General features: G+C 34.1%; 3 non-coding genes and 2 pseudogenes across 3 annotated transcripts; all 5 read right to left on the bottom strand.

The window, feature by feature from the left end:
- Window positions 1–10702: 10702 nt before the first annotated feature.
- Window positions 10703–10803, bottom strand: LOC149515071 (U6 spliceosomal RNA). Its single transcript, XR_016327895.1, has one exon. It is a non-coding gene; the product is annotated as a U6 spliceosomal RNA (small nuclear RNA).
- Window positions 10804–38024: 27221 nt separating this feature from the next.
- LOC149515070 (25S ribosomal RNA) lies at window positions 38025–41324 on the bottom strand. Its single transcript, XR_016327916.1, has one exon. It is a non-coding gene; the product is annotated as a 25S ribosomal RNA (ribosomal RNA).
- Window positions 41325–43513: 2189 nt separating this feature from the next.
- Window positions 43514–46837, bottom strand: LOC149515069 (25S ribosomal RNA). Its single transcript, XR_016327917.1, has one exon. It is a non-coding gene; the product is annotated as a 25S ribosomal RNA (ribosomal RNA).
- Window positions 46838–47074: 237 nt separating this feature from the next.
- LOC149515068 (5.8S ribosomal RNA) lies at window positions 47075–47230 on the bottom strand (annotated as a pseudogene).
- Window positions 47231–47524: 294 nt separating this feature from the next.
- Window positions 47525–49226, bottom strand: LOC149515067 (18S ribosomal RNA; annotated as a pseudogene).
- Window positions 49227–72089: the final 22863 nt, after the last annotated feature.

The following is a 72089-nucleotide window of genomic DNA, read 5'->3' as shown; positions in this document are numbered from 1 at the left end:
AATATATTTTAAAAATCACTCAAGTGCTCTGTAATAGATCGTCCATCCTTGTACTGTAAAGTTACAATCTTTTTAACAATCATAACTTTATTCATACATGTTTTTCTCTCATACAATGCTGTCAATTTTTTTCAAACAATGTGAGCATCTGACTTCTGCGCTACATGATGGAACACGCTGATATCAACCCATTTTTTGATTGTAGCCAGCGTCTTTCTATCTAGCTTCTTCCAGCTTTCATATTTCATATCTGCTGGTTTAGCCGAATCACCTAATACTGGCTCATACAAATCTTTACAGTATAGATGATCCTCCATCATAGGCTTTCAAATTGAATAATTCAATGCTGTCAATTTTATCATGAAACCTATATCACCCTCTATGATCTCAAACAGAATTTACTTCTATCCTGGATTGCTTCTGTATCGATGTCTCAAAATAACCCTCGCTCTGATATCACTTGTTGCACCTGAAGCAATAATCACAATAATACAGAAGTAATAGACAACAATCAATAATCAAATACGCAAGAAAAATAAAGCACACCAAGATTTACGTGGAAAACCCTCCAGTGTAGAGGAAAAAAATCACGGGCCACCAGAAAAATCTTCACTATCAAATAATAGTTATACAAAGTTTTTCTCTAGCTAAAACTAGAGCTAATTAACAACTAGAGAAACAATTGGAGAAATCTCACCAAATAAGTGACTCAACAAATACATCTTGGATTTGTTCCTAGAGAGCTTCAAACCTGATCTTCACCGTTCAGAATGTAGAACTCTGAATCATAAACCTCCTGACAAGGTTCTAACTCAATCGGATCACGAATCGACTTCCGTTTAACCAACTCTCCCTTCTCTTTTTTTTCTCTCTGTTTTTTCTGATTTTTTTTTTTCTGCTTGATTTTCGACACACACCAAAAATAACTTCACCTCTTTTTTATTAACTAGGACTTTGTGTAAAATAAAAGATAAAAGCCCATGACCTTTATTTAGTCTAAAATCACTTACATGAGATTGAATCTTATTTTCCTAACAATTCGTTCTTACATGGGACTGCCACTATTCACGTAAAGGGCATTGGTGCTCATTGGGCCATTCTCGAATTTACTGCCGGTTACTACTTCTTTGGTAGTTATCTTGGGACTGGATGTCTCATTTTTCTTTTCAATAGGTGTACTTTTTTTTGCAGTTCTCCTTCTTTTTCTCTGCAATTAAAATTTTTTTCTCCTGCCATCCAAGATTTGATTTAGGCTGGTACATGGGCTTTTTACGTTTTTATTTTTCACTTGTCTTGTCATAAGGACTTTCCGTGATTCCTCGTATCTGAGCCATTTGTAATTTGTCACCTGTCTCAGTTTTTTCCCCAGGTTGTTTCCCTTTTCTATTTTAGACTGACTGAGGCTTTGCTGCGTGGGCTGTTGACTATTGGTAATTTTTGGCTTCTGTTTTGTCTTTTTTCTTTGGACCAACATCTATGGTCCGTATGCCTCTTGATCTTCTTCTTTCTTCTTCATATTAGGGCTCGGTCTAGTAGCTTCTTCAACCCTGATGGCATGTCCGGTCAAAAATCTTTTTTATGTCCAATTTTTCTACATCCGAAAAACATCATGCCTATCTCCTTATAAATAATGACTCATTTTCTTCCCTCAACGATCACAAATTTCCTTAAAGGTTCGTCCAAGTTGACCTGAACACAAAGTCTTACAAATTTTCCTCTTTCCCCAATGTGGGTGTGGCTGTCAACCCTTAAGAGGGTACCAATATGTTTACCTATTTTAGTCAAGATTCCAAAATCATAGTATTCTATGAATAGCTCAGGAAGTTTCGCCCAAACTGCCATGGAAGAGAAAGATGCTTCTAAAGCTCTAAAGTCTGGTCACCATTTTTTGATAGCTAAGAAATGAGCTCCCACAAACCATGGCCCCCCTTAGATGACATAATCATAATCATCCAAGTTTTGAAATTTAATTAAAAAATAATCACAACCTAGATCAATGGCGTAGAATTTACCTTGCGTCTTCCAAATTTAGTTTAGCTTGAAGACAAGATATGGATATCCCACATTCCTACCGAAGACCTTAACAATAAGCTTTTTGGCCCATTTCATCCTGGTTCCATTCCTCTCTTTCGTGCCGAGTGTGATGTTTGTTACATCTGTTTTCGCACTATTCACCTATTCAAGGAAATCCTCCTCCGACTTGGTTTTTATGTTTTCATCCTTTGGTTCCACACTGCAATGATCCAAGCCTCCATAATCAGCTCCTAGGAGAGAGTCGGGATATGAAACCATCTTTTTTTGGATGCCATTAATATAACTTTCCCCGTTGTTTTGAACTTTCTTAGAATGGGACTCTTTAATTTTCTTCGTGCTACATTGCAGAGCATCTTCTTATTCGCAAGAGAGCTGGTTTTTCACTGAAAGAGTTTTGCATCACTTTTATCTCCTATCCTCTGAATAAATGATTCGAAACCTCTGTCATGTTCATATACTGTGATAGATTGTGCTGTGAATATACATCCTTTTCATTTGGATTATTCCTTGAGTAAGACTTGAGTTAGGCTATAGCATGTATATGATTCAAACGTCTTGAAAAGATCCATTGTTTTCGGATTGATATAAGACATTTTTATGGTCAACTTTAGATAAAGCTTTTTACTAAAAAAAAGAATATCATGGCATACCCAATGGCCGATACCACATATTTTTGTGTGAGAAATAATTGCTACACATAGAAATTGATCATGCCTTGGAATGGGATATGATCTCCATTTTTTTTATCTATAATTCAGCTACTTCTACAAAAATTCAGCATCAGTTATCAACAGATCTGCCTCCATTAGATACTACCATATAATTTGCCAGTATACCCTTTAAAATCCTAAAAGCTTTATAGGAAAGGGATTCGTTCATCTAACCTTTGAATCCTCCCAAGTTCTCTATAGTTCAGATTACAAAGTCGCCCCGTTTGGTTGGGTTCATCAGATACCATTTCCAAACCCAAGCATGGATGCCTTCATTGGCTCACCTCCCAAGAAGGTACAGCAGCATAACTCAAGTAAATTTGGACTGTAAATTTTTCTCCTCAGTCTAGCTCAACCAGCTGTGAAATTTTGTAAAAACTTTTTACATTGAACTCAATATCAACATGATGCAATTCTAAAAAAAAAAAGGCTTGGTTGTATTGCAACTCTCTCGAGAAGGAGAAGAAGAACTGCATCAAAGCACCAAGAAGATCAAGGAGTCACATCCTGCTCGCAGTAATGCTCTCACGTCTGATTCAAAGATGACAATACGTAGGAAAATCATTTCTTAAAAAGATTCTCTCCTTGAAGCGTCATATGGCACGTATGAACAATACTTTTTCGACCAAGAAAAGGAAAGCATGGAAACAGATACGGAAGAGGAACTCCAGGATCAGCCACTCTGACTATATTAACATTATGCTTAACACAAAAGAGGAGAAAACAAGAATCAAGAGTAGATGGGCCAAGACACTGATAGTTAAAGGTGTTCGAAAGAAATGTTAGTTACCAGTACCTGGTGTTTAAATTAATCCAGATATGGAAGACACAAGGTAAATTTTTTGCTATTGATCATGGTAGTGATTACTTTAAATTCCAGAATCCTAAAGATTATGATTATGTGATCAAAAAGGGCCCCTGGTTTATGGGTGGAGATTTTCTGGCTATCTGAAATTGGACTCCTAAACTTCAGAGCTGTAAAAGCATCTATCTCATCAGTAGCAGTTAAACTCCCCAAATTACCCATAGAATCATAGAATACTATGCTACTGAAATCTTCACTAGAATAGGAAAGAGCATAGGTTGTCTACTTAGAGTGGATAGCCATATTCTCTCCGAAGAAAGAGGCAAGTTAGCACGGCTATATATTCGAGCTAATCTGGACAAGCCATTGAAGAGATCTATTTCTGTTGAAGGGAAAACAACAGTCCATATTTATGAAGGGATCGGTATGTTGTGCTTCCAGTGTGGGAAAATCGGGCATAAGAAAGAATATTGTCCTGAGAATTTAAATATCCATTCCATACAAACCTAGGAAGGGAGTACAGAGATCAAGAAACCAAAGGAACCAATCAACATGGAGGAAAAAAAGATTGAGCAAGGGGATTATGGCCCATGGATGTTGGTCCAAAGGGGACGGAACAGACAAAAGTTGAAGCCAACGCCTATGGCCAGGGTAGGGTCGATAGCTGTAAAGCTCAGTTTCACAAGAAAGGGAGATATCAAGAATGAGACAAAACAAGTCTTTCCTTCCAAATGAAAGAATCGCCGTCACAAAATCAAAAAGATATATAAGGAATCAAAGAAAAGGTTATTGTCAAGAAACCTGAGTGAAAAACAAAGGGGAAAACTTCCATTGGCTAACACAAAACGTAAAAAAGATAATGACGTGTCTTGAAAAGGAGAAGTAAACAAGGTAAATGCTAAACAAGCTAGAAACAACGAGGGATTTAAGGCAAAAACATAATAACAATACTAGTGGAATAAATACACTCCAAGAAGCAATGTTTCTTTTTGAATGCAAGTTAGCAGCCCTAAGCATGCAACCATGCAGACTGAAAAGACAAGACCCCAAGTAAGTTTTTCAAATTGTTTACAAGGAAAAGAGGACAAGTATATGGTGAACATTCATCAACTGCATAAAACACCAAATCTTCCAATACCAAAATAAGGTAACTTACAGTGGCCTCCTCATGGAATCAACACTAGCTCTAAAAACCAAAGTTCAGGGCACTCAATGCCAGCCAACACATGAGAATCTGCAAGAACAGGCATTTGAGAAGGGAAAGGATACAGCAAGCAAATCGCAGAGCTTCTCCACAAACTTCATCAACTTCTCCTTTGGCCTATCTAGGTGTAAACCAGGATCCTCTACGACAAGCTCTAAGTGAGATAAACGAAAGGGAAGATTCTGCAGATCAATTTCCCCAAAGGAGAGAGGTTATCCACAAGATGTACGAAGCAAGGAAGACCATATTGACACCATCTACTAGACTCTGGAGCAACCTACCCCGACTAATCTGTTCGCCTCCTGTTTTGCCATTTCTTCATCAAAGCTCACACTTCTCTGAGACACCAAGTCACTTGAACAGGTAGCATGAGCGAAACTTCGAGATGTTTCCTTAACAGATAGAAACGGTCCTAGTCTCCTCCTCGGCAGAAAGAATGTTGGAAGTCCACATGAGGTTTACGCAAGTGTCAGTGTTGAAACTGCTAGTGGACAGAGCGGCACAATCAAGATAAATACCAGCTCCCTAGTGATCCAAGGATTGGAGACTCTCTTGCATAAAGTGGAATTTTACCGCGAATGAATCAGGAAGAAGCGATGGAATGGAACATAAAATTGTTCATGAAATACCCCAAACCTCTTACCTTCCTAGTTTTGAAGAAAAACCATTTCGTTTTCAATGCATGTGGATAGACATATGGACTTCCACCAGGCTATGGCTAACCAATGGGCTCCAAATCACCTTCCACTTAACCAGACTATCGATGATTTCATCAAGTATCTCAAAGCCCGTAATAAAGTGACCTTCGGCAACATCTACCACAAGAAATGTAAAATTATTACTAGATTGAAGGGCATTGAAGAAGCCCTTGATAACAGACCAAATGATTTCTCACTTAATCTTCCAAGAACCTTGATGGGAGACTATCAAGGAAATACTTCAACGCGAGGAGCTTTATAGAAGATATAGAAATAAAATCGGTGGCTTGTATGATGTCAATGGAGTTTGGATCACTGATCGTGAAGGAGTGAAAGCAATGATCATGAAGGAGAGAAAGCAATAATCATGATATTGCTTTCCACGTCCAACGTGAATGACGTCAGGAACCAAGAGCCAATTCACCTTAAGTGGGCCATGTTGACATCCATAAGGTGATTTTTGCGGACCAACTCCAAGCAACGGTTTTTGATGTTGATATTCATAAGGCCTTAGAGTCTCGTAAACCATTTAAGACCTTGAGCCTTGATAGTCTTCCTCCTTTCTTCTTTCAACAGTGTTGGTCCAATGTAAAATAAAAAATATGTGAGACCATTGTCAAAACGTTTAACACTGGAAAACTATAAAAAGGTATGAATGAAATGTTGATCACCTTAATTCCGAAAAACCAAGCACCCACCTCCACATACCACTTCCGTCCCATCAGCTTTTTCAATACCACTATATAAAATTGTGACTAGAATAATGGTCCAGAGGTTGCAACCCTTGTTGAACAAATTTATATCACCCCTGCAAGGGAGCTTCATATCAGGAAGACAAGCAGTTGTAAGTGTCATCATTGTCCAAAAAGTCCTCCATTTGATGAAGAAGAAAAAAGGTCAACATGGGATCATGACTTTGAAGGTTGATATTGAAAAAGTCTATGATTGACTTGAATGGGGTTTTATAAGAAAGATCCTCATGTTCTTCAAATTTCTAGCATCATGGGTTAACTTGATTATGAACTGTATTATCATTTCAAGTTTAACAATAGCGGCTAATGGAGGTAAGCTTGAAAGTTCCATCCTTCGAGAAGCATTCGCCAAGGTGATCCATCATAGCCATACATTTTCATTTTATGTATGGAGTATCTCAACCTTACCATCAAGGAGGCTTTATGATAAGAAATAATGGTGCCTAATCCGCGTTTCAAGGAGAGGTCCATAGTTATCCCACCTCTTTTTTGCGAATGACGTAATACTGTTCTATAGAATGGATAAGAAATCCACTGCCACAATAAAAAAGGTGCTGGAGGAATTCATGTGTGAATCTAGACAAAGAATAAACCTGGATAACTTAAGAATTCTTTTCTCAAAAAAACCAAGGACGAACAAAGGGATTGGATTACAAGTTGTCTAAACATTAAAGCAATGAAAGAGTTTGGAAAATATTTGGGGTTCCCCATGCATAACAAAAGAGTGAGAAAAAAAGACATGAGTTCATCGTAGAGAAGGTTAAATCTAGGCTAGTACGTTGGAAAGCAAATTTACTTTCCCCTACCGACAACATGGTTCTTATCCGGTCAAGTATAACAGCGATCCCGACATATTTCATGCAATGCAGAGCGCTTCCAATGTCTATGTGCACTACTCTTGACAAAATCAGCCAAAAATTCCTCAGGATTATTAGGATGAAGTCACCAAATCTAAGGATAAAGGAGGTTTGGGATTGAGGAAGAGTAAGCCTCGCAACCACGCTCTCATCACCAAACTCTATTGGAGAGTGATTCACAATCAGAATGATCTCTGGGTCCGAGTCCTCAGCCACAAGTACCTTCAAAAAACAAATGTTGACTAAGTCCTACATATCTATTGTTCAAAGATCCATGAAAAGCTACCGGTATCTTTTAGAAAAAAGAATATGGTGGATTATATAGGATGGAACAAAAATAAACTTTTAGAATGATAACTAGATAGGTAAAGGCTGTATTAGGTCCTTGGTTGAAAGCCCTTTCAAAATGAAGAAACTTCTCTCACGATGAATCAATTTAAAGATTGATTGGGAAACCATAGGACAAGCTTCTTTATCTATCGCCCTTCTTGTGGACCTCACACAGTGTATCACAAGTATTCCCTTCACCTGCCTGGATAATGGGAATGATTTCATATACTGGAATTTCTCCAACTTATGAGAGTTTACTTTGAGCAGTGCTTATCAGCTTGCTACCAACGCCAATTTCCAAATCAGCAGGGACGAAAAAGAACAGTGGACATGGATTTGGAAACAAAGGTAACTCCTAAACTGCAGTTTTTCATTTGGGAATGCATTCGCAAAATTCTTCAAACAACATGCCTCCTTAGAAATAGAGGTATGACTGTCCCAATAGAGTGTCCATTTTGCCAAAAGTAGGAAGAAACAATTCAAATTCTGTTTGCTGAATGTCCTATTATGAGCCTGGTGGGAGCGTAGAAACTATGTAGCTTACACTAGGTTCAGCACCAGCATAAAATGGGAAGATTTGATTAAATTCAATGTAACCATAAATACCTAGTTGTCAGTGCCTAGAATTCCATACAGAATGGTCACCGTATGATTGGCACAAGCTCAACATTGATAGGTCTTCTTTAGGTAATCCAAGCAAAGCAGGGGCAGTAACTATTCTGAAATATCATAAGGGACGACGGGCGTTGGGTTCATCCAAACACATTCCTAGAGCTACAATTGTTGGAGCCAAACTATGGGCCCCTAGAGGCGATCTTAACTTGGCCATTCAAGCAGGGATAAGGAACTTGGCTAGAGAAGTGGATGCGACTGCTGTGATTAACTTGATAAAAAAACCCAAAGATAAATTACAACCATGTTAACACTCTTATTAAAGATTACAAGACTATGTTGAAGAACTTTCAGTAGACAACGATCCAACATATTTCCTGTGAGGCAAATAGATGCGTTGATGCTCTTACTAAACGAGACAGTGAAGGGAACATCTATGTCCCTCTACAGTTAGCTGATTATTTTTTCTTAATGTGTTTAATGTTATTTCGAATTTCCTTTTATCTTTGTTTGTAGCCGAGACTACTAGGACAATGTTGTACCGAACCATGATTTCTTTTTATGAATGATCCTTTCCAAACCAAATATATATATATATATATATATTAACATGATGTAATATAATTATACTTGTTTTTTCTTTCTCTATGTTTTTTTTCCCAGATAAATCATGATTCATGGGATTGTAATTTACAATCAGGGAAACATCTAATCAAATATGGATAGATATGGAAAGTTGAAAAAATAGCTCATTAAGATCACTGTTTGCAACAGGAAAAATATGACATACTACAAGACAATCATATCTTGTAGAGGAAAAAAAAAACTTAATTTATAAGCTGTAACTAAGGGACAACATATGCTGTAATGCATATCATATATCTATAATCTATGTCAACAACACATATTTTCTAAGGGAAACAAAATAATGGATTCCAACATGGCTTAATTACTTTAGTTTCTTGTTAAAGTGATTGTTCAAAAGAAGTAGAGAAAACTTGCCTTCTCAATATGAAAAATTGTCTTGATGCTTTCTCTGATGCCGGTTAAAGAACAGCATCCTCTCTTCAGGTGATTAAGAATCCATGCCTGGGTGAGCAAAAATACATTGCAGATCCAACTACTACAAAAAAGAATGCTATTAAAGAATATAGTGCATAAATTATCCGTAATCTGAGAACTGAAGACTCAATCATGTCTTCAATAGGATTGAAGTGAAAGTTTTACTTGGTTACAAAAAGTGAACTGATAGAGTCTGTTAATGGCTTACTGCACCAAAAATAAGCACAGCTTGCACCCAAGAGGGAGAAAAGCTCCGTTTTGAAGCAATTTTTCAGAGTATGTAAACATAAGACTCGCCATCGATGATCTAATAGATTTAGTTTCCATTTAAAGAAGCTGCAGCATCTTAGTCTGAATCATCATTTGCTCCAAATTAATTACTAGCAACATAAGTTTTCAACCATGCTAGCAAATATAAGCTATTAAACACTATTTACAAAAATTCAACTCAAGAACCAAGACCATATATACAAAGAATAAAAGAAAGAGTACATGGTTAGAAAGATATGTCATTTCCCATGTTACAATTAATCCAGTTTCTAGCACGAAAACTTTAATGGTCAAAGAAAATGCGAGGTTTTAGACCCAGCAGCAACTACACCAGTTGCAAAAGAATAGATTATGTATTATGGATCAACCATAACCTTTAATATTGAAGCAAAACAAAAATTTTATGCATAATAAACAGATTGACTAACCTCGAATCATTACAAAACATCAACCATTCCAGACCAAACTAAATTTAAAGTAGCATGAGCTAGTTTATCAGTTAATATTCAGCAATACCTGATTTTCTCGCAATATCTGAAGCTAAATTCTTGAAGTTTAATCTGTAATAAGCTCCCATAGTAACCCAGAACAAAAAAAAAAAAAGTTTAATCTTTATTTCTAATTCAATAAAAAGAAAGGAATTTTAGCAAATTCTAGGACCTGAAGTATTAGAAAGTATTGAACACATAAAATGCAAAGAAAACAGGGTAAAGATGGAAACAGAACAGGTAAAATGGCCAAAAAAGAGGCAGAAAAATTAAGGGAAAAAATAGAAAAGGATGTCAAAGACATCTATTCTTAAAACAAAATGATCGGTGTCTTTATGTCATTATTTATCTATTCCTATAGATTTTCTAGATTAATAGATTTTCAAGATTATAATTATCTATATACTACTAAACAAATTTCATAAGAACTAAATAGAGATGGGAAAATAACATAAAATGCTTCTATTCTAGAAAAAAAAAAATGAATATAACCTTTTTTTTATTTATATTCCATACACTATCCAGAAAAAAAGAAGAGTTTGTATTTAATTTATTGGTACCTTTTTTTTTATATCTCCATTCAAATCTAGAATAGATTAAGATCTATTATGATATATAAATTAAATTGATGAAATAAAAAAAAACGTAAAAAAGAGTCTTCCTTTTTTCATCTCTGCCTATTTTTTTTGTCGTCCTACATTAAAAAAAAATTTAATCTTTATTTCTAATTCAATAAAAACAAAGGAATTTTAGCAAATTCTAGGACCTGAAGTATTAGAAGTATTGAACACATAAAATGCAAAGAAAACAGGGTAAAGATGGAAACAGAACAGGTAAAATGGCCAAAAAAGAGGCAGAAAAATTAAGGGAAAAAATAGAAAATATTGTGGATCTTTTTTTGATTTGTGCATGTCAACCCTATGTAGGAGCATGCTAATCCTTTTTCTAGCGTTTCAATTTTATCAATGTCCTAGACGACATTTTTCCCCTTTTTTTGATATATGAAAATTTTTAGTGTTCAGTTCCTAAGCTATGTGGGAAATTTGGCTGGTTATCACCCAGAACCCGATCTAGTTTACCTCATCCTAACTAAGTCCCACTAGTGATCGAATACCATGGGCGTGTGGACCCTTGCTTTTCTAGAGTCTCAACATTTAACCTTGTAAATAGGTCTGATACATCAAGTCCAAAATTTTCAATTTTTAAATTAAATTATGGAGTATTGAATTTTAATTGTTAAAATTAAAAATTTATTACTTTTTTAATGGACCTACTCTTGGGATATCAAAATTCTTAACCGCATGTGCTTACGGATTATCTCGATGTAAGGTCTAGCAATGAAAACAAAATGCAAAAAGGTCATAATAATTATTTTATGACAAAATAAAAGGTTATAACAATTTAAAATAAAAAATTATTCATATAATCTTAACTGTTTGAATTGGTCTGACAAATAGATTTATTTTTTAAATTTTTTAGTTATTAATTTCATAATATTATTAAATTAGTATTATTTTATTACGAATAAGCTTATATAAATAGAAATAATTATTTTATTATAAAAAAAGATTGTAATAATTTAAAATAGATAATTATTCAAATAGTCATAACTATTTAAATTGATTTGATAAACAGATTTATTTTTAAATCTTTTATTAATTCTTGAAATATTAGTAAATTAATATTTTTTTATTTCAAATAAGCTTGTATGTTGAAAAATAATTATTTTATGACAAATTAAAAAGTAATAACAATTTAAAATAAATAATTATTCAAATGGCCATAATTATTTGAAGTTATTCAGTAAACTGATTTATTTTTTAAATCTCTTACATATTAACTTTCGAAATAATAATAAAGTAGTATTGTTTTCTTTTGGATAAGCTTTTGTGAGCTAAAACAATTATTTTATGACTAAACAAAATATCAAAATGATTTGAAATAAATAATTGTTTTAATAGTCTTAACTATTTTAACTGGTTCGGTAAACCTATTTATTTTTTAAATTTATTACTTATTAATTTTAGAGTATTATTAGTTTAGCAATATTTTACTCTGAATAAGTTTGTATGAATAAAAACAATTATTTTATAACAAAACAAAAATCATAATAATTTAAGATAGATAATTGTTCAAATAGTCATAACAATTTGAATTGGTCTAATAAACAGAGTTAGTTTTTAAATCTCATATTAAATTTTGAAATATTAATACATTAATATTTTTTTATTCTGAATAATTTTGTATCAATAGAAAAATTGTTTTACGACAAAATAAAATGTCATAATGATTTGAAATAGATAATAATTTAAATGGACATAACTTTTGAAACTTGTTCAATAAACAGACTAAATTTTTAAGTTTTCAACTCATTAATTTTATTATATTAATAAATTAGTATTATTTTATTTTGAATAAACTTGTATGAGTAGAAACAATTATTTTATGACAAAATAAAAGTTTATAATGATTTGAAATAAATAACTGTTCATAAATCATAACTAGTTGAACTTGCTCGGTAAACAAATTTATTTTTTAAATGTTTTACTTATTAACTTTTAATAAATTAATATTATTTTATTACGAATAAGATTGTATGAATAGAAACAATTGGTTTATGATAAAACAGAAAAGTCATAATGATTTGAAATAGATAATTGTTCAAATAGTTATAACTATTTGAACGAGTTAAGAAAATAGATTTATTTTTAAAATTTTTACTTATTAATTTTTGGAATATTAATAAATTTATATTATTTTATTCAAAATAAACTTGTATAAACAGAACCAATTTTTTTAAGATAAAACAAAAGGTCATAATGTTTTGAAATAGATAAGTATTTAGATAGTCATAACTATTTGAATATTTTCAATAAATAGATTCTTTTTTTAATTCTTTTACTCATTAATTTTTTAAATATTAATAAATTAGTTTTATTTTACTTCAAATAAGCTCATATGAATTGAAACAATTGTTTTATTACAAAAAAAAGGTCATAATAATTTAAAATAGATAATTATTCAAATAGCCATGACTATTTGAACTTATTCGGTAAACATATTTATTTTTTAAATCTTTTACTTATTAATTGTCAAAATATTAATAAATTAAAATTATTTCAATCCGAATAAATTTATATGAATAGAAACAATTGTTTTATGACAAACAAAAAGTCATAATAAGTTGAAATAAATAATTGCTCAAATAGTCATAACTATTTGAACTTGTTCAGTAAATATATTTACTTTTTAAATCTTTTACTTATTAATTGTCTTCATATTAATAAATTTGTATTATTTTATTTGAAATAAGCATGTATTAACTAAAACAATTGTTTTATAACAAATCCAAAGGTTATAAGATTCTAAATAGACAATTGTTTAAATAGTAAAACTATTTAAACTTATTCGGTAAACATATTTATTTTTTTAAATCTCTTTCTTATTAATTTTTTAAATGTTAATAAATTAATATTAATTTACTCTGAATAAGCTTGTATCAACTGAAACAATTATTTTATAACTAAACAAAAGGTCAAAATGATTTAAAGTATATAATTATTCTAATAGTCTTAACTATTTGAACTGATTTGGTAAACAAATTTATTTTTTAAAATTTTTATTAATTTTTGAACTATTATTAAATTAGTATTATTTTAATATGAATAAACTTGTATGAACAAAATAATTGTTTATGACAAAACAAAAGGTTATAACAATTTGAAATAAATAATCATTCATATAGTCTTAACTAATTGAATTTGTTTGACAATTAGATTTATTTTTTAATTTTCTTAGTTATTATGTTTCAAAATATTATTAAATTAGTATTATTTTATTTCGAATAAAATAATATTAACAGAACCAATTGTTTGATGACAAAATAAAATATTATAATGATTTGAAGTAGATAATTATTCAAATTGTTCAATAACTATTTGAACTTATTCGATAAACAGAGTCATTTTTTCAAATCTTTTCAAATATTAATAAATTTAGATTATTTTATTCCAAATAAGTTTGTAAGATATGAAACAAATATTTTATGACTAAACAAAAGATCAAAGCAATTTGAAATAGATAATTATTCTAATAGTTTTATCTATTTGAACTGGTTCGACAAACATATTTATTTTTTAAATCTCTTACTTATTAATTTTTAGAATATTATTAAATTAGTATTATTTTTAACCAAATAAGCTTCTATGATTATAAATAATTGTTTTATAACAAAATGAAAGGTTTTAACGATTTAAGATTGATAATTGTCCAAATAATCATAACTACTTGAACTGATTCAATAAATAGATTTATTCTTTAAATCTATTGCTTATTAATTTTTGAAATATTAATCTATTAATATTATTTTATTTCAAATAAGCTTGTATGATAAAAAAATAATTGTTTTATGACAATAAAAAATATCATAATGATTTGAAATCTATTTCAAATCATTATGACATTTTCTTTTGTAATAAAATAATTTTTTCAATTCATATGAGCTTATTTGAAGTAAAATAAAATTAGTTTATTAATATTTCAAAAATTAATGAGTAAGAGAATTAAAAAAAGAATCTCTTTATTAAACAAATTCAAATAGTTATGATCTTTTGTTCAAATAGTTATAAAACAATTTTAATTGAACAAACTAATAAAATAATATTAATTGAGATATCTAAAAAATCTCTTATACTCTTTAGGAAGTGGTTGTTTGGGGCCCTTCTCGCCCCCACTGGGGGAGTAGGTGTGCATGATGGGCCTGTTATTGCATACATCCATGGCAACATCCCTGGAACAAAATCCATGATGGAGTTTTTGTTCAAATATTGAGTAGATAATAAAGTGTTTGTAACGGGAATACTTTTTTCAAACAAGCATATCTCGTCCAAGGATTTGTAGGTGTCGATGGTGGTCGACGCATATGACCACACCAAGGCCTAACACATAACGGACAAGAGATGAATAAATTAGTCTAGGGCAGCCACCTTGCCCCTCTTTTTTAGCTCTATGACTAAATAAGAATGACATCACACTTTCTATATTGTTTGCATTGTCTAAAATCAATTTAACCAAAACTATACAATAATAATAATTTCATTCTTTTATCCATACTTTTAAAATAGCTTGTGTAAATTATCAAGTAAAGAAACTTCTTATTACATACCAATATGATCAAATTAATCGTTCTATATTCTGTAAAAGCACGTTGTGTCATGTGTGGTATCAAATGAAATAAAAAATGATCAATTATATATGTGCACATATTAGTATATGGTTACTTATCTTCATATGCCTATTCTAAATCAACATAATTTAATTCATGATTGTAACACAGTTAATCAATTAATTAAGTCCTACGATTATTTATTTATCCTTTTTTTGACATTTTTCTTAGTTTCTATTGCCTATATTTAGCTGCACTAAACCGAACAATCACTTTCAAAACAGAAAACTACAATATTTTTTTTTATTGGATGAGAATTTTTGCTTTGAGTTTTGGGTCAAATGGTTTTATCGGTTGGATTATTTAAGTCAATATTCGGTTAATAAAAATATTTAAAAATATTATAAATAAAATTACAGAATAATTAAAAATCAAGCAGATTATTGATTTTTTATTTTCTTTTCTAACATTAACGCAAGATAAGGTCAGTTGTCTCAGTCACATTAATAAGGTCTGTTTTGAATTGTAGGTATGGTAGCTGCACTTACACCTTTACCTGTTATCGGTGTCCCTGTCAGTCCTTCTACATTAGATGGAATCGATTCCCTCTAATCAATTGTACAGGTATGCTCAAACTTGTAAGTGAGATTACATTTTCCGAATGCACGATGTTTATTCATATTTTGATAATGTAGATGCCAAGGGGTGTACCAGTTATAACAGTTGCTGTAAACAACGCTACCAATGCAAGATTACTGGTAGTAAGGTCGTTGGGAGTTGGTGATGCTGATCTATTAGCGAGGTAGGTTCCCCTCTCACTTTATAAACATAAGATGGATAGTTTTGCCATGTTTACTCCTATCTATACAAATTGGAGTATAAGCCTGGGTGGGCGAACACAGTGATTACTTCATAAAAAATTTCATGCAAATTCATGTAAATTTAAAACGAGTTTAGGGTTTTAATTAAATTTGGATTAAAACTTGAAAGAATTTATGAATCTCTCTAAAAGTCTCTAACATTTAAGCAAACTTTTGGAGCAAATTCGTTTTTATAATTTTCAAAATTTATTTCTTATACATTTTTAGTACAAACTCATTTTATTTAAGTTTTTCTAAAAATATATATTTTTGTATTTTCCTATTTATTTTTCCTTTTTCATTAAAAATTTTATTATTATTTATTACTCTTTTATTATAAACATGGTAAAAAATAATATAAGCATGCCAATTTAAAAAACTCATACATACATAATTATTTGAACTGATGTTTTTGGGGACACCTCCTTTGCACCAAAACAAAATGAGTTTGTATCTATTTCAAATCATTGTAACTTGTTGAAGTTATTGGATTTGATGTGATCAAAGGACTCTATGAGGCATACACTTACTTTGGCCGAATTTGAGAAAAATGCAAGCAAGGATCACACAACTAGTTTTTGTTGCATGATGGATGCCTCTTCAAGGCTAACAGCTTTTGCATTCTCTTATGTTCCTTGAGACTAGCCTTAATCAATGAGGCTCATAATGGTACTCTAGGTGGATACTTTGGAAGGGACAAGATATTGCTCTTTTGCAAGATAGATTTTATTGACAGAGAATGAAAAGGGATGTGATGAAACATCTTAAACGATGTAGAGTGTGCCACATTGCCAAGAGTCATGGTCAAAACATTGGATTGTACACTCCATTGCCCGTGCTTAATGCTCATCGGGAGGATGTTAGTTTGGACATTATAGTACAACTACCGAGAACTCAAGAATAAAAACTCAATCATGGTGGTTATGGATCGTTTTTCTAAATTTAATTAAAACCTTCCACTACCAAGAACTCAAAGGAACAACATTGTGTATAAGAAAAGGGGTCTTTTAATAATTATGATATGAGGGCATTCTAGTCCATGTGGCCACATGTCAATTTTTTATCATACAATGGAAATGGTATTTTCATAATTTCAAACTCCGTTGGGGCATTATTAGTAATCGTTTGGCATTTTCTTGTAATTGTTTTGTCATAAAATAATTATTTTAGTACATAAAAACTTATCCAAAATAAAATAAAACTAATTTATTAATATTTCAAAAATTATTAAGCAGGAGATTTTAAAAAATATATCTATTTTTTGTACATAAATTCAAATAGTTATAATTATTTGAACAATTGTATATTTAAAATCGTTATGACCTTGTTTTTCATCATAAAATAATTATTTCAGTTCAAACAAGTTTATTCGAAATAAAATAATAATAATTTTTTATTATTTTAAAAATTAATAAGAAAGTGATTTAAAAAGAAAATTTATTTACTGAGTCAATTAAAATAATTATGATCATTTGAATAATTATCTATTTCAAATCATTATGAACTTTTGTTTTGTCAAAAAACTTTTCATCATACAAGTTTGTGCAGAATAAAATAATACTAATTTATTAATATTTCACAAATTAATAAGTAAAAGATTTAAAAATAAATCTGTTTATCAAACTAGTTCCTATTTGAATAATTATGCATTTCAAATCATTATAACCTTTTATTCTGTTATAAAATAATTGTTTCAGTTCATACAAACTTATTCATAATAAAATAATACTACTTTAATAATATTTTAAAAATTAATAATTAAGAGATTTAAAAAATAAATCTGTTTACTGAAGCAGTTCAAATAGTTAAGACTATATTAATAATTATCTATTTCAAATTATTATGACTTTTTGTTTTATCATAAAACAATCATTTTAGTTTATATAATCTTATTTGAAATAAAATAATACTAATTTATTAATATTCTGAAAATAAGAAAGTGATTTAAAAAGTCTGAAGAGACTTTATCAAATAATAATCCATCACATTTGATTTGAAATATTTTTTTGTAGTTATGACTATTGGTTTATTATTGACCTATCTACAGAGGAAAAAAACAAAAGTGAGTTAATCGCTTGCAGGATAGTCAACGTGAAGGTACCAAAAATGTTTAAAACCATATTAAAAAATAATACTTATTCATAGTTATGATTATTTGAATAATTATCTATCTCAAATCTTTATGATCTTTAATTTTGAAAATATTAATAAATTAATATTATTTTATTCTGAATAATTTTGTATGAATAAAAATAATTGTTTTATTACAAAACAACATGTTATAATGATTTGAAATAAATAATAGTTCAAATGGACATGACTTTTTGAACTTGTTCGATAAACAAACTAATTTTTTAAGTTTCCAGCTCATTAATTTTATTATATTAATAAATTAGTATTATTTTATTTTGAATAAACTTGTACGAGTAGAAACAATTATTTTATGACAAAATAAAATTTTATAATGATTTGAAATAAATAACTGTTCAAATAATCATAACTCAGTTGGTCAACAGATTTATTTTTTAAATCTTTTACTTATTAACTTTTGAAATTTTAATAAATTAATATTATTTTATTATGAATAAACTTGTATAAATAGAAACAATTGGTTTATGACAAAACAAAAAGTCATAATGATTTGAAATAGATAAACATATTTAATTTTTAAAACACTTATTAATTTTTAGAATATTAATAAATTAGCATTACTTTATTTCGAATAAACTTGTATGAACAGAAACAATTGTTTTATGACAAAACAAAAGGTCAAAATGATTTTAAATAGACAATTGTTCAAATAGTCATAACTATTTGAATTTGTTCAGTAAACGAATTTAGCTTTTTAAACTCTTTGAAATATTAAGAAATTAATATTATTTTAATTTGGATAAGCTTTGATGAATTGAAACAATTGTTTTATATCAAAACAAAAGGTTATAACGATTTTAAATAAATAATTGCTTAAATGTCATAACTATTTGAACTTATTCAGTAAATAAATTTATTTTTTCAAATTTTTTGCTTATTAATTTTTTGAATGTTAATAAATTTGGATTATTTTATTCCAAATAAGTTTGTAAGATATGAAACAAATATTTTATGACTAAATAAAAGGTCAAAGTAATTTGAAATAGATAATTATTTTAATAGTTTTAACTATGTGAACTGGTTCGGTAAATACATTAATTTTTTAAATATCTTACTTATTAATTTTTGAATATTATTAAATTAGTATTATTTCTAACCGAATAAGCTTCTATAATTATAAATAATTATTTTATAATAAAACAAAAGGTTTTAATGATTTGAGATTGATAATTGTTCAAATACTCATTACTACTTGAACCGGTTCAATAAACAGATTTATTGTTTAAATCTGTTACTTATTAATTTTTGAAATATTAATCAATTAATATTATTTTATTTCAAATAAGCTTGTATGATAAAAAACAATTGTTTTATGACAATAAAAATGGTCATAATGATTTAAAATAGATAATCATTCAAATGGCCATAATTATTTTAACTAATTCGGTAAACATATTTATTATTTAAATTTATTACTTATTAATTTAGAAATATTAATAAATTAGTATTATTTTATTCTGTTTAAGCTTGTATTAACTGAAACAATTGTTTTATGACAAATCAAAAGGTTATAATGATTTTAAATAGACAATTGTTAAAATAATAATAACTATTGAAACTTGTTCAGCAAACAAATTTATTTTTTAAATCTCTTTTCTTATTAATTTTTTGAATGTTAGTAAATTAGTATTAATATACTCTAAATAAGCTTCTATGAACTAAAACAATTGTTTTATGACTCAACAAAAGGTCAAAAATAATCTCTTACTTATTAATTTTTAAAAATTATTAAATTAGTATTATTTTAATTTGAATAAGCTTGAACGAACAAAACAATTATTTTATGACAAAAGAAGAGGTCATAACAATTTGAAATAGAAAATCGTTCATATAGTCTTAATTATTTGAACTGATTGGATAATTAGATTTATTTTTTAATTTTCTTGGTTATTAAGTTCTGAAATATTATTAAATTAATATTATTTTATTTCAAATAAAATAGTATTAGTAGAACCAATTGTTTGATGATAAAATAAAATGTTATAATGATTTGAAATAGTTTGGTAAGTAGATTTACTTTTTAAAACTTTTATTGATTAATTTTCTAAATATTAATAAATTAGTATTATTTTATTTTGAAAAAACTTATATTAGTTTGTTCAATTAAAATTGTTTTATAACTATTTGAACAAAATGTCATAATTATTTAAACTTGCGGTAAAATTTTTTTTTAATTCTCTTACTCATTAATTTTTGAAATATTAATAAATTAGTTTTATTTTACTTCAAATAAGCTCATATGAAATGAAAACAATTGTTTTATTACAAAAAAATGATTTAAAATAGATAATTATTCAAATTGTCATAACTATTTGAACTTATTCAGCAAATATATTTATTTTTTGAAAATATTTTACTTATTAATTGTCAAAACATTAATAAATTAAAATTATTTTAATCCGAATAAGTTTGTACGAATAAAAAGAATTTTCTAGGGCATCATAGACCTATTATAAAAGGAGCTAAATTTTGACAATTAATATGTTATAATAGGTAAACATATTTGTTCAGTAAACCGATTTATTTGTTTTATAAATTTTTTTTAAAACTTATATTAGTTTCAAAATAGATAATTATTGAAATGGCCATAATTATTTGAATTGACTTGGTAAATAGATTCACTTTTTAAATCACTTATTAATTTTTGGAATATTAATAAATTAGTATCATTTTATTTCAAATAAACTTGTATGAATTGAAACAATTGTTTTGTAACAAAATAAAAGGTCATAACGATTTTCAATAAATAATTGTTTAAATAATTGTAACTATTTGAATTTGTTTAGTAAAAAAATTTTTATTTTTTTAAACTCTTGCTTATTTTGTTTTGGTGCAGAGGAGGTATCCCTAATAAATTTGGAAAGATTCAAATTTTCAATAAATTATTTTAATAAAACAAAAAGCCTTACCAACATATTAGAAGGTAATTTGATTTTTAAAATAAGGTTTTACACATTGAACCAATTATTCTAATTATCAATTTGAAATAGATAACTAACTAAAATAATACATATAATATTTATGTATTCTTTTGTCAGAGGTTTATAACTGTTTTAGTACTATTATGGTCATGTGCTTATCTTATTCATAAATATTTATAAGAGAGACCCCAATTCTTCTTGTTAAAACAACATAACTTCTATGCTTATATAGATAGAGTTTCTATTAGGTCTCCATTGCTTTAGACATTTAAATAATAAACTCCATTAAAAGTATAAAAACTCATCATTCTCACGTAATGGATTATAATAGTTTCTAAAATTTGAATGGATTTCACTAGTGTTTAATGTACACATAACAATAACTTGTTGTTCTCCATTAATTTCATAACACTAGTACTAGTAGTTATTACTACACCCCTTGAAACCTAAAGACTTTAATTTCTCATAAGGTGCCAGCAGATTCCTAAAAGTAACATTAGTCAATCCCTGGTCAGCATCATTTATGGTTGAGACTAAGACATATCTGATTGTTTTCGAGCCCCTAACTTTTGTTATAACCTATTGTTTTATTATAAAATAATTGTTTCAGTTCATATAAGCTTATTCGGAATAAAACAATACTATTTTAAAAATTAATAACTAAGAGATTTAAAAAATAAATTTGTTTGCCAAAGCAGTTCAAACAGTTAAGACTATATTAACAATTAGTGAAATTGTTATGGTAGAATATTAAACAATAAATTTCTTTGCCAAACCAATTCAAATATTTAAGACTATATGAACAAGTATCTATTTCAAATCATTATGACCTTTTATTTTGTCATAATATAAGTTTTTTTGAATTCATACTAGCTTATTTGGAATAAAATAAAATGAATTTATTAATATTTCAAAAATTAATAAGTAAGAATTTAAAAAATAATTCTGTTTACCTAACCAGTTTAATTAATTATGACTATTTGAACAATTATCTATTTCAAATCATTATGATATTTTGTTTTGTCATAAAATAAATGTTTTTGTTCATATAAGTTTGTTTAGAATAAAATAATACTAATCTATTAATATTTCAAAAATTAATAAGTGATTTAAAAAATAAATCTATTTATTAAACTAGTTTAAATAATTATGACTATTTGAGCAATTATTTATTTCAAATCGTTATAATTTATTGTTTTGTTATAAAACATTTGTTTTTCAACATACAAGCTTTTTTCGAAATAAAATAATATTAATTTTTTAATATTTCAAGAATTAATAAGACATTTAAAAAATAAATTTGTTTGTTGAACCAGTTCAAATAGTTATGACTATTTGAATAACTATCTATTTCAAATTATTATAACCCTTTTGTTCTATCATAAAAAATTATTTCTGTTCATACAAGCTTATTCGAAATTAAATAATACTAATTTAGTAATATTAAAAAAATTAATAACTAAGATTTAAAAAATGAATCTATTTGCCAAAAAGTTTAAACAGTTAAGACTATATGAATAATTATTTATTTCAAATTGTTATGACTTTTTGTTTTGTCATAAAATAATTATTTCAGCTTATACAAGTTTATTCGAAATAAAATAAAATAAATTTATTAATATTTAAAAAATTTATAAGTAAAAGATTTAGAAAATAATTTTATTTACTGAACCAATTTAAATAATTATAACTATTTGGATAATTATTTATTTTAAATCATTATTACTTTTTGTTTTTTCATAAAACAATTATTTTTGTTATGTTATAAACCAATTATTTTTGTTAATATAAGTTTGCTCAAAATAAAATAATACTAATTTATTAATTATTTAGAAAATTAATCAATAAAAGATTTAAAAAGTAAATCTACCAAGAAAATTAAAAAATAAATCTCTAAAATTAAAAATAAATCTAATTACCAAACCAATTCAAATAGTTAACACTATATGAACGATTATCTATTTCAAATTATTATGACCTTTTCTTTTATCGTTAAACAATTGTTTGGTTCGTACAAGCTTATTTGAATTAAAATAATACTAATTTAATAATGTTTCAAAAATTAATAAGTAAAGGATTGTTTTTGACCTTTTGTTGAGTCATAAAACAATTATTTCATTTCATACAAGGTTATTTAGAATAAATTAATACTAATTTACTAACATTCAGAAAATTAATAAAAAAGAGATTTAAAAAATAAATCTATTTGCTGAATAAGTTCAAATAATTATTATTATTTTAACAATTGTCTATTTAAAATTGTTATAACCTTTTGATTTGTCAAAAAACAATTGTTTCAATTAATATAAGCTTAGATGGAATAAAATAATACTAATTTATTAATATTTTCTAAATTAATAAGTAATAAATTTTAAAAATAAACCTATTTACCAAATTAGTTAAAGTAATTATGATCATTTGAATGATTATTTATTTCAAATCATTATAACCTCTTTTATTGTCATTAAACAATTGTTTTTGATCATACAAGCTTATTTGAAATAAAATAATATTACTTGATTAATATTTCAAAAATTAATAAGTAACAGATTTAAAAAATAAATTTGTTTATCGAACTTGTTAAAGTAGTTATGATTATTTGAACAATTATCAATCTCAAATCGTTAAAACTTTTTATTTCGTTATAAAACAATTACTTATAATCATAGAAGCATATTCGATTAAAAATAATATAATTTAATAATATTTCAAAAATTAATAAGTAAGAGATTTAAAAAATAAATGTGTTTGCTGAACCAGTGCAAATAGTTAAAATTATTAGAATAAATATCTATTTCAAATTGCTTTGACCTTTTGTTTAGTCATAAAAAATTTTGTTCATATCTTACAAACTTATTGGGAATAAAACAATCCAAATTTATTAATATTTGAAAAATTAATAAGCAAATGATTTGAAAAAATAAATCTGTTTTTCGAATAAGTTCAAATAGTTATGACTTTTTGAACAATTATTTATTTAAAATCGTTATAACCTTTTGTTTTGATATAAAACAATTGTTTCAATTCATCAAAGCTTATCCAAATTAAAATAATACTAATTTCTTAATATTTCAAAAATTAATAAGCAAGAGTTTAAAAAACTAAATTTGTTAAATGAACAAATTCAAATAGTTATAACTATTTGAACAATTGTTTATTTAAAATCGTTGTGATATTTTGTTCTGTCATAAAACAATTGTTCAGTTTATACAAGCTTATTTGAAATAAAATAATACTAATTTATTAATATTTCAAAAATTAATAAGTGATTTAAAGAGTGAATTTGTTTACCGAATTAGTTCAAATAATTATTGCCATTTTAATAATTATCTACTTCAAATCATTGTTGCCTTTTGTTTGGTCATATAACAAATTTTTTTATCACAAAAGCTTATTTGAAATAAAATAATACTAATTTATTAATCTTTTAAAAATTAATAAGTAAGAGATTTAAAAAATAAATTTGTTTAAACTTGTTCGGTAAATAGTTTCATTTTTTAAAACTTTTACTCATTAATTTTTGAAATATTAATAAATTAATATTATTTTATTTTGAATAAGCTTGTATAAGCTAAGACAATTATTTTATGATGAAATAAAATGTTATAACGATTTTAAATAGATAATTACTCAAATAGTTATGACTATTTGAACATGCACAGTAAACATATTTATTTTTAAAATTTTTTACTTATTAATTGTTGAAATATTAATAAATTAATATTATTTTAATCTGAATAGGCTCGATAGGAGAAAAATAATTATTTTATAATAAAATAAAAAGTCATAACCCTTTGAAATAAATAATTGTTCAAATAGTCATAACTATTTGAATTTATTCGATAAACAGATTTATATTTTTAATCTTTTACTTATTAATTGTTTGAGTATTAATAAATTTGTATAATTTTATTTTAAATAAACTTGTATGGATAGAAAAAAATATTTTATGACAAAACAAATTATTATAGTAATTTGAAATAGATAATTGTTCAAATAGTCATAACTATTTGAACTTATTCGGTAAACCGATTCATTTTTTAATTTTTAAAATATTAATAAATTAAAATTATGTTATTTCGGATAAGCTTGTACGAATAAAACAATTGTTTTGTGATAAAATAAAAGGTCATAATAATTTGAAATAGATAATTGTTCAAATAATTATAACTATTTGCACTAGTTAGTCTAACAAATTCATTTCTTAAATCCGTTACTTATTAATTTCAGAATACTAATAAATTAATATTATTTTATTTCAAATAAGACTGTATGAATAGAAACAATTCTTTTATAACAAAACAAATGGTCATCATGATTTGAAATAAATAATTATTCAAATAGTTATAACTAATTAAACTGGTTTAGTAAATAGATTTATTTTTTAAATCTCTTTTTAATTTTCAAAATATTAATAAATTAATATTATTTTATTCCAAATAAACTTATATGAACAAAAGCATTTGTTTAATGACAAAATAAAAGGTAATAACGATTTTAAATAGATAATTATTCAAATAGTCATAATTATTTGAACTGGTTCAACAAACATAGTTATTTTTTAAATATCTTACTTATTAATTTTTGAAATATTAATAAATTTGTTTGATTTTATTATGAGTAAGTAACTAAGAACTGAAAAAATTATTTTACGGCAAAACAAAAGGTCATAACAATTTAAAATAAAGAATTTTTTATATAGCTCTAATTATTTGAACTGATTCGACAAATAAATTTATTTTTCAAATCTCTTAGTTATTAATTTTTAGAATATTATTACATTAGTATTACTTTATTCTAAATAAACTTGTATGAATAGAAATAATTGTTTTAAGACATAACCAAAGGTTATAACAATTTGAAATATATAATTGTTCAAATAGTCATAACTATTTGAACTGGCTTGGTAAATAAATTTATTTTTTATATCTCCTACTTTCTAATTTTTGAAATATTAGAAAATTACTATTATTTTATACTGAATAGGCTTATATGATGAAAAATAATTATTTTATGACAAAATAAAAGTTCATAATGATTTGAAACAAATAATTGTTCAAATGGCCAAATTATTTAAACTGATTCGATAAACTAATTTATTTTTTAAATCTCTAAATTATGAATTTTTGCAATATTAATAAGTAATATTATTTTATTTCAAATAAGCTTTTATGCACTGAAATAATTGTTTTACAATAAAAATAAAAGGTTATAATAGTTTTAAATGGATAATTATTCAAATAGTCATAACTAAATGAACTTGTTCAGTAAACAAATTTATTTTTTTAATTTCTTGCTTATTAATTTTTTAAATGTTAATTAATTAGTATTATTTTATTTTGAATAAGCATGTATGAACTGAAACAATTATTTTATGACTAAACAAAATATCAGAATAATTTGAAATAGATAAATGTTCTCATAAGCTTAACTATTTGAACTGATTCGACAAATACATTTATTTTTAAATCCTTATTAATTTTAGAAATAGTAATAAATTGGTAATATTTTATTCCAAATAATTTTGTATGAATACCAATTATTCTGAATAATTGGTATTATTTTACGATAAAAGAAAATGTCATAATGATTTGAAATAGATGATAGTTTAAATGGACATGACTATTTGAACTTGTTCGGTAAACAGATTTAATTTTTAAATCTCTAACTTATTAATTTTTATAATATTAATAAATTATTATTATTTTATTCCAAATAAACTTTTATGAATAGAAACAACTACTTTATGACAAAACAAAAAATCATAGCGATTTGAAATAAATAATTATTTAAATAGTCATAACTATTTAAACTCACTCAGTAAACAGATTTATTTTTTAAATATTCTACTTATTAATTTTTAAAATTTTAATAAATTAGTATTATTTCATTTCAAATAAGCTTGCATGAATATAAACAATTGGTTTATGGCAAAACAATTGGTCATACTAATTTGAAAGAGATAATTATTCAAATAGTTATAACTATTTGAATGTGTTAAGAAAACAAATTTATTTTTCAAATTTTTTCTTATTAATTTTTGGAATATCAATAAATTTATATTATTTTATTCAAAATAGGCTTGGATGAATAGAACCAATTGTTTGCTAACAAAATAAAAGTTCATAATGTTTTGAAATATATAATTGTTTAGATAGTCATAACTATTTGAACTTGTTTGGTAAACAAATTCATTGTTTAGTTCTCTTACTCACTAATTTTTGAAATATTAATAAATTAGTATTATTTTATTTCAAATAAGCTTATATTAACTGAAACAATTGTTTTATTACAAAACAAAAAGTCACAATGATTTGAAATGGATAATTATTCAAATAGTCATGACTATTTGAAATTATTCAATATACATATTTATTTTTTAAATATTTTACTTATTAATTGTAAAAATATTAATTTATTAAAATTATTTTAATTCGAATAAGCTTGTGTAAGCAAAAACAATTTTTTAATGACAAAACAAAAAATCATAACAATTTGTTGTTCAAATAATCATAACAATTTGAACTTGTTTAGTGAACATATTTATTTTTTAAATCTTTTACTTATTAATTATCTTAATATTAATAAATTTGTATTATTTTATTTGAAATGAGCTTGTATGAATAGAAGACATCTTTTTATGACAAACATTGTCTTTTGTCGTAATTAATGGTCATCACATAATTGGTCATTGCACAATTTGAAATAAACTAATCTGAATACATTCAAATAGTTATGACTATTTGAACAATTATCTGTTTCAAATAGTTATGACCTTTTGTTTTGTCATAAACTGATGGTTTTTGTTCATACAAGTGTATTTGAAATAAAATAATACTATTTTATTAATATTCCAAAAATTAATAAGTAAAAGATTTAAAAAATAAATCTATTTACTGAATAAGTTCAAATAATTATAACTATTTGAACAATTATTTATTTCAAATAGTTATGATCTTTTGTTTTGTCATAAAGCAATTGTTTCTATTCACACAAGTTTATTCAGAATAAAATAATATTAATTTATTAATATTTTCAAAATTAATAGGTAGGAGATTTAAAAAATAAATTTGCTTACCTAATAAGTTCAAATAGTCATGTCCATTTAAACATTTATCTATTTCAAATTGTCATGACCTTTTATTTTGTCATAAAACAATTGTTTCTATTCATGAAAAATTATTCAGAATAAAATAATATTGATCTATTAATATTTTGAAATTAATAAGAGATTTAAAAATTAAATCTATTCACTGAAGTAGTTCAAATAATTATGACTATTTGAATAATTATCTATCTCAAATCATTAAGATCTTCATTTTATCATAAAACAATTGTTTCCTTTCATATAAGTTTATTCGAATTAAAATAATACTAATTTAATAATATTCCAAAAATTAATAAGTAAGAGATTTAAAAAATAAATTTGTTTGCCAAACCAGTTCAAATAGTTAAGACTATTTTGTCATAAAATACGTTCAAATAGTTATGACTATTTAAACAATTATTTATTCTAAATAGTTATGACATTTTGTTTTGTCATAAACTAATTGTTTCTGTTTATACATACGTATTCGAAATAAAATAATACTAGTTTATTCATATTCCAAAAATTAATAAGTAAAAGATTTAACAAATAAATCTGTTTACTGAGCAAGTTTAAATAATTATGATAGGTTGAACAATTATTTATTTCAAATAGTTATGATCTTTTATTTTGTCATAAAATAATTATTTCTATTCATACAATTTTATTCGAAATAAAATAATACTAATTTATTAATATTCTGAAAATTAATAGGTGGGAGATTTAAAAAATAAATTTGTTTACCGAACAGGTTTAAATAGTCATTTCTATTTGAATAATGATCTATTTTAAATTGTTATGATCTTTTGTTTTGTCATAAAACAATTGTTTCTGTTCATGCAAAATTATTCAAAATAAAAGAATATTTATCTGTTAATATTTTAAAAATTAATAAGAGATTTAAAAACTAAATCTGCTTTCCAAAACAATTCATATAGTTATGGATATTTGAATAATTATCTATCTCAAATTGTTTTGATCTTTATTTTGTTATAAAACATTTGTTTCTTTTCATACAAATTTATTCGAATTGTTAAGACTATTAGAACAATTGTCTATTTCAAATCATTTTGATATTTTGTTTAGTCATAAAACAATTACTTCAATTCATATAAGCTTATTAAGAGTAAAATAATACTAATTTATTAACATTCAAAAAATTAATGAGCAAGAGATTTTAAAAAATAAATCTGTTCACTAAGCAAGTTCGAATAGATTTGACTATTTGAATAATTGATTTGACTATTTAAAGTCATTAGAATCTTTTGTTTTATCATAAAATAATTGTTTTAGTTCATAAAAAATTATTTGAAATAAAATAATTCTACTTTACTAATATTTCAAAAATTAATAAGTAAGAGATTTAAAAACTAGAACTATTTTTCGAACCAATTTAAATAGTTATGACTATTTGAACAAATATCAATTTCAAATCATTATGATCATTATTTTGTCCTAAAATAATTATTTCTGATTATCCAAGCTTATTCGAATAAAAATGATACTAATTTAATAATATTTTAAAAATTAATAAGAGATTTAAAAATAAATGTGTTTGTTGAATCAAATCAAATAGTTAAGACTATTAGAATAGTTATGTATTTCAAATCGTTTTGACCCTTTGTTTAGTCATATAGTAATTGTTTCAGTTCATATAAACTTATTCAAAATAAAATAATACTAATTTATTAACATTTCTTTATTTTAAATTGTTTTAGCCTTTTGTTCAAATAGTTAAGATTATATGAACAATTCTTTATTTCAAACTGTTATGACTTTGATTTCAGCTCATACAAGTGCATTCAGAATAGAATAAAACTAATTTATTAAAATTTCAAAAATTTATAAGTAAGAGATTTAGAAAATAATTCTATTTATCGAACCAGTTCAAATAATTATAACTATTTGAACAATTATTTATTTCAAATCATTATTACTTTTTATTTTGTCATAAAACAATTATTTTTGTTAAATAAGTTTGTTTGAAAGAAAATAATACTAATTTTTTAATATTTAGAAAATTAATCAATAAGAGATTTAAAAAGTGAATCTATTTATCAAACCATTAGTTTATTTAAGGATAAGTCTTTCCCATCCATTTGAGCTTACTTAGTAAATATATTTATTTTTTAAAATATTTTATTTATTAATTTTTAGAATATTAATAAATTAGTATTATTTTATCTCAAATAAGCTTGTATGAATAAAAATAATTGGTTTATGATAAAATAAAAAGGTCATAACTATTTGAAATAGATAATTTTTCAAATAGTCATAGCTATTTGAACAGTTTCAGAAAATAGTTTTTTTTTAATTTTTACTTATTAATTTTTATAATATTAATAAATTTAATTATTTTATTTAGAATAAGCTTGTATGAGTAGAAACAATTGTTTTATGACAAAATAAAATGTAATAATGATTTGGAATAGATAATTGTTCAAATAGTCATAATTAATTGAACTTATTTGGTAAACATATTTATTTTTTTAATCTCTTACTCGTTAATTTTTAGAACATTAATAAATTAGTATTATTTTATTTAGAATAAGCTTGTATGATTGATACAATTGTTTTATAACGAAACAAAAGGTCATAATGATTTGAAATAGATAATTATTCAAATAGTTATGATTATTTGAACTTGGTTGGTAAACATATTTATTTTCAAATCTTTTACTTATTAATTGACAAAATATTAATAAAGTTATATTATTTTAATCTGAATAAGCTTGTATGAAGAAAAACGATACACAACAACTTAAAAATTATTTTTTATAACTATTTGAACAATTATTTATCTTAAACAATTGTTTTTGAATGCAATGAATTAGAAAATTTTGGAAAGATTCAAAATTTCAATAATTATTTATTTCAAATAGTTATGATCTTTTGTTTAAAATAATCTAAATTTATTAACATTCGAAAAATTAATAAGCAAAAGATTTGAAAAAATAAATTTATTTACCAAACAGGTTCAAATAATTATGACTATTTGAATAATTATTTATTTAAAATTATTATAACCTCTTATTTTGACATAAAATATATTTTTTAGTTTATAAAAGCTTATCCAAAATAAAATAATACTAATTTCTTAATATTTCTAAAATTAATAAGCAAGAGTTTAAAAAAAATAACAAATTTAATAATATTAAGACAATTAAAATCTTTTCCAACCATTTGAGCTCATGAAATTGTGAGATTCATAAATTGTTTGCTTTGTGCTAGATGATCACAAATGAAAAATTAAAGTGAAATAATAGTTTTTGAAGATCATATAGTTCATGTATAGTGAAATTATATTTGATGCATTGACAATGAATATATTTTATATATTATTAGTTAAATAAAAAATAAGTTAATTACTTTTCATTGTGAAATTCTAAAACATCTTTACATAGTAGAAATTAAACATTGAATTTGACCTAAAATTTTGATGGCAGCGGCAGTTCGGAATCCTACTGACCACAAGGTAAGCCTTAGATTAAATGTTGTAGGGTAGCTCAGCTGCATGGGAACACTTTGCTGCAATTTCACAGGTAAATAATACTCTATAAGATTAGAAATTTGATCCTCTCTTCACTTACCAATAAGTTCTTAAAGATATACTTGCAGAGATGCCTCCTTTCTCGTTTCACATTAATTGCATCACAATTTCTCTTGCTGTACTACTACAAATGTACTGCTATGGCCTGAACGTTTTCATTTCTTCACTAATTAAGTGCAACCATTTCTCTATGCTGATTTGACAACAAGTTTTGGTTCCATTTGGGGTGTCTAAATGAGTTGAAAACCAAACACCAATTCATGTTCATACAAAACAGTACGACAGAAACCTAGGCCATCAATCTGAATAGTATGTAAAAAGAAGTGCATATTCATATCATTTATTCATTGTAGAACAAGACTTTTTCACGTACTATGATGGATCCTTATTCTTAACAAAACATTTTGGGGATACCATTGTGAACAAAAATAATTAATTTACGATAAAATAAAAGGTTGTAACATTTTAAAATAGATAATCGTTCATATAATTTTAATCATTTGAGCTTATTCGACAATCAAATTTTTTAAAAATATTTTTTAGTTATTAAGTTTTAGAATATTATTAAATTATTATTATTTTATTTTAAAAAAATAGTATGAACAGAATCAATTGTTTGATGATAAAATAAAATGTTATAATGATTTAAAATAGATAATTATTCAAATAGTCAAAACTATTTGAAATAGTTTGATAAACAGTTTTACTTTTTAAATCTCTTACTAATTAATTTTTTAAATATTAATAAATTAGTATTATTTTATTTTAAATAAACTTATATTAACAAAAACAATTATTTTATGACAAAATAAAAAGTAATAATGATTTGAAATAGATAATTGTTCAAATAGTTATAATTATTTAAATTAGTTCGGTAAATAGAATTATTTTCTAAATCTCTTATAAATTTTTGAAATATTAATAAATTGGTTTTACTCTATTCCGAATAAGCTTGTATGAGCTGAAATAATTGTTTTATGATAAAATAAAAGGTCATAATAATTTGAAATAAATAATTATTCATATAGTCTTAACTGTTTGAATTGGTTCAACAAACAGATTTATTTTTTAAATCTCTTAGTTATTAATTTCATAATATTACTAAATTAGTATTATTTTATTGTGAGTAAGCTTGTATAAACAGAAACAATTATTTTATTATAGAACAAAAGGTTATAACAATTTGAAATAGACAATTGTTCAAATAGTCATAACTATTTAAATTAGTTTGATAAGCCTATTTATTTTTTTAAATCTCTTATTAATTCTTAAAATATTAGTAAATTAGTATTATTTTATTTTGAATATACTTGTATGTTTAAAAATAATTGTTTTATGACAAAATAAAATGTAATAACAATTTGAAATAGATAGTTGTTCAAATGACCATATTTATTTGAACTTATTCAGTAAACTGATTTATTTTTTAAATCTCTTACATATTAACTTTCGAAATAATAATAAAGTAGTATTATTTTCGTTTGGATAAGCTTTTATGAACTAAAACAATTATTTTATGGCTAAACAAAAGGCCAAAATGAGTTGAAATAAATAATCGTTCTAATAGTCTTAACTATTTAAATTGGTTCGGTAAATACATTTATTTTTTAAATCTATTACTTATTAATTTTAGAATCTTATTAGTTTAGTAATATTTTACTCTGAATAAGTTTGTATGAATAGAAATAATTGTTTTACGATAAAACAAAGATTATAATAATTTGAGATAGATAATTGTTCAAATAGTCATAATAATTTGAACTGGTCTAGTAAACAGAGTTAGTTTTTAAATCTCATATTAATTTTAAAAATATTAATAAATTAATATTATTTTATTTTGAATAATTTTGTATGAATAAAAACAATTGTTTTATGACAAAACAAAATGTCATAATGATTTGAAATAGATAATAGTTCAAATGAACATGACTTTTTGAATTTGTTTAATAAATCAACTAATTTTTTAAGTTTCCAACTCAATAATTTTATTATATTAATAAATTAATATTATTTTATTTTGAATAAACTTGTATAAGTAGAAACAATTGTTTTATTACAAAACAAAAGTTTATAATGATTTGAAATAAATAACTGCTTAAATAATCATAACTAGTTGAACTCACTTGGTAAATAGATTTATTTTTTAAATCTTTTACTAATTAACTTTTTGAAATTTTAATAAATTAATTATTTTATTACAAATAAAGTTGTATGAATAGAAACAATTAGTTTATGACAAAACAAAAAGTCATAACGATTTGAAAGAGATAATTGTTCAAATAGTTATAGCTATTTGAATGAGTTAAGAAAATAGATTTATTTTTAAAATTTTTACTTATGAATTTTTGAAATATTAGTAAGTTTATATTATTTTATTCTAAATAAGCTTGCATAAATAGAACCAATTGTTTTAAAACAAAACAGAAAGTTATAATGTTTGAAATAGATAATTGTTTAGATAGTCATAACTATTTGAACTTATTCGGTAAACAGATTCTTTTTTAATTCTCTTACTCGTTAATTTTTGAAATATTAATAAATTAGTTTTATTTTACTTCAAATAAGCTTATACAAATTGAAACAATTGTTTTATTACGAAAGAAAATGTTATAATAATTTGAAATAGATAATTATTCAAATAGTCATGACTATTTGAACTTTTTCAACAAATATATTTATTTTTTAAATCTTTTACTTATTAATTGTCAAAATATTAATAAATTAAAATTATTTTAATATGAATAAGTTTGTATGAATAGAAACAATTGTTTTATGACAAAACAAAAAGTCATAACAAGTTGAATTAAATAATTGCCCAAATAGTCATAATGATTTGAACTTGTTCAGTAAACATATTTATTTTTTAAATCTTTTATTTATTAATTGTCTTCATATTAATAAATTTGTATTATTTTGTATTAACTTAAACCATTGTTTTATGACAAATCAAAAGGTTATAAGTTCTAAATAGAAAATTGTTTAACTAGTAATAACTATCTGAACTTATTCGATAAACAGATTTATTTTTTAAATATCTTTTTTATTAATTTTTTGAATGTTAATAAATTAATATTGATTTATTCTGAATAAACTGTATGAACTGAAACAATTGTTTTATGACTAAACAAAAGGTCAAAACGATTTGAAATAGATAATTGTTTTAATAGTCTTAACCATTTGAATTGGTTTGGTAAACAAATTTATTTTTAAATCTCTTTCTTATTAATTTTTGAACTATTATTAAATTAGTATTATTTTAATCTAAATAAACTTGTACGAACAAAATAATTATTTTACGACAAAACAAATTGTCATAACAATTTGAAATAGATAATTGTTCATATAGTCTTAATTATTTGAACTTGTTTAGCAATTAGATTTATTTTTTAATTTTCTTGGATATTAAATTTTGAAATATTATTGAATTATTATTATTTTATTACGAATAAAATAGTATGAATAGCACTAATTGTTTGATGACAAAATAAAAAGTTATAACAATTTGAAGTAGATAATTATTCAAATTAAAGTAGATAACTATTAATTGTGATACAATTAATGTGGAATGAGAAAGGAGGCATCTCTACAAGTGTATCTTCAGGAACTTATTGGTAAGTGAATAGAATATCAAATTTCTAATCTAATAGATTATTACTTGCCAATGGAATTGCAGGAAAGTGTTCCCATACAGCTAAGCTACCTTACAACATTTAATCTAAGGCTTACCTTATGGTCAGTGGGATTCCTAACTGCCTATGCCATCAAAATTTTAGGTCAAATTTAATGTTTAATTTTTACTATGTAAAGATTCTTCAGAATTTCACAATGAAAAGTAATTAACTTATTTTTTATTTAACTAATAATATATAAAATATATTCATTGTCAATGCTTCAAATATAATTTCACTATACATGAACCATATGATATTCAAAAACTGTAATTTCACGCTAATTTTTCATTTGTGATCATCTACCACAAACCTAACAATTTATGAATCCACAATTTAATTTATAAGCATATGGTTGGTACAAGTGCAACGTCCATCAACCCTCCTACTTATTAAGTTTTTTTTTTTTTCTCAAAACATTCACTGTTATTTTAAAAAATTTATTTATTTATTTTACACATTGACCCAATTACATTTTTCAAATAAACTCTGAGGATGTAAAGACTATCCTGTCTATGTTCATGAAACCAAGACTTCATGACGAATGTTATTTGATACTGACTCATTCTGTGAGACAAGTGTGCCACAACAATAGATTAGAGTAAACATGTGAAAACTATCCATTTTATGTTTATAAAGTGAAAGGGAAACCTACCTCACTAATAGATCAGCATCACCAACTCCTAACATACTTATTGCTAGCAATCCTACATTGGTAACATTGTTTATAGCAATTGTTGCTACTGTTACACCCCTTGGCATCTGCATCATCAAAATATGAATAAACATCTTGCATTAGGAAAATGTAATCTCACTTACAAGTTTGAGCATACCTGTACAATTGATAAGAGGGAATTGATTCCATCAAATGTAGAAGCACAGACAGGGACACCGATAACAAGTAAAGGTGTAAGTGCAGCTAGCATACCTACAATTCAAAACAGACCTTATTAATGTCACTAAGACAGCTTATGCATGTTGGAGAATGAAGTTAAATGATAGTTTTTATATAACTAGCCTGGTAAGTGAGCTGCACCACCAGTGTCAGCAATGATAATTTGGATGCCTTATGCCCGAGTAGAGGAGGCATAAGAAAACATTAGTTCAGAGGTCCGGGGAGCTGAGACTATTCAAACATGAAAATAAATTAATCAAAGCTTATCCAAGTATATTTATAAACCAAATAGATAAATATTTATTTCAAAGTGTTATGACTTTGATTTTAGCTCATACAAGCGCATTCAGAATAGAATAAAACTAATTTATTAAAATTTCAAAAATTTATAAGTAAGAGATTTAGAAAATAATATTATTTACCAAATCAGTTCAAATAATTATAATTATTAAAACAATTATCTATTTCAAATCATTATTACCTTTTGTTTTATAATAAAATAATTATTTTTGTTAACACAAGTTTGTTTGAAAGAAAATAATACTAATTTATTAATATTTACAAAATTAATCAATAAGAGATTTAAAAAGTAAATCTGTTTATCAAACCATTTCAAATAGTTTTGACTATTTGAATAATCATCTATTTCAAATCATTATAACCTTTTATTTTTGTCATCAAACAATTGGTGTTGTTCATACTATTTTATTTGGAATAAAATAATACTAATTTAACAATATTTCGAAACTTAATAATCAAGAAAATTAAAAAAATAAATTTAATTGTTGAATTAGTTCAAATAGTTAAGACTATATGAATGATTATCTCCGTGAAATTGTTATGACCTTTTCTTTTATAAAAAAAGAATTGCTTTGTTTGTACAAGTTTATTCTGATTAAAATAACACTAATTTAATAATATTTTAAAAATTAATAAGTAAGAGATTTAAAAAATAAATTTGTTTACCAAATCAGTTCAAATAATTAAAACTATTAGAACAATTATTTATTTGAACAATTGTTTTATAACAAACAAAAGGTTACAATGATTTGAAATAGATAATTATTCAAATAATCATGACTATTTGAACTTGTTCGTAAAACATATTTATTTTTTAAATCTTTTACTTATTAATTGTTGAAATATTAATAAATTAATATTATTTTAATCTAAATAAGCTTGTATAAATAGAAACAATTATGTTATGACAAAACAAAGAGTCATAGCAATTTGAAATAAATAATTGTTCAAATCGTGATGAAGATTTGAACTTGTTTGGAGAACAGATTTATTTTTTTATTTATTAATTATCTTTATATTAATAAATAATTTCAAATGCACGAGCTCGCCGCATGATTATCAACCCATAGTTGGGCCTCATGGCCCTCAAGGGCATGTGTTGTAGGTGTAGCCCTTACGTTGAGGCCCAAGTGATGCCAATGTCTCGAAGAAACTGAAAGAATCTACCTAGTTGGTCCTACCAGTAGTCATATGCTTATCTCAAAGATTAAACCATGCATGTGTAAGTATGAACTAATTTAGACTGTGAAACTATGAATGGCTTATTAAATCAGTTATAATTTGTTTAGTGTTATCCACTACTTGGATAACTGTAGTAATTCTAGAGCTAGTGCATGCGACAAACCTTGAATTCTAGAAAGGATGCATTTATTAGATAAAAGGTCAATACAGACTTTGGTTGTTGCTTTGATGATTCATGATAACTCAATGGATCGCACAAACTTTGTGCTGACGACGCATCATTCAAAATTTTGCCCTATCAACTTTCAATGGTAGGATAATAGCCTACTATGGTGGTGATGGGTGGTGGAGAATTAAGGTTAGATTCTAGAAAAAGAGCTTGAGAAACGACCACCCATCCAAGAAAGGTTACAGCATGCAAATTACCCAATGTTGACTTAGAGAGGTAGTGACAATAAATAACAATATCAAGCTCCATGAGTCTGGTAATTGGAATGAGTACAATCTAAATCCTTTAACAAAGATCCATTGGAAGGCAAGTCTGATGCCAATTGCCATGATAATTCCAGCTTTGATCACTTATTTATAAGTTGTTGCCATTAAAAAGCTCGTAGTTGGACTTAAAGGCGTTCAGTCATAATACAGCGCATGATAGCTTTGTGCCACTGGCTTTTCAACTAAGCGCGATGACTAATTGTACGAATCAACAGTTCCTTTCATACTAGGTTGAATTACTATTGTGACGCTACCATCAGTTGGGTAAAACTAACCTGTCTCATGAGGATCTAAACCTAACTCACGTTCTTTATTGGTGGGTGAACAATCCAACACTTGGTGAATTCTGCTTCATAATGATAGGAAGAGTCGACATCGAAGGATCAAAAAGTAATGTCGCTATGAACGCTTGGTTGCCATAAGCCAGTTATCCCTGTGGTAACTTTTCTAACACCTCTAGCTTCAAATTCTGAAGGTTTAAAGGATCGATAGGCCATGTTTTCACAGTTTGTATTCATACTGAAAATCAAAATCAAACGACCTTTTACCCTTTTGTTCTACATGAGATTGTTCTCGTTGAGCTCATCTTAGGACACCTATGTTATCTTTTAATAGATGTGCCGCCCCACCAAACTCCTTACTTGATAATGTTTTCCACTTGGATCAACAGACCAAGGTCAACCTTGGGTCCAAAAGAAGGGGTTGTGCCCTACCTCCAATTCATAGAATAAGTAAAATAGCATTAAAAGTAGTGGTATTTCAATTGCGCCTGAGGGTTCCCACTTATCTTACACCTCTGAAGTCATTTCACAAAGTCGAACTAGAGTTAAGCTCAACAGGATCTTCTTTTTCTGTTGATTCTACCAAGCCTGTTCTTTTGACTGTGGTTTCATTGGATAGTAGAAAGGGATAGCGAGAATCTCGCTAATCCATTCATGCGTGTCACTAATTAGATGACGACACATGTTGCTACCTTAAGAGAGTCATAGTTACTCCCATTGTTTACCCACTATTGGTTGAATTTTTTCACTTTGACATTTAAAGCACTAGGCAGAAATCACATTGCGTGAGCATCTGCATGGACCATCACAATGCTTTGTTTTAATTAAACAATTAGATTCTCCTTGTTTATAACAATTCTAAGTCAACTGTTCGTTGCTCGAAAAAGGCCTTCGAAGGAGCCGTTCCCAGTCCATCCCTCGATCGACATGTGGTGACTCGCTTTCACCGTAGGAGTAGTCAAGCATTGCATTGACAGTCGACAGGTTCGATATTGTGACCCTCGTGCCCAACCCTCAGAGCCAATCTTTTTTCTGAGGTTACAGATCCATTTTATCAACTTTTTTTGCCTACTTTATTCCATCGACCAGAAGCTATTCACCTTGGATACTTGATGTAATTATGAGTACGACCAGGTATGGACGGCACTCGATCTTTCAAATTTTCAAAGGTCACCTAGGGTGCACCGGTTACCACACAACGTACGGTGCTTTTTCGATGGCTAGACCCTACCTTCAACTGAGCCATTTCTAAGGTGGACAGGCCATTAAATAGAAAAGATAACTCTTTCCGAGGCCCTCGTCGATGTTTCTAGACTCCCTAATGTTACCGTAAGCTATCACATCTCGGTTTAAGAATTTTAACCGGATTCTCTTTTGAAGCCTACACTGGATGTGTTGTTAGACATGCTTCCCTTATCTCTTAGGATTGATTAACCCATGTGCAAGTACTGTTCACATAGAACCTTTTCCTTCTTTGACCTTTAAAGTTTTTATTTGAATATTTGCTACTACTACAAATATTAGCATCAACGGTCACTCTGCCCGGGCTCACACCTTGGGTTTTGCGATGACTGCCATGCCTTCCTACTCATTAGGGCTTGGCCTTTGCCCTGATGGCTAGGTATAAGTTATGCCCTTAAGTGCAATCCATTTTTGGGGCTAGTTGATTCAGCAGGTGAGTTGTTACACACTTTTTAGCAAATTTTGACTTTTATGACCACCATCTTGCTGTCTTAATCGACCAACACCCTTTGTGGGTTCTAGGTTAGTGCGCAGTTGGACATCGTTACCCAGCTTTTGATTTATCCTACATTGCCAGTTTTGCTTACCAAAAATCACCCATTTGGAGCTTTTAATTCCGTGGAGTGACTCAATGAAGTAGCCATGCCATCCTACCTATTTAAAGTTTAAGAATAGGTTGAGGGTATTATGCCTCTGAAGCCTCTAATCATTGGCTTTACCTGATAGAACTAGCTAAGGGCTCTAGCTATCCTAAGGGAAACTTTAGAGGGAACCATCTATTAGGTGGTTCAATTAGTTTTTTGCCCCTATACCTAAGTCAGACAAACGATTTGCAAGTCAGTATCGTTGTGGGCTTCCATTAGAGTTTTCTCTGGCTTTGCCTTGCTTAGGCATAGTTCACCATCTTTTAGGTCTTGACAGACATGCTCACACTCGAACCCTTCTTCGATCGATGATGCACTGATGAAAGATCCCACCAATCAGCTTCCTTGCACCTTACGAGTTTTCTAGCCTGTTGACTCACACACATGTCAGACTCTTTGGTCTGTATTTCAAGATAGGCCGGATGGGGAGTCTGCAGGCCAACGTTAGGAGCATGTCAGTGTTGGAGAACACTGAGACAATACGTGCTACATTCCACAATTGTAATGATGACGTCTCTACAAGGAATTTGAAAGTTCGGGCTTAGGCCATCATCATGACCTACATCAATCTATGCCTTGAGTCGATTGGCGGATTAGCTTTTACCATTCCATATCCAATTAAGGCATATCGTCAGCCCCTATCCGCTTTTTTTTTTAACAATTTCAAGCACTCTTTGACTCTCTTTTCAAAGTTCTTTTCATCTTTCTTTCATGGTACTTGTTTGTTATTGGCCTTTCACCTATATTCAGCCTTGGATGAAATTTACTGCCTGATTGAGGCTGTATTCCCAAACAACTTGACTTGCAGATAGCGCTTGGTGGCTTTATAGTCCAGGCACAATAAGACTTTCACCTTATTTATCCTCTTTTAAGGGGACTTAGGCTCGATCAACTGGTGATGATGCTTTTTCAGACTATAATTCAAACATCAGGGGTGCCTAATTCTCAAGCTGGGCTCTTCTTAGTTCGCTTGTCATTACTAAAAGAATCTTGGTAAGTTACTTTTCCTCTACTTATTGATATGCTTAAACTCAGCAGGTCATCCCACCTAACTTGAGGTCATAACACGAGCATCGATCAAGTGATATAGGGGGTTTGATGGGGTTCGAGTAGACAACGAGCACGTGTTACCAAATATGAGGTAGGCTAGGAACTTGTGTAGATGATGGTTGAGACAAGTGCCCATACTAAAGGCTAGCTTATGCCAATGGTGGTCAAGGTAATTGCCTATACCAAAGGCCAGCTTTTACTGATGATGGTTGATGCATATGTCCGCACCATACACCAATATGTGCCATTGATACTTGAGGCCTTGGCCAAAGTTTGTTTTTGAGCCACAATGCACATATTGGGCTTGAGCATGTGTTGGTGCTACATTTTTTTCTCGGGGTACCATCGACAGAGCATCACTAGAGAACCTGATTGGCAGCATTAGAAGTTTTGACTATTAGGCATAAGGAGCTAGAGGGTGTGCTCACATGATGTGCAATGGAAGTTGTACTTGGCCTTTATATTAGCCCCTTATCCCGCATGCAACCTTGACAACTCACATCCCTTTAAAGAGTATTTGAGCTTTTATAGGTTTGCTACCAGTAGCCACTTAAGTGTTTGAAATGGGGACACTTTTTTCCAATGGCCACAAAATCTTTTACACTTTGATTTTTTAGCTGAATTTTTTTGTGCATGCCAACAAAAATACATGGATAAAGTTTACCATATTTAGGGCCAAAACTCCTAAAAAATTAAAAAAAATTTGAACCATAAAAAATTTCAAAAATATAAAAAATAAAAAATGAGTCAGCTTGCCATGAAACTTCACATGAAGGCTTAGGGACCATTATATGAATTTACAAGCCATAAAAATAGCATTGGCACAGTAAAAATATGAAGATGTGCCTAAATCCACCCACCGTCCAGTCATGGCACGTATGGTGCTGGGCTAGGCTCAAGACACTTGCGCGTGGTGTGCTGTTGCTGGGAGGCACTCATATAAATTCACAGGCCGTAAAAATGGCTTTGGCATGGCATAAATATAAAGATGTGTCTGAATCCACCTATTGCCCGATCGTGGTACGCATGGTGCAAGGCTCGGGCCTAGGTGCGACACTTAGTGTGTGACCCAGCATGTGATAATGGTGCTCAAGGGAACTACTTGTACAAAGGGCCAGCATGTGCCGATGGTGGTTGAAGCATGTGCCCCGACCAAAGGCCAACATGTCTTGATGGTGGTCAAGAGAGGTGCATATATCATGATCAACAAGCAAGCTAAGATTGGCCTTGAGGTTCTGATGTGATAGAATCTGATAGCCCAAGGGACCAAGCCTTGAGGCTTACTCAAGGCACAAGTCAAGGGAACTAGACTAAGACAATGGTGCGAACATGGATTAAAACTCTAAAGGCTCAAGCATGGTGTTCAAGTTTAGTAGAATTAAGTTAGGCCCAGGTGTAGGTGCTAGTGAGTGGTGCACAAGCACACAGTTAGACATAAGTACGAGCACTGATGATTAAGGTATAGGCATAGGTTAGACCTAGTGGTGTCCAAGGTAACAACCTGCACCAAGTGCCAATGTCACGCCCTGGGCATGTGCACCAGGAGTTGAGGCTTGTGCACCAGTGGCCAAGGCTCGAGCATCATACACAAAGGTCAGGATTCCAACAATAGTCATTGCAGAAGCATCCAAACCACCCGCGCCCAAGTTAAGCCACCAGCAGCATCGAGACCAGGCCCATAACATGCTCGCACTGAACCTAGGTAACCATATAGAAAGCCTCTAGGATCTGCAGCACATAAATGGGGGCCTGATCAATCCTTAGCTTGCATATTCTACCTTTTTGGTTGGTTTAGTGCCCATATGCTTGTTTCCTAGGCTGACTTAAGCCTACGGAGTTTATTCCCAGTCTAAGGTCACACGATGTTTGGTTTAAGATTGAAGCTTACGACACTAGCATATACCAAAAAAATGTTCGGGGCACCAAGTGCTAGGCACCCGCCAAAGAGGTGTCTGAGGCAACATCATGGGGCAACAACAAGCCAAAATCTTTTGCTGATGGTGTTGAATGTGATTGGCTACACAAACCAAGTGCCAAATGTTATTGACGATGTTTGAGGCAATGACCCGCACCAGGGGCTAGCATGTGGTGATGAAGTTTGAGGTAAGTACCTGCATGAGGGGCACCATTCATCCCTAATCTCGGAGGGGTATGGTTTAAAAAGAATGAAGTGAGGGGACTCGAAAAGGTAAGAAGGAGGGATGAAACAAAGCAACAAAGGGCTGAATCTTAGTGGATCATGGTAGCAAGGCCACTCTACAACTTACAATACCTTGTCACATATTTAAATCATCTGTAAAGGATTTTACCGATTGCTCAACGGGAATTGAGCTCCAAGAAGGCCTGTGTGGCTTGTCCATCGTGAGGGCTACATCTACAACATGTGCCTTTAGGGGCCATGAGCCCCTACTACAGATTAACAATTGGGCGATGGGCACGTACATCGTTTCTCTCATAGATTTTAACTTACAGGCATTCAATCATAATCCAATGCACTGTAGCTTCATGCCATTGGCTTTTTAACCAAACATGATGACCAATTAAGCAAATCAATGGTTCCCTTTTTACTAGGTTGAATTACTATTGTGATGCTACCATTAGTTGGGTAAAACTAACCTATCTCATGATGGTCTAAACCCAGCTCACGTTCCCTATTAGTGGGTGAACAATATAACACTTGGTAAATTTTGCTTCACAATGATAGGAAAAATCAACATCGAAGCATCAAAAAGTAATGTCGCTATAACATTTGGCTACCATAAGCTAGTTATCCCTGTGGTAACTTTTCTGACACCTCTAGCTTCAAATTTCAAAAGTCTAAAGGATCAATAGGCTACACTTTCATAGTTCGTATTCATACTGAAAATCAAAATCAAACAGGCTTTTACTTTTTTATTCCACATGAGATTTCTGTTCTCGTTGAGCTCATCTTAGGACACTTGGGTTATCTTTTAATAGATGTGCCACCCCAGCCAAACTCATCACTTGACAATATCTTTTGCTCGGATCGACCAACCAAAGTTGGCCTTGGGTTTAAAATAAGGGTTCACGCCCCACATTCGATTCATGGAATAAGTAAAATAACATTAAAAGTAGTGGTATTTCAATTTCGCTCGAGGGCTTCCACTTATCCTACACCTCTTAAGTCATTTCACAAAGTCAGACTAGAGTCAAGCTCAATAGGGTTTTCTTTCCCTACTAATTTTGCCAAGCTAGTTCCCTTGGCTGTGGTTTCGCTAGATAGTAGATAGTAGATAGAGATAGTGAAAATCTCGTTAATCTATTCATACATGTCACTAATGAGATGACGAGTCATTTGGCTACCTTAAAAGAGTCATGTTACTCTCACTATTTACCTGTGCTTGGTTGAATTTTTTCACTTTGACATTCAAAGCACTAGGTAGAAATCACATTACATAAGCATCCATAGGGACCATCGTAATACTTTGTTTTAATTAAATAGTCAGATTCCTCTTGTTCGTACCAATTTTGAGTTGACTGTTCATCGCTTTGGAAAAGTCCTTGAGAAAGTTGTTCCCAATCCGTCCTTCGACTAGCATGTGATGATGCACTCTTATTGCAAGAATAGCTCGAGCAATGCATCGATAGTCGATAGGTTTGGGCCTAAGACCCTCATGCCTAGCCCTTAGAGCCAATCATTTTCTCGAGGTTACGGATCCATTTTACCGACTTCCATTGCCTACATTATTCCATCGACCAGAGGCTATTCACCTTGAAGACTTGATGTGGTTATGAGTATGACTAGGCACAGACGACACTTGGTCCTTTGAATTTTTAAGGGTCATCGAGGGCGCACCAGACACCACTTGACATACAGTGCTTTTTTGGCTGCTGGACCCTACCTCCAGCTAAGTAGTTTCCAAGGTGGGCAGGCCGTTAAACAAAAAAGATAACTCTTTCCTAGGCCCCCCACGTCTCCAAACTCCCTAACATTGCCCTTAGCTCCTCGTCTCAGTTCAAGAATTTTAACTCGATTCCCTTTTGAAGCTCGTGTTGGATGCACTGTCAGATAGGCTTCCCCCATTTCTTAGGATCAACTAACCAATGTGCAAGTGTCGTTCACATGGAACCTTTCCATTTTTTCACTTTCAAAGTTCTCATTTGAATATTTGCTACTACCACCAAGATATGCATCAACAGTCATTCCACCCGAGCTCGTTCCTCAGGTTTTGTAGTGATTACTATGCCCTTTTACTCATCGAGGCTTGGCCCTTGCCCCGACAGTCGGGTATAGGTCACACACTTAAGCACCATCCATTTTTGAGGCTAATTGATTCGACATGTGAGTTGTTACACACTCCTTAGTGGATTTTGACTTTCATGACCACCATCCTACTGTCTTAATTGACCAACATCTTTTGTGGGTTCTAGGTTAGCATACAGATAGGCACTGTAACTAGACTTTGAGTTCATCCCACACCACCAATTTCGCTTACAAAAAATGGCCTATTTGGAGCTCTCAATTTTGTGGCATGGCTTAACAAAGCAGCTGTGCTATCCTACTAATTATTTAAAGTTTGAAAATAGGTTAAAGGTGTTGCACCCTTGATGCCTTTAATCATTGGCTTTACTCGATAAAACTCATTTAGGGCTCTAGCTATCTTGAGGGAAACTTCAGAGGGAACCAGCTACTAGATGGTTCAATTAGTCTTTCACCCCTATATTTAAGTCAGATGAATGATTTGCATGTTAGTATTGCTACGGGCTTTCACCAAAGTTTCCTCTGGCTTCGTCCCGCTCAAGATCGATCGGTGATGCACCCACGAGAGATCCCGTCAATCAACTTCCTTGTGCCTTACAAGTTTTCTAGCCCATTGACTAACACATATGTTAGACTTTTTAGTTTGTGTTTCAAGAGGGTTGGATGGGGAGCCCGTAGGTTGACGCCGGGAGCACCTTGGTGTCAGGGCACGTCGAGATGGTGCATGCTGCATTCCATGATCACGTCGATGACTTCTTCATAGGCATATCAAAAGCTCAACTTAGGTAGTTGCTACAAGCCAATCGATCTACGCTCTAAGTTAATCAACTGATTGGCTCTTATCATTCCACATCTAATCGAGGTGCATCATCTACCCCCATCTACTTTCCTCCCAACAATTTCAAGCACTATTTGACCTCTTTTCAAAGTTCTTTTCATTTTTTCCTTGCGGTACTTGTTTGCTATCGGTCTCTTGCCCTTATTGAGCCTTGGATGGAATTTACCGCCTGATTAAGGTTGCATTCCCAAACAACTCGACTCACAGATAGCGTATCATGGCATGATAAGGTCCAAGCATAACGGGGCTCTCACCTTCTTCGACTCACCTTTCCAGGGGACTTGGGCTCGGTTCACCATTGAGGATGCTTCTCCAAATTATAATTCAGATGCTGGAGGCACCAAATTCTCAATTTGGGCTCTTCCTAGTTTGCTCTCCATTGCTTGGGGAATCTTGGTAAGTTTTTTTTCCTTCATTTATTGATATGCTTAAACTTAACAAGTGATCTTGCCTGACCTGGGGTTATGACGTGAGCATCGAACAAGTGACACAGGGGATCCAACAAGGTCTGGGTGGACAACAAGCACTCATCACTAGAGATGAGGCATGTTGGGAGCTTTACCACCGACGATCATGGTGCTATCATTATCGAGGACTTGCTTTTGGGCCAACCACGACCAACAAGATCATGGGAGACCTTCTTCAATGCCCTTTCCTCCCTCTAAGCCTGACGAACAGGAGGTTGAAGGGGGCGACGGTGCATGACACCCAGATAAGCGTGCCTTCGACTTATTGGCTTGGGGCATAACTTGCATTCAAAGACTTAATGGTTCACGAGATTCTGTAATTCACACCAAGTATCATATTTTGCTACATTCTTCATCAATGTGAGAGTCGAGATATTTGTTACCGAGAGTTGGTTTGGTTCTTCATGATGAAAGAAGCTTCGAAGCCACTTATGCATGCACCACAAATGGGATGGCGATAGTGCATGTGCTCCGTTTTCATTCTAGTTCCTTGGCATGATTCGTATTAGGGGTTTGTTATTTGGCTGTGGGTGAGATGATGCCAATTGTTTCACCTATTCGAAGGGTAGGAAGAAGCAACCGTTGCGTCCATCGGAGGTCAAAAGGAACTCGAGGCATGGAGGAACCCTCACCTCCTTGGTGTTTCGTTAACATATCTGAGGGTCATCCATTGAGTGAGTTTTGACAATGATCCTTCCATAGGTTCACCTACCGAAATCTTGTTATAATTTTTCCTTTCTTTATATGATAAGGTTCAGTGGACTTCCCGTAACATCGCAGGTGGCAAACCTTTCACGTCGTCATGATCCAAACACTTCATCGAACCATTCAATTGGTAGGAGTGATGAGCTGTGTACAAAGGGTAGAGACGTAGTCAATGCAAGCTAATGACTCATGCTTACTAGGAATTCCTCGTTGAAAACTAACAATTATAATGATTTATCCCCATCATGATGAAATTTCAAAGATTACCCAGGCCTATCGACCAAGGCTATAGACTCGTTGAATGCATCAGTGTAGTGCACATGCAACCTAGAACATCTAATGGCATCACAGACTTATTATTACTTCAAACTTCCTTGGCCTAAGCTATCATAGTCCTTCTAAAAAGCTAGCCACAAAGAATCACCTCCGCGTAGCTAGTTAACAGGCTAAAGTCTCGTTCATTAACAAACTTAACCAGACAAATCGCTTTACCAACTAAGAATAGCCATACACCACCATACATAGAATCAAGAAAGAGCTTGCAGTTTATCAATCCTTACTATGTTTGAGGCTGGTAAGTTTCATCATGTTGAGTAAAATTAAGCTGCAGGCTCCACTCCTAATGGTGCCTTTCTGTCAATTCCTTTAAGTTTTAGCTTTACGACCGTACTCCCCTTAAAACCCAAAGACTTTGATTTCTTATAAGGTACCGATGAAATCCTAAAAGTAACATCCGCTAATTCTTGGTTGGTATCATTTATGGTTGAGATTATGATGGTATCTGATCGTTTTCGAGCCCTTAACTTTCATTCTTGATTAATGAAAACGTCCTTGGAAAATGCTTTTGCAATTGTTCATCTTTCATAAATCCAAGAATTTCACCTCTGACTATGAAATACGAATGCCCTTAATTATCTTTAAACCCTAAACCTTAAACTCTAAACCTTAAACTCTAAACCCTAACCCTAAACCCTAAACCCTAAATGCTAAACTCTAATAATAATAAACATAGGTAAGCAAGCTTGAGTTAAAAAGCTCATAGTTTTAACTATGAGCTTTTTAACTGTAACAGCTTAAATATACGCTATTGAAGCTATAATTACTGCAATTGCTGGCACCAGACTTGCCCTCCAATAGATCCTCGTTAAGAGATTTAGATTATACTCATTCTAATTACTAGACTTATAGAGCCCAATATTATTATTTATTGTCACTACCTCCCCATGTTAGGATTGGGTAATTTGCACACCTGCTACCTTTCTTGGATGTGGTAGCCGTTTCTCAGGCTCCCTCTTCAAAATCAAACTCTAATTCTCTATCACCCATCACCACCATAGTAGGCCACTATCCTACCATCAAAAGTTGATAGGGTAAAAATTTGAATGATGCATCATCGGCACAAAGCCCTTGCAATCTGTCAAGTTATCATGAATCATCAAAGCAATAGCCATAGCCTAAGTCGACCTTTTATCTAATAAATGGATCCCTTTTAGAAGTTAGGGTTTATTACCTATATTAGCTCTAGAATTATTATGGTTATTTGAGTAGTAGATACCATCAAAAAAACTATAATTGATTTAATGAGCCATTCAAAGTTTCACAGTTTGAATTAGTTCATACTTACATATACATGGCTTAATCTTTGAGATAAACGTATGACTACTAGCACGAGCAACCAAGTAGCATTCCTTTGGGACATTGGCATCGTATGGGCCTTGATGCACCAATTGAGTGACAAAAAGAGCCAATGCGAAGTGCAAGCATCGTGCTTGTCGAGCACATGAAATGTATAGCATTAGACGAGCGGGGGCCGAATGCCCATACCCACAGAACATTTTGCATCTAAAAAGCACGATCGAACATTGATATACCAATACGACCACAGAGGTTTGGGTGGCATGCTTAGGAGACAAGGCACGATTGAGGTCTAACCCATAGCCCCTAAGGACATGAGAGAGATGAGGGATGGCAGGACATCCGATTTCCATTGATTTAGGTATGCAACACAAGATCCCAATTGCACCCCTAGGGTATGACAACCGTATTAGGGGGAGATTGAAAAGGATGATGGGTTGATAGTTCAATGCATCAAGCATGGAGCCTACCGACACACACAACCATAACACCACTCATATACCCATTGCGTATAAGTGGCAGCATATATGCGCACTGGTCCACAACCTACCCGATCGATTTCTCAATGAGCGAATGGAGGAAATGTTGTACAAGGCCACACCACAATCGTTTGGCATGGGAAAAACACAAGTAAAGGCCACAAGACTGCCTTTGCCACTTGGCAGGTAACAACGGCATGCACCACCAATGCTTGGTTTGGTTGAGATCGCACATACAAGCTCTACTATCACCACCATAGAGGGACGTTATCGATTTAAGAACTTATTCTTGGGGTCTTGGATAGCATTGGCTACGTGCACGACCTCGTCGAGGCTAAGGCATTTTTGTTGTCGACTAGAAGGGACCGCGAGATCACCAAATACTGAGAGACTTGGTTAGGCCAAGCCCGTAACTGTAGCTTCTGCTCGCACCACCCTAAGGATCTATTACCCAATTCAGAGACTTGGTTTAGGGTCTAGGGCAGTATCAGTCATGGACACAGGCTCGAGCTCGACTTTTCTTTTCTATATGTATGCCAACCAATCGAGGTCCAGGTGTTTGGGGGTCATCGAAGCGACCGGTTGTAGGATAAAATGATCAAAAGGCATTCACGACCTATATTTTGCTATGGGGACATTATCGTGGATGTACACAATGACAGGCCCATCACGCATACCTATTCCCCTCGTAAAAGAAAAAAAAGGGCCGTCGGATAACCACCTCCTAAAGAGCATTAGAGATTTTATAGATATGCTACCAGTAGATATCAAAGTGTCAAAAATGGGGATACTTTTTTCAAAGAGTCATATCTTGCATCAAGGGTCCATAGGTGTTGATGGTGGTCAAGGAATATGCTTGCACCGAGGCCCAACATGTATGCCAAAGGTGTTCGAGGCAACTGCCTCCCCAAGGGCCATATTTTATCGATGCTGATTGAGGCATGGTGGTCAAGGCATGGTGGTCAAGGCATGCTGATTGAGGCATGGTGGTCAAGGCATGGTGGTCAAGGCAAGTGCCTGTGCCAAGGGCTGACTTGCACCGATGGTGGTCAAGACATGTGCTCGTGTCATTCCTTAGGTGGACCCACAAGCCAAGCACCAAAGGTTAAGGCTTGAGCACCGGGGACACTAGTGAAGGTTTGCACATTAGGCCTTAGAGAAGAGTCTAGACCGTTTGCACAGCATACAGGCCTACTCGCACAGCTAGGGCCAAGCCTGCAAGATGCCTGCACCACACTTAGCAGGGCCCAAGGTAATAAGTGAGTAATTGGATCTTTCAGAAGTAGTTAGGATCAGTAGGAGCTTTCAATAGGAACTAGTTGACCTTAAAAATTAGGAAGAGCCTTTTGTATTAATGTGTAATTTATGTAATCCTTGATTTTTAGGAGATATTGCAATCCTATGATTTTAAGGCTTAGCCATAAGTTAGCTGGAGGCTTCAACTATAAATAAAGAGTAGCCTACCCTCATTTGTACAGACCATCACATTCTATTTTAGTAATATACAGAGCATATTCTAGCAATTTTTTATTCTTTCAAACTTGCGTATTTTATCCTTCCAATTATTTTAGTGCCCCTACACTTGTGTTTTAAGTTGACTTAGGCTAAGAGAAATTGATTCCAAGCCTAAGGCCTCACGAATTTTGAGTCTTAAGTCAAAGCCCGTGACAGTCAGTATTAAAGCAAGTTTGATTCTGCTTGTGTTTGTGTGCAGGTTAGATCGTACTCAAAGAGATGGCATCCCAGAGCGATGTTGCTAGCTAACAACCAAAGGCCCAGAAGCAAGGCCACAAAAAAGGGCAAAAAGGCTAGTTTGAGAGACATCTGGTCTACCATAAATAGGAGGTTGTCCAAGAAGGAGGTGACCATAAGTGATGTGTAAGAAATGCTTGACGATATGGCAACTCATGTTGAAGCGCTAGACTCCATAAGAGAGGAGCTCAAGGGTGAGTTGCAAGCTACTCTCAATAAAGGCCTCGATATGATCACCCAAAGGAACAAAGTCTTGGAAGCCCAAGTGGAGACCATGCGTAATGGGATAGAGGCCATGAGCAGAGAGATGAAAGAGCTCAAAGGTGAGCTCGTTGCTTACAAGACTATGATTGGGAATGGCATGTTTGTTGGAGTATCTAAGACCCATGTGAAGATCCCAAAGCGTAAAGAGTTCAAAGGGGCAAAGGTAGCCAAAGAAGTAAAAAATTATCTATGGTACATAGAGTAGTACTTTCGGGCTACAGGCATGCAAGATGATGCTACCAAGGTAAGCACCGCTTCTATGTATATTATTGATGTCACCTTGTTGTGGTAGAGGCACAGGTGTGATGATTTTCAGTGCCTTTGGAACCTAAGAGGAGTTTTAAAAAGAGTTCAAGGAGTAATTTTACTTGAAGTACACCAATGATGAGGTACGAGCAAAGTTACGCATGCTAAACTAGCAAAAGGACATAAGGGAGTATGTCCAAAAATTCTTTGAACCGATGCTTTAGATCTCAGATCTGATTGAGACGAAAGGTCTATTTATTTTCATAGATAGGTTGAAATCATAGGTGAAGCATGAGCTACAACGAAAGGGAGTTTGTGACTTGGCTAAAGCCATGACTATTGTTGAGTCCTTGGTGGAGTTCAAACTAAAGAACAAGTTCGAGTCTTCCAAGCACGAGAGAAAGGGCAAGGATAAAAAAGACTGAAAGAGACAGTCCAAAGGAAGAGATCGTGATTGACAGTCCAAGGATGAGGACTAAGATCATTTGAACAAAGATGACGAGAGAAAGCCATCAGTAGGAAAGTGAAAGGCAAAGAGAGACCAAGAGCCGATCTCATGTTACCTATATTGTGAGGGCCACATAGTGCGTAATTACCCAAAGAGGGGTAAGCTGGCTATTGTAGACAAAGAGTCAGATGAGGAACTAAAAGAGAAGGCAGCAACACTTAGGTCATTGGTGCTCAATGCTATCCAGAATAAAGGGAACTGTAAGCCAAAGGGCTTGATGTTTGTGAATCTGATGGTTATGGGCAGAAAAGTGAGTACACTGATGGACACAGGTCCTTACACTTATTTATTTCAGGCGATGGAGCCCAAAAACTCAGATTGAAGGTGCAAAAAGGGATTGGTACCATTAAGATTGTGAACTCCAAGGAGGTTCCAACCATTGGAGTAGCTTGGAGATTGGAAGGGCAAAGAAACCATTAAGGTAATACCCTTGGATAATCATGAGTTTGTGATTGGGTTAGATTTCCTTGTTCAAATTAATGCCCTTTTTTGTGTCTTTTGCCAATTGTATATACATTTTGGATACACGGTGCCAATGCGTTATACCATTAAGGTGAGGGTTTGAGATTGGGTCAAAGGTGCTATCGACCATTCAATTTTCCAAGGCAGTGGGTAGCGATGAAGACACCTTCTTGGTAGCCCTGAAGTATGAAGAATCAAGGGAGAAAGAGATCGACAACCCCTTGAGGTGCTAAGGGTGCTGGAGACCTTTAGCGAAATGATGCCTGCCAAGCTGCCAAGCAAGTTGCCACCCAAGAGAGAGGTGGACCACAGGATAGAACTAGTGTCTAAGACCAAGCCACCACCTAGAGCCCCTTATCGAATGTCTCTCCAAAAGTTGAAGGAGTTGAAGAAGTAGTTTAGGGAGCTGATTGATGTAAGGTACATCAAGCCATCAAAGGCCTCGTATAGTGCACTGGTGTTGTTCCAAGGCAAGCATGATGGGTTACTGCAGTTGTGTATAAACTATTAGGCATTAAACAAGTTGACCATGAAGAACAAGAATCTTATCCCACTCATTGTGGACTTGTTTGATCAACTTGAAAGTGCAAAGTGGTTTTCCAAGATGGATTTGAGGTCAGGTTATTACCAGGTTAGGATTACAGAGGGAGATGAGCCCGAGATAGCATGTGTTACTCATTATGGTTCATATGAGTTCTTAGGCATGCCATTCAAACTTACCAATGCTCCAGCCATGTTTTGCACTTTAATGAACAAGGTACTTTAATCGTTCATTGATCGTTTTGTTATGGTTTATCTTGATGATATTATGGTGTATAGCCAGACATTAAAGGACCATATAAAGCACTTGAGATAGGTGTTCAAGGTGTTATGAGTGAACAAACTATATGTCAAGAAGAAAAATTGCTCTTTTGCCTAGCAGCAGATCCCGTTCTTAGGCTACATAGTGGGAGGTGGCAGGATATGCATGGATGAAGGCAAAGTGTGTGCCATCTTGGAGTAGGAACTGCTAGCCAAGGTCATTGAATTAAGGTCATTCCTTAGGTTGGTCAACTATGACATGTGCTTCATCAAAGGCCATTCAGCCATAGCCACGCCATTGACTGACTTGCTCAAGAAGAAGAGAGCATGGGAGTAGAGCACAAAGTGCCAAGAAGACTTTGATCGATTGAAGCAAGCTGTGATCGAAGAGCCAGTTTTGGCCTTATGATCAAGCTGTGATCAAAGCTAACCTAAATCTTATAAAGTGATATCAGATTTACCAACCTTTCAATTTTTTACCCAAAATTTCACCTTGCTCATGTGTTATTGAGGCATATTGCTTATATTTACGAACCTTTCAACCTCTTTACCCAAAAAGTGGTCGAGGAAAATGCATGTGTCATGGTCAGCAAGCAAGCTAGAACTGGCTTTGGGGTTCTAGTGAGACAGGGTTCGATAACCCAAGGGACTAGGCCTTGAGGCCTACTCGAGGCACAAGTCGAGGGAACTAGACCAGGGCAGTAGTGCGGGCAGTGATCAAAACTCTAAAGGCTCAAGCATGAGGTTCAGGTTCGGCAAAATTGAGTCAGGCCTAGGTATGGGTGCTGGTGAATGGTGCACGAGCACACAGTCTGACTTAAGTGCGGGCACTGATGATCGAGGTGTGGGCACAAGTCAGACCCAGTGGTGTTCGAGGCAACAACTTGCACCAAGTGCCAATGTCACGCCTTGGGCATGCGCACCAAGAGCTGGGGCTTATGCCCCTGTGGCTAAGACTCGAGCACCAGACATAGAAGCGGAGGTTCCAGCAATAGTCATGGTAGAAGTGCTCAGACTGCCCGTCCCTAAGTTAGGCCTATCCACAACATCGAGACCAAGCCCACAACATGCCTACACCTCACCTAGGTGTTCCCAGGGAGTCCTCAAGGATCTTTAGCACACAAAGGGTGGCCTGGTCAATCCTTAGCTTGCATATTTTGCCTGTCTGGTTGGGTTATTGCCCTCACGCTTGTTTTGTAGGTTGACTTAGACTTACAGAGTTCATTTCCAGTCTAAGGTTGAAGGGTGTTTGGTTTAAGACTGGAGCCCATGACACTAGCATCTACCAAAGAGGTGTCTAGGGCACCAAGTGCCAGGCACCTGCCAAAGAGGTGTTTGAGGTAACATCCGGGGGCAACAACGGACTAGCATCTGCCACCGATAGTGTTAGACACGATTGGTCGCACCAACCAAGTGCCAGATGCTGTCGACGTCATTCGAGGCAACAACCACCTTGTCTGCAAACAATAGAGAGTAGCCCATGTGGTGGAAAAAATAATTTTATGCATATATAAAGCCTTTTCTAATTGAGATCTTCCTAGAAATTTATCATAGTAGATTTTGCATTGAACAAATTCCAGATTCTCTTTACTAGAAATTGCATACAATAAAAGCCTTTTCTAATGCAGCCTTTTCTATTAAAGATGTTGTAATTTGTGAAAAAAAATGCGCTTAAGTAAATTTCTTTCTAATAAGTTTTGCACCGATTAGTCAAAAGTTGATGGTAGAAGGAATACTCAAGCCATGCAAAATACAGGGGAGTCTGAATGTTGCTTGAAAGGTTTTAAAGTTTGATGGAATCCAAGGGTTAACAGAGGATTCTGTTTTGATATGTTCATTTTTTGTTTAATCAGACAATTAAAGTATCCTAAGCCTGAAGTCAGATTTGAATCAGACAATTAACTTCTACGATATATTTTGATGATGTCTGCTTATTTTGGAGAGTAATGTTTTTTTTTTTTTTTTTAATTTCTTATCTGCAGAACTATTTAATTTCTTATCACCCTATTTTTAATGCAATGTACCACAAGGACTCCATTGCCTGGAAAGCTACTGATGTATAATATTATAAATAATTTTATCTGCAGGACTACGGTTGGTGATATTTAATATTATAAATTATTTCATTATTTCATTATTTTTCGTTATCTATGATATAATTTTAATAATATGAATATTCCCTAAATCATATTTTTGACCTTATGTTTGAGACGTGGTTTCGATAGGAAAAAGCTTAATGAAAAACTCAGAAGGAAGACTATGTACAAGCCATGGCCTAATCTTGCAGTGACAGTTAAAAGGAGCATTACCTCAAATAGTCAAGATTGTCCAATTTGACGACGTCCAAGTTTGAACAATACCCTACATCAAGGCAATAAGAGAGCAATAGTAGTTAGACAAGACATAAAGAAGAGACAACCGCTCAACCCTCTATGATTGATGTAGGAAGGAGAGCAGTAAACCTCTATTTGTCCCCCTTGCTACGGCATCTTTGTTTGTTGGTCAAATCATGTTATTCATGAAATATGTGATACATGATATTAGGAACAGTGTCGTTTATCACCCTAAACCCCCAAAAAGCAGGTAAATAGATTATTAAAATAATCGGGAAATAGAAGACGCTTAATAAACGAAATTGTGAGATACATTACCTCTTTCAAACTTTCCTTGGGTGATTACCAATGAGTCCCTTAAAAAAGTAAATATATGCAATACGACAAAAATTGGTATTAAATAAAAGACAGGGTTTAATGTTGGCAAAGCGGAAGTCCCTATTCGTCTCAAGTCATGTCAAGTCATGTCTGATACATCCCAGAACACAACTTTACATCAACGGACTACTGATTGCTGCAAAATAATGAAATCGATCAATGAGCCATTATCTGGTTGGAAGAGAAAGCGGGTAAAATAGAGGAAAACCTGTTGCAAATAGAGGGATTGTGTGCGTCGCCAGAAATCGAAGATGTAAAACCTGTTGCCAATAGAGGGATAGTTTTCCTCCCGATTCAGAAACCCTAATAAAATGGGGAGGGCAGGTATCTGAACTGGTGTAGGCGGTTTGCCGACAAATTTTCTCAAAAAACCATTGTTTTGGGCTTGAAATCTAATTTTTTTTAATGAATTTTAAAATATTAAATTGGCTCGTTAGCTTTCTTTTTTGAGATCAAAATTGAATTAGATTATATGAAACCATAGCATGATTTATGTGGACTAAATGTGTGCCATCAAAGAGTCCAAAATCTTATTTCCTTATAACACTTATTATGGCTAATATAAAAGTTAGTTTAATATTGTTAATTTTAAAATGGTTGTGTTGGATAATGTTTTGTTGTTTAATTTTTGCGGCTTGGGTTCAAATCTTTTCAATAGCTATTCAAAAGTTTTTTTTTTTTAATATCCAAGTTTCTTCCACATAAGTCATGAGTTATAGACTTTCTTTCAAATAACTCTTTTAACTAACCAAGTTTCTTCTACAAAACTTATGAACCATAGACTACAACTTTCTTTCACATAAATTCCTTCTATTGTGCTTAAATTACTCGTTTTGAAGCTAAAACAATTGGTGGGGAATTCTTTTCAATTTGTTATTGACACATTTACAGATAGTTGATTTTAATCTATCAATTGTCAATATATTGATTTAGATACTTGATTATGCGGTAACTAAATTGGTCAAACCTTAAGTTATTCGGATGAAGAGTTGTGTCGATGATGGTCGAGACAAGTGCTCATATCATAGGCAAGACTTCAATTCCAAAACTTGATTATCGAGATTAGCCTTTAATCAAATAAGGTGCTCGGGAACTCGATAATATCAGCCTTCAATCAAATAACCCATTGCAAAACACACATCACACATAAAAATTACAAATGATAGAAAGAAAATAAGGTAATATAGCCAAGAATAATGTATATTCACTCGATGGTTGCCGTATACAAATGAGGGTGGTCCTTTTACATTAATGGCTAAGATTGAGCGAATCTAATGGCTCTCATAAAGTCTACAAATTACATTGGCTAACAAGATTACATAGAATCTATGTTTACATAGAGATTACATCGATTAACAAGATTACATAAAAGACATCTTAGAGATGATTTAGCACCATGATTACATAGTTAATCCTTGATTCTAGGAGATGATTTAGCACCACAAACTTCAACATCTTTGATCTTTTAGAAAGATGTTGATTAATTGACTTGCTAGGTGGACCAAACCCTGACCAGGATAGTGGTATGGGTAGTGATCAGGACTCTAGAGGCTTAAACATGGTGTTCAGGTTTGGCAGAATTAAGCTAGGTCCAAGTGTGAGAATTGATGAGCAATGCACAGGCACACAGTCAAACATATAGGCAAATAAAGTTTATTCTCAGTCCATCCAAGATGGCACGGTGTTTGGTTTGAGATCGGAGCTTGTGACATTAGCACCTACCGAAAAGGTGTTTGGGGGATCAAGTGCCAGGCACCTGTCAAGGAGGAGCTTAAGGCAACATCCCACATCGAGGGGCCAGCACTACCCAAGAAGGTGTCTGAGGTAACATTCTAGGGGCCAGCATCTGCTGTTGATGGTGTTGGATGTGATTGGTCGTACCAAACGCTATTGACGATGTTCAAGGCAACAACTTGCACCAGAGGCTAGTGTATGGCGATGGAGTTTGAGGCAAGTGCTGAACACCCTGGCCCAAGTGCAGGCACTTGCTGTGTGACCCAGCATGTACCGACAATGTTCAAGGGAACTGCCTGAATGTTCTAATATGGTTGAGGCAAGTGCCAAGACCAAGGGCTAATATGTCTTGATGGTGGTCGAGGCAAAGGCATGTGACATGGCAAGCAAGCAAGCTAGGATTGGCCTTGGGGTTCTAGCGGGACAGGGTCTGACAACCTAAGGGACCAAGCTTTAAGGCTTACTCAAGGTGTAGGTTAAGAGAACTAGATTGAGACAATGGTGCGAGTAGTGATCAAGACTTCATAGGCTTAGGAATAGTGTTCAGGTTCAATAGAATTGAGCCAAGCCCAGGTGTAAGGCACACAATTAGATTCAGGTACGGGCACTGATGATCAAGGTATGAGCATAGGTTAGACCCAGGGGTGTCTAAGGCAACAACCTACCAAGCATTAAGGCATTGATGCCCGCACCAAGGCTTAGCATGTATCGATGGTGTTCGAGGTAATTGCCAGCACCAAGGGCCATCTTCTGTCAATGTTGATCAAGGATGGCACATACCGATGGTGGTCAAGGCAAGTGCCCATACCAAGGGTCGACTTATGTCGATGGTGGTTGAAGAATCTACCTACACAGGTTTCAGATGGTGTCGATGTTGATCGAGGCATGCATGTGCCAATGTTGGTCGAGGTAAATGCCTGTACTGAGGGCCAACTTATACCGATGATAGTCGATGCAAGTGCTCACACCATATGCTAGCATGTGCCGATATTGGTCGACGTAAGTGCCCGTACCAAGGGTCAGCTTATGCCAATGATGGTCGATGCAAGTGCTCGCACCATACGCTAGCATATGCTGATGTTGGTCGACGTAAGTGCCCATACCAAGGTCCAACTTATGCCAATGATGGCTGATGCATGTGCCAGCATAATATGCCAACATGTGTCATTGATTCATGTTAGACTCCTTGGTCCGTGTTTCAAGACAAGCCGGATGAGAAGCCTGCAGGCTGATGTTGAGAGCACGTCGATGTCGAGGCACATCGAGACGATGGGTGTTGCTTTTCATGATCATGATAATATGTCTCCAGGCAAGCATGCCCTCGACCTAGTGGCTTGGAGCATACCACGAGCCAGCATGTGCCGATGGTGATCGAGGCATGTGCCCGCACTGGCTCCAGATTGTGTCGGTGCTGATCGAGGCATGCATGTGCCGATGTTGATTGAGGCAAGTGCCATTACCAAGGGCCAGATTATGTCGATGATGGTCAATACATGTGCCCGTACCATATGCCAGCATGTGCCAATGATGGTCGAGGCATTGGTCAAAGTTTGATTTTAGGCCATGATGCATATGCTGGGCTCGAGCATATGTTGGTGTCGTATTTTTGTACCTAGGGAACCATCATCAGAAAACCTGACTGACGGCATGGGGGTTCTAGCGATTGGGGGTAGGGGGTCGAGGGGTGTGTGCACATGATGTGAGATGGACTTGGCCCTTATATTGGCCTCCTATCCCACATGCAACCTCAAGAACTCACACCCTCTTAAAGAGCATTTGAGCTTTTATAGGTTTGCTGCTAGTAACCGTTCAAGTGTCCGAAACGGGGACACTTTTTTCAAATGGGTAAAAAATCTTCTACACTTTGGTTGTTTTTGCTGAATGTTTTTGTGCAAGCCAACAAAATACAAGAATCGAGTCTGCCAAATCTGGGGCTGAAATTTCATCTAAAAAAATTTTAAAAAATCTCGAACCGAAAAAATTTTAAAAATCATGAAAAATAGAAAACGAGTCATCTTACCATGAAACTTGACATGAAGGCTTAGGGGACCATTTTGTCAATTTACAAGTCATAAAAATGGCATTGAAAGCCTGAGCTTGGGCTACCGTTGTGACCCACATCGATACACGCCTCGAGCTGATCGATCGAATGGCTTTCGTCGTTCCACATTCGACATGGGGTAGCGACGTGAGCATTAATCGGGTGATACGGGGGGTCTGACGGGGTTCGGGTGGACAACAAGCATGCATCATTGGAGATGAGGCATGCCGAAAGCTTTACTACTGATAGACATGATACTATCGTCATCGTGACTTATTTTTAAGCCAACCGCGATCGATCAGATCATGGGAGGCCATCTTCTGCCCCCCTCTTTTCCCTCAAGCTCGATGGGCAAAGGGGTCAAAAGAGGGGCAATGACGTCTCTGAGCAAGCATGCCCTCGACCTAGTGGCTTGGGGTATACCACGGGCCAACATGTATCGATAGTGATTGAGGCATGTGCTTGCACCAATTTCAGATTATGTCAATGCTGATCAAGGCATGCATGTGTCGATGTTGGTTGAGGCAAATGGCCGTTCCAAGGGCTAGCTTGTGTTGATGATGATCGATGCATGTGCCAGCGCTATAAGCCAAAATGTTTATGGTGCCGTTGATGGTCGAGGCCTTGGTCGAAGTTCGATTTTAGGGCACGGTGCACATACTGGGCTCTAGCATGTGCTGGTGCCATATTTTTTTCCTGTGGCACCATCGTTGGACCATCACCGGAGCAACATCAAAGAACTTGACTGACGGCTTGACGATTCCAATGATTGGGGGTAGGGGGCTAAAGAGTTGGCATACATGATGAACGATGGACCTGGCCCTTATAATGGCCCCCTATCCTGCATGCAACCTCAAGAACTCACACCCCTTTAAAGAGCATTTGAGCTTTTACAGGTTTGCTGCCAGTAGTCATTTAAGTGTCCGAAACAGGGACACTTTTTTCAAATGGGCAAAAAATCTTCTACACTTTAGTTTTTTTCCCTAACTTTTTTTTTTGTGCATGCCAAAAAAATAAAAGTATTGGGTCTACCAAATCTGGGGCCGAAATGCCTTCTAAAAAATTTTTAAAAAATATCGAACCGTAAAAAATTTTAAAAATCATGAAAAATAAAAAATAAGTCATCTTGCCATGAAACTTCACATGAAGGCTTGAGGAACCCTTGTGTGAATTTACAAGTTATAAAAATGGCATTGGCATAGTAGAAATATGAAGATGTGCCTAAACCCACCCACCGTCTGGTCGTGGGGCACATGGTGCTCGACCCAGGCTCAAGACTCCTGTGTGTGATCCGTGGGCACTGGAGAGTGGTCATATGAATTCATAGGTCATAAAAATGGCTTTGACATGGCAAAAATATGATGGTGTGTTTGAACCCACCTACTACCCTGTCGTGGTACGTATGGCGTACCAACTCGAGCCTGGGTGCGAATGCTTGGTGCGTGACCCAGCTTGTGTCGATGGTGTTCGAGGGAACTACCCACATAAAGGGCTTGCATGTGCCGATGACGGTTGAGACATGTGCAAGACCAAGGGTCGACATGTCCCTATGGTGGTTGAGGCAAGGGCATGTGTCACGATCAGCAAGCATGCTGGGATCAACCTTGGGGTTCTAGTTGGACAGGGTCTGGCAGCCCAGGGGACTAGGCTTTGAAGCCTACTCGAGGTGCAGGATGGGGGAAATAGACTGAGACAGTGGTGTGGATAGTGATTAGGACTCCAGAGGCTCAGGCACGATGTTCAAGTTTGGCAGAATCAAGCCAGGCGCAAGTCAGTTGACGGTGATACATCCGCAAGGGATCTTGCCAATTAGATTCCCTGTGCCTTAAGGGTTTTTTAACCCATTGACTCATGTACATGTCAGACTGCTTGGTTCGTGTTTCAAGATAGGCCAAAAAAAGAACCCGTATGCTGATGTTGAAAGCACGTCGGTGTCGGGGCAAGTTGAGATGACGCGTGCTGCTTTCCACGATCATGATGATGATATCTCCGTGGTCATATTAAAAGCTTGGGCTTAGGCTGCCATCATGACCCACATCGATACACACCCTGAGCTGATGGATCGATCAACTCTCATCATTTTACATCTAATCAGAGGTACACTGTCAGCTTCTATCCATCATGGGGTCACGACTCAAGCATCTATCAGGTGACGAGAGGGGTTCGATGGGGTTCGGGTGGACAACGAGCATGCATCATCGGAGGTGAGGCATGCCATGAGCTTTACCACTGGCGATTACGATGCTATCATTACTTAAGACTCATTTTTGGGCCAATCACAATCGACTGGATCTTAAGAGGCCATCTTTCGTCCCTCTCTCTCCCTCTGAGCTCGACGAGCAGGGGGGTCGAAAAGGGGCGACGACGTGTCCAGGCAAGCGTCACCTTGGCCTAGTGGCTTGGATTACACCATGGGCCAGCATGTGCTAATGATGATCGAGGTATGTGCCGGTACTGGTTCCAGATTGTGTCAAGGCTGATCGAGGCATGCATATGTCGATCTTGGTCGAGGCAAGGGCCCGTACCAAAAGCCACCTTATGCCAATGATGATCGATGCATGTGCCCGCACCATACGCTAGCATGTGCTATTGATGGTTGAGGCCTTGGCCCAAGTTTGATTTTAGGCCATGGTGCACATGCTAGGCTCAAGCCTGTGCTGGTGTCACATTTTTCTGCCTGTGGCACCATCGTCGGAGCATCATAAAAAAACTTGACTGACGGTATGAGGGTTCCGACGATTGGGGGTAGGGGGCTGGAGGGGTGTGCGCACATGATGTGGGTTGGACTTGGCCCTTATATTGGCCCCCTATCCCGCATGCAGCCTCAAGAACTCACACTCTCTTAAAGAGCATTTGAGCTTTTACAGGTTTGCTGTCAGTAGCCGTTCAAGTGTCTGAAACGGGGACACTTTTTTTAAATGTGCAAAAAACTTCTACACTTTGGTTTTTCTCCCTGAATTTTTTTGTGCAAGCCAAAAAAATACAAAGATCAGGTGTATCAAATCTGGGGCTGAAACTTCTTCTAAAAAAATTTTAAAAAATCTTGAATTACAAAAAAATTTAAAAATCATGAAAAATAAAAAAAGAGTCATCTTGCCATGAAACTCCACATGAAGGCTTAGAAGACCATTGTGTGAATTTACAAGTCATAAAAATGGCATTGGCATAGTAGAAATATGAAGATGCACCTAAACTCACCCACCGTCCAATCTTGGCATACATGGTGCTTAGCCCTGGCTCAGGATGCTGGTGTGGGGGGGCGTGGGTGCTGGAGAGCGATCATATGAATTCATAGGCCATAAAAATGGCATTGGCATGGTAGAAATATGATGGTATGTCTGAACCCACCTACTGTCCGATCGTGATGCGCATGGCATACGACTTAGGCTTGGGTGCGAGCGCTTAGTGTGCGACCCAACATGTGTCGATGGTGTTCGAGGGAACTACCCGTGTAAAGGGCCTATATATGCCTATGGCAGTCGAGGTAAGTACCGATGATGGTTAAAACCTGTGTCGAGACCAAGGGTCGACATATCCCTATGGTGGTCGAGGCAAGGGCATGTGTCACGATCAGTAAGCAAGCTGGGACTGACCTTGGGGTTCTAGCGAGACAGGGTCTGACAACCTAGGGGACCAAGCCTTGAGGCCTACTTAAGGCACAGGCCAGGGGAAATAGATCGGGACAGTGGTGCAGGTAGTGATCAAGACTCTAGAGGCTCAGGCATAGTGTTTAGGTTCAGTAGAATCGAGCCAGGCCTAGTCGGTCGACTATAATGCACCCATGAGGGATCTCACCAATTCGATTCCTTATGCCTTATGGGTTTTTTAGCCCGTTGACTCATTCACATGTTAGACACTTTGGTTAGTGTTTCAAAACGAGTCGGATGGGGAGAATGTAGGTCGACATTGGGAGCACATCGGTGTTGGGGCACGTCAAGACGATGTATACTACTTTCCACAATCACGACGAGGACATCTCCATAGGCATATTGAAAGCCTAGGTTTGGGCTGTCGTCATGACCCACGTCGATCCACTCCCCGAGCAGATCGATTGACTAGTTTTCATCGTTCCACATTCGATCGGGGGTGCACCGTCAGCCCCCATTTGACCTAGAGTCACGATGTGAACGTCGATTGGGTGATGCTGGGGTTTCGACAGGGTCCGGGTGGACAACGAGCGAGCATCACCATAGACGAGGCATGTTTGATCTTTACCGTTCATGATCACGATGCTGTTGTTATTGGAGACTCACTTTCAGGCCAACCATAGCCTATCGGATCACGAAAAGCCATCTTTCACCCCCTCTCAACCTATGAGCCCAACTGGTAGGGGGGTCGGAGGGGGGGCAACGATGTCTCCAAGCAGGTGGGCCCTCAGCCTAGTGGCTCAAGGTGCACTACGAGTTAGCATGTGTCGATGGTGATTGAGGCATGCGTGTGCCGATGTTGGTCGAGGTAAGTGCCCGTATCAAGGGCCAGCTTCTACTGATGATAATCGAGGTATGTGCTCACACTATACGCCAGAACGTGCTGTTGATGGTTGAGGCCTTGGTCAAAGTTTAAATTTTTGGCCATGGTGTACATACTGGGCTCGAGCATGTATTGGTGCTACATTTTTTTACCCGTGGCACCATTGTCAGAGAACCTGACCGGCGACATGAGGGTTTCGACGATTAGGGGTAAGGGGCCGAGAGGGTGTGCACAAATGATGTACGATGGACTTGGCCCTTATATTGGCCCTTATCCCACATGCAACATCAAGAATTCACACCCCCTTAAAGAGCATTTAAGCTTTTACAAGTTTGCTGCCAGTAGTCATTCAAGTGTCTAAAACGAGGACACTTTTGTCAAATGGGCAAAAAATCTTCTACACTTTGATTTTTTTCCTTGAAATTTTTTTTTGTAAGCCAACAAAATACAAGGATCGGGGCTTCCAAATCTGAGGTCGAAACGCCTTCTAAAAAAATTTTAAAAAATGTCGAACAAAAAAAGATTTTAAAAATCATGAAAAATAAAAAACAAGTCATCCTGTCATGAAACTTCACATGAAGGCTTAGCGGACTGTTGTGTGGATTTACAAGTCATAAAAATGGCATAGGCATAGTAGAAATATAAAGATGTGCCTAAACTCACCCACCGCCCGGTTATGGCATGCATGGTGCTCGGCCAGGGCTTAGGACATCGACGCATGGTGTGCGGGAGTTGGGGAGCAGTCATATGAATTCATAGGCCATAAAAATCTCTTTGGCATGGAAAAAATATAATGGTGTGTCCGAACCCATCTACTGCCCAATCGTGGTGTGCATGGCGTGCTGCCCAGGCCTACGTGTAGGCGTTTATTGTGTAACCCAGCATGTGTCGATGGTGTTTGAAGGAACTGCCCATGTAAAGGGCCACCATGTGCCGATGGTGATCAAGGAATGTGTTGATGGTGGTCAAGGCATGTGTCGAGACCAAGGGTCGACATGTCCTTATAGTGGTTAAGGTAAGGGCATGTGTCACAGTTAGCAAGCAAGCTGAGACAGGCCCTCGAGTTCTAGTGTGATAGGGTCTGACAGCCTAAGGGACTAGGCCTTGAGGCCTACTCGAGGCACTGGTCAGGGGAAATAGATCGGGATAGTGGTGCCGACAGTGATCAGGACTCTAGATGCTCAGGCAGGATGTTCAGGTTTGGTAGAATCGAGCTAGGCCCAAGTCGATCGATGACGGTGCACCCGTGAGGGATCTTGTCAATTAGATTCGTTACACCTTATGGGTTTTCTAGCCAATTGACTCACGCACATGTCAAACTCCTTGGTTCGTATTTCAAGACAGGCCAGATGGTGAGCCCACAGACTGACATCGGGAGCACGTCAGTGCCTGGGCACATCGAGATGATGCATGCTTCTTTCCACGATAGCGGTGATGACATCTTTATTGGTATATTGAAAGCCTAGGCTTGGGCTATCGTCATGACCCCTGTCGGTCCATGTCCCGAGCTGATCGATCGAGTGGCTCTTTTTATTCCACATCTAATCGGGGGCATACTATCGACCCCCATCAGACCTAGGGTCGTAATGCTAGCATCATTCGGGTGATACGGGGGGTCTAACGAGTAGGGTGGACAATGAGCGTGCATCACCTGAGACGAGGCATATCGAGAGCTTTACCGTCGACGGTCATGATGCTGTCATTATTGGGGATTTACTTTTGGGCCAATTACGATCAACCGAATCTTGAGAGGCCATCTTTCACCCCCCTTCCTCTCTTTGAGCTTGATAAGTAGGGGGTCGAAGGGGGGGCAACGACATCTCCAAGCAGGCGTGCCTTCGGCCTAGTGGCTTGGGGTGCACCATGGGCTAGTATGTGTCGATGGTGATCGAGGCATGTGCCTGCACTGACTCCAAATTATGCTGATGTTGATTGAAGCATGCATGTGTCGATATTGGTTAAGGTAAGTGCCCGTACCAAAGGCCAGCTTGTGCCCATGATGATTGATGTATGTGCTTGTACCATATGCCAGAATGTGCCGTTGATGGTCGAGGCCTTGGTCGAAGTTTGATTTTGGCCCATGGTGCACATGTTGGTCTCAAGCATGTGCTGATGCCAAATTTTTTTACCCATGGCCCCATCGTCGAACCATCGTCAAACCATCGTCGGAGAACCTGATTGGCAGTATGGGGGTTTCGATGATTGGGGGTAAAAGGCTGAGGGGGTGTGCGCACATGATGTGTGATGGACTTGGCCCTTATATTGGCCCCTATCTTGCATGCAACCTCGAGAGCTCACACCTCCTTAAAGAGAATTTGAGCTTTTATAGATTTGCTGCCAGTAGCCATTCAAGTGTTCGAAATGGGGACACTTTTTTCAAATTTACAAAAAATTTCATACACTTTGGTTTTTTTCCCTAAATGTTTTTTGCATGCCAAGAAAATACAAGGATTGGATCTACCAAATCTGGGGTCGAAACTCTTTTTAAAAAAATTTTAAAAAATACTGAACCATAAAAAATTTTAAAAATCGTGAAATATAAAAACAAGTCATCTTGCTATGAGACTTCACATGAAGGCTTAGGGGACCATTGTGTGAATTTACAAGTCATAAAAATGGCAATGGCAAGGTAGAAAAATGAGATGCACCTAAACCCACCACCACCCGATCGTGGCACTAATGATGCTCGGTTAGGGCTTAAGATGTCAGCACGTGGTACGTCGGTGCTGGGGAGAGGTCATATGAATTCATAGGTCATAAAAATGGCTTTGGCACAGCAAAAATATGATGGTGTGTCTGAACCCACCTACTGCCCGATCATGGTGCACATGGCGTGTGGCCTGGGCCTCTTGGTGTGCGACTCAGCATGTGTCAATGGTGTTCAAGGGAACTGCCTGCATAAAGGGCTTGCATGTGCCGATGGTGATTGAGGCATGTGCCGATGGTGGTCAAGGCATGTGTCGATACCAAGGGTCGACATGTCCATATGGTGGTTAAGGCAAGGGCATGTGTCATGGTTAGTAAGCAAGCTGAGATCGGTCCTAAGGTTCTAGTGGGATAGGGTCCGACAGCCAAGAAAACCAGGCCTTAAGGCCTACTTGAGGCGTAGGTATGGGGAATAGACTGATACAGTGGTATGGGTACTAATCAGGAATCTAGAGGCTCAAGCATGGCGTTCAGGTTTGGTAGAATTAAGCCAAGTCTAGGTCAGTTGACGACAGTGCACCCACGAGGGATCTCACCAATTAGATTTCTTACGCCTTATGGGTTTTCTAGCATGTTGACTCATGCACATGTTAAACTGCTTGGTACGTGTTTCAAGATGGGCTGGAAAGGGAGCTCGTAAGTCGATGTCGAGAGCACGTCGGTGCCAGCGCATGCCAAAACGACGCGTGCTACTTTCGACGATTGGGGGTAGGGGGTCGGGGGTGTGTGCACATGATGTGAGATAGACTTAGCCCTTATGTTGGACCCATATCCCACATGCAACCTTGAGAACTCACACTCCCTTAAAGAGCATTTAAGCTTTTACAAGTTTGCTGCCAGTAGCTGTTCAAGTGTTCGAAACGAGGACACTTTTTTCAAATGGAAAAAAAATCTTCTACACTTTAGTTTTTTTCCCTAAAATTTTTTGTGCAAGCCAACAAAGTACAAGGATCGGGTCTACCAAATATGGGGTTGAAACTCCTTCTAAAAAAATTTTAAAAAATCTCGAATAACAAAAAATTTCAAAAATCATGAAAAATAAAAAATGTGCCATCTTGCCATGAAACTTCACATGAAGGCTTAGGGGACTGTTGTGTGAATTTACAAGTTATAAAAATGGCATTGGCATGGTAGAAATATGAAGATGCACCTAAACCCACCAATCGCCTGATCGTGGCGTGCATGATGCTCAGCCCAGGCTTAGGATGCCATGTCACGTGGTGCACTGGGGAGCGGTCATATGAATTCATAAGCCATAAAAATGGCTTTGGCATGATAGAAATATAACGTGTGTCCGAACCCACCTGTTGCTCGATTGTGGTACGGGCACTTGGTTTACGACCTAACATGTGTCGATGGTGTTTAAGGGAACTGCCAGCATAAAGGGCCTGCATGTACTGACGGTAGTTAGGGTATGTGTCGATGGTGGTCACGATTTGGGTAAGGGCACGTGTCACAGTTAGCAAGCAAGCTGGGACCGACCCTAGGGTTCTAACGGGACAGGGTCTGATAGCCTAGGGGATCAGGCCTTGAGGCCTATTAGGGGCACAAGCTAGGGAAAATTGACCAGGACAGTGGTGCAGCAATGATTAGGACTCTAGAGGCTCAGACACGATGTTCATGTTTGACAAAATTGACCCAAGCCCAGGTTGATCGGTGGCAATGCATCCATGAGGGATCTCACCAATTAGATTCCTTGCGCCTTATGAGTTTTCTAGCTTATTGACTCGTGCACATGTTAGATTGCTTGGTTCATGTTTTAAGACAGGCTGAATGGGAAGGTCGCAAGTTAACGTCAAGGGCACGTCGGTGTCGGAGCACGTTGAGATGCTGCGTGCTACTTTCCACGATCGTAGCGATGATGTCTCGACGGGTATTTTGAAAACCCGAGCTTGGGTTACAATTGTGACCTATGTTGATCCACGCCCTGAGTCGATCAAACCCCATCTGACCTGAGGTCACGATACAAGCATCGGTTGGGTGATGTGGGGGTCCGAAGGGGTCCGAGTGGACAATGAGCCCGCATCCTCGAAAAACCTGATCGGTGATATGAGGGTTCCGACGATTGGGGGTAGGGGGCCAGAGGGTGTGCGCACATGATGTACGATGGACTTGGCCCTTATATTGGCCCTCTATCCCACATGTAACCTTAAGAACTCACACCCCCTTAAAGAGCATTTGAGCTTTTACAGGTTTGCTGTTAGTAGCCGTTCAAGCATCTGAAATGGGAACACTTTTTTCAAATGGGCAAAAAATCTTCTACACATTGGTTTTTTTCCCTAAATTTTTTTGTGCAAGCCAAAAAAATACAAGGATTGGGTTTACCAAATTTGGGGTCTAACTCCTAAAAAAATTTTAAAAAATGTCGAACCGTAAAATATTTTTAAAATTGTGAAAAATAAAAAATGAGTCATCTTACCATGAAACTTCACATGAAGGCTCAAGGGACCATTGTGTGAATTTACAAGTCATAAAAATGGCATTGGCATGGTAGAAATATGAAGATGCGTCTAAACCCACCCATTGCCTGGTCATGGCGCGCATTATGCTCGACCCAAGCTTAAGACACCGACACGTGGTGTGTGGTCATATGAATTCACAAGTGATAAAAATGGCTTTGGCTTGGGAAAAATTTGATGGTATGTTCGAACCCACCTTCTACCCAATCATGGTACGCATGACTTACGGCCCAGGCCTGGGTGCCAGCGCTTGGTGCGCGACCCAGCATATGTCAATGGTGTTCGAGGGAACTGCCCACATAAAGGGCCTGCATGTGCTGATGGTGGTCGAGGTATATACGGTTGAGGCATGTGCCGATCCCAAGGGCCGACATGTCCTTATGGTGGTCGAGGCAAGGGCATGTGTCACAGTCAGCAAGCAAGCTGGGATCGACCCTGGGGTTCTAGCGGGACAGGGTCCGATTACCCAGGGAACCAGGCCTTGAGGCCTACTAGGGGTGCAGGCTGGGGGAAATAAAATGGGACAGTGGTGCGGGCAGTGATCAAAACTTCAAAGGCTCAGGTATGGCATTCAGGTTCGACAGAATCGAGCCAGGCCAAGTCGATCGATGGCTATGCATCGGTGAGGGATCTCACCATTTAGATTCGTTACACCTTACAGGTTTTCTAGCCTGTTGACATACATACATGTTAGATTCTTTGGTCCATGCTTCAAAATAGGCTGGGTAGGGAGCTTGTAAGCCGATGTCGAGAGGACGTCGATGTTGAGGCACATTGATATGGTGTGTACTTTTTTCTATGATCACGATGACGATGTCTTCGCTAGCATATTGAAAGCCCGAGCTTAGGTTGTCATCGCGACCCACGTCGATACATGCCCTGAGTCGATCGATTGATAGGCTATCGTTGTTCCACATCCAATCGAGGGCGCACAGTGATCCCCTTTGACCTAGGGTCGTGATGCGACCATCGACTTGGTGATGTGAAGGGTCTGATTGTGTCTAGGTGGATAACGAGCGAGCATCACCAGAGACAAGGCATGCCGACGCGTGGTGTGCGGGTGCTGGAGAGTAGTCATATGAATTCACAGGCCATAAAAATGGCTTTGGCATGGCAGAAATATGATGGTATTTCTGAACCCACCTACTACCCGATCGTGGTGTGCATGGCATACTGCCCGGGCCTAGGTGCAGGTACTTGATGTGTGACCCAACATGTGTCAATGGTGTTTAAGGAAACTGCCCGTATAAAGGGCCAACATGTGCTGATGGTAGTCGAGGAATGTGTTGATAGTGGTCGAGGCATGTGCCAAGACCAAAGGCTAACATGTCCCTATGGTTGTCGAGGCAAGGGCATGTGTCATGGTTAGCAAGCAAGCTGGACCGACCCTGGGGTTCTAGCGGGATAGGGTCCGACAGCCCAGGGGACCAGGCCTTAAGGCATACCCAAGGTGAAGGTTGAGGGAAATATACCAGGACAGTGGTACGGGCATTGATCAGGACTCTAAAGGCTCAGGCACGACATTCAGGTTTCGTAAAATCAAGCTAGGCCCAGGTCAATCGGTGGCAGTGCACTCGTGAGGGATCTCACCAATTAGATTTCTTGTGCCTTATAGGTTCTTCAGTCTGCTAACTCATGCACATGTTAGACTCTTTGATCCGTGTTTCAAGATGAACCAGATAGAGAGCCCGCAGGTCGACATCGAGAGCACGTCGATGCTGGGGCACATCGAGATGACATGTGCTACTTTGCATGATCGCAACAACAATGTATCTATGAGCATATTGAAAGCCTGGGCTTGAGCTACCGTCGTGACCCGTATTAGTCCACCCTCCGAGCCGATCGACAAATCGGCTCTAGTCATTCCACATCCGTTCGAGGGTGCACCGTCGGACCCTATTCGACTTGGGGTCGCGACCCGATCATCGATTGGGTGATGCAGGGGGTCCTACGGGGTCCGAGTGGACAATGAGCACGCATCACCGAAGATGAGGCATTTCGAGAGCTTTGCCACAGACGGTCATAACACTATCATTTCTGGGGACTCATTTTTCGACCAACTACGATTGACCGGATTATAGGAGGCCATTTTTTACCCATTTTCCTCCCTCTGAGCCTGACTGGCAGGGGGTCAGAGAAGGGGGCGATGACTTCTCCAAGCAAGCGTGCCCTCAGCTTAGTGGCTTGGGGCATACTATAGGCCAACATGTGTCGATGGTGATCGAGGCATGTGCTCACACCACTTTAGATTGTGTCGATGCTGATCGAGGCATGCAT

The sequence above is a fragment of the Durio zibethinus genome, chromosome 14 (genome assembly GCF_047325235.1).
Source record: "Durio zibethinus cultivar Kanyao isolate XHJ-2024 chromosome 14, ASM4732523v1, whole genome shotgun sequence".
NCBI classification, from domain to species: domain Eukaryota; kingdom Viridiplantae; phylum Streptophyta; class Magnoliopsida; order Malvales; family Malvaceae; genus Durio; species Durio zibethinus.
The sequence above is the reverse complement of the archived record's forward strand: the minus strand, read 5'-3'. Positions and strand labels throughout refer to the sequence as shown.